The 63,908-nt window shown below is 40.3% G+C and overlaps 3 protein-coding genes across 4 annotated transcripts; all 3 read right to left on the bottom strand.

Moving 5' to 3' along the window:
• Positions 1–18,258: 18,258 nt before the first annotated feature.
• On the bottom strand, positions 18,259–21,924 carry morf4l1 (mortality factor 4 like 1). The gene is made up of 12 exons (XM_079345596.1): positions 21,772–21,924; positions 21,198–21,244; positions 21,036–21,103; positions 20,862–20,948; positions 20,314–20,391; positions 20,187–20,212; positions 19,948–20,039; positions 19,671–19,772; positions 19,478–19,566; positions 19,150–19,322; positions 18,813–18,897; positions 18,259–18,735 (listed from the first exon to the last, which is right to left on the bottom strand). Exons 1-12 carry the CDS (start codon positions 21,809–21,811, stop codon positions 18,651–18,653), a joined length of 972 nt encoding a protein of 323 aa, XP_079201722.1. The 5' UTR covers positions 21,812–21,924; the 3' UTR covers positions 18,259–18,650.
• Positions 21,925–23,216: 1,292 nt separating this feature from the next.
• pias1b (protein inhibitor of activated STAT, 1b) lies at positions 23,217–32,501 on the bottom strand. Its single transcript, XM_079346206.1, has 14 exons — positions 32,418–32,501; positions 30,261–30,693; positions 29,973–30,057; positions 29,736–29,783; positions 29,371–29,461; positions 29,116–29,250; positions 28,890–28,995; positions 28,527–28,600; positions 28,182–28,342; positions 27,107–27,240; positions 26,852–27,020; positions 26,617–26,756; positions 24,881–24,921; positions 23,217–24,794 (listed from the first exon to the last, which is right to left on the bottom strand). The coding sequence occupies exons 1-14, from the start codon at positions 32,439–32,441 to the stop codon at positions 24,477–24,479; spliced, it is 1,959 nt and encodes a 652-aa protein (XP_079202332.1). The 5' UTR covers positions 32,442–32,501; the 3' UTR covers positions 23,217–24,476.
• A 323-nt stretch (positions 32,502–32,824) lies between these two features.
• Positions 32,825–40,067, bottom strand: skor1b (SKI family transcriptional corepressor 1b). Of its 2 annotated transcripts, none has more exons than XM_079346522.1 (8): positions 39,983–40,067; positions 37,805–39,564; positions 37,402–37,495; positions 37,191–37,295; positions 36,982–37,041; positions 36,369–36,443; positions 34,710–34,784; positions 32,825–33,658 (listed from the first exon to the last, which is right to left on the bottom strand). In XM_079346522.1, exons 2-8 carry the CDS (start codon positions 39,545–39,547, stop codon positions 33,561–33,563), a joined length of 2,250 nt encoding a protein of 749 aa, XP_079202648.1. In that variant the 5' UTR covers positions 39,548–39,564; positions 39,983–40,067; the 3' UTR covers positions 32,825–33,560. The 2 variants fall into 2 exon arrangements, with proteins under 2 accessions (XP_079202648.1, XP_079202649.1); XM_079346523.1 differs by having other exon boundaries at positions 32,825–33,655.
• Between the last annotated feature and the right edge of the window lie 23,841 nt (positions 40,068–63,908).

Raw genomic sequence — 63,908 nt, 5'->3', positions numbered from 1 at the left:
AGCGGCTGCTGGTAGAGGTAATATATTAAGCCCATGTTCAAAGTCCATCCGAACCATTACAGGTCTATAAGCATGCAATGAATTGAATACATTAAACTAGAGAGAGCCCTCTCCCTCTTCATTACAGCGTTCTATTACATTCCAGCATGCATGAAAGGCTGAATGACGGACAATAATCTGAATATAAATACACTGGAGTATACTGAAAATCAAGCTCACGTTCTCATTTTGAGCATAGGATGTTATGCATAGAGTGAGCTGTGATTTGCTGCTAAATAATTGACTTCTGAATTGTCAAGATCTCAGGAGAGCCTTTCAGTTTATTCATTGCATGGCCTTTGCGGCATGCGCTGCATATTAGCCTTTCAGAAACGTCTTGTCAGGCCTGCCACCAGCCTGTACACAGAGCCTCTTCTCCTCCGCCCCTTTCCCTGAATAGTAACCTTCAACTAACCTTTAAACCACAGCGAATAATTTCAGCCCTATTTTCATATCAATGGCTGAGTCAAGCCAGGCAATTATCTTTTATCCGTATCCTTTGCTGTCAGTGGAGAGAATAATAAAGTTTTCCCCTGTGAGGAGCTGGAGAAGGGAGGAGAGGGAGGGAGCCAAAAAAAGGAGAGCAAGATGCTGGAGATGCTATCTAAAGACATGAATGCGCTGATGAATTATTCAGTAATGACTACAAGATCTGTCATAAAAAAAAGCTCTGCTAACATCTGCACTGTGTTCTGAGGGGGCTGAGCAGAGCAGGGCACTGAAGCCAGAACGCCTCTGAAGATAAACATGACAAATTGGCAGATCATCTGTTCAATTAGGAAAGCAGAGCAGGTGTGCCGCTACGACGCCTGTGCCATAGGATGACACAGTTACCAAGCCAAACCAGAGGCATGATGGGAAATACCTTGTTTGTATGACAGTGATTTAGAGCACTGCACCAGAAGGATACCCCAAGTAAAAAAAATAGGATATTCCCCTCGGTACTCATTAAAATTCGACTGCAGACGGCACCCTTTCCCCTCTCCTCCCCCTCTCCATTTCATCGCTTCATCCTTCTCCTTTTGGCTCCTCAGCTGCCTGACTGGACTTTCCAGGATCATTTCTTATTAATCCATAAAACATACCGTGCTGGTGATTGGAATGAAGGGAGCAGTGGAGCAGCAAAACACAAGATATGGAAAATATCACACATTTCAGCAAGCTAGCAGGCAGAGAGGCAGGTTTTGGGGGGAGGGTTGGTGTTGGAGGGGTTGGGGAGTATAGAGGAAAATAAGTGGTGAACAGGGAATGGGCTGTGTGTGAGAGATGATGTTGAGCAGGGGGGTAGGGGGTGGGGGGGCAAAGAAGGGAAGAGAGGGGGGGGGGGGCGCAAGCAAGAAACATGTTTTGAAATATTAATCCATGGTTCTGGCCGTGGGCTGGAGAAAGAAGATGAAAAAAAAAGAAATGCAGGGGGAACCTTTGAAGCGAGGGGAATCACTGCTGTATTTGTGAGACACCCGCTGCAAAGACAGCCATGTTGGTGGAGAACAACTGGGGCAGGTGCAATGTTCTCCACTCTCCTCTCCATACAGCTTATTGGTGCAGCAGCGTGTACTTAGAGTGTTTCCTTTCCTAGTTATGACACACATGAAATGAGGGTGGTGTGGTCTCTTAATCCCCTATGCCTTGTAAAGCCTTTGAAAGGAATACTTACTGTGGCATTAACTATCGTCTTAAAGCAATCTCTGAGGACAGCCTACATACTGCGCCGGCTGCAGCATCATCAGATTTGGGTGGAGAGTAAAAGTGTCTAACAGGATCTTATTGAACCTTAACGACCTGAACCTGAATGGCTGAAACCCTGCTGAGGGGCTAATGGATTCAGCACTCTGTTGTGACAGCCCCGTGTGCCCGTTATGACCACAGCCTGCTTACTCACAGCTCTCTGAGGCCTATCCGCTCAGTCAATCAGCTCTCAGTGTTATCCATAGACTGTAGATAAAATGGACAAAGTCTCACTGATGTCACTGCTTTCTGAAGATTATGAAGACCAACCATGGCCATTACCAAGGTTGAAATGCTGACTCAACTGACTTCTAGCTAATTTGGAAATGGACAAATATGTGGGGTTAAAGTGGGCTGAATAAAAATACTCTTACTGAAACACACTTCACTAACAACCTTTTTTCTTCCAGGCCATACATGTTTATTTACTGCTTTAAAATTAGCATTTGAATACCAGACATAATAGGGATTCCCTGTTTTGTTTTGCTAGCCAGCTTTAAGTGAACATGGGGGGAACCACAGTTTTTTTTGCACTTCCGACCAGCTTCATTTCTCAACATTGTAGGTTGCGGTTTGGTGCGGATGCACCATTACTTTCAGGTCTCCACACAAGCACTCCCATACAGGAGCCACAAAGAACACGTAGCAGCATGAAGAAGAAGAAAAAAAGGCTCATTAAACAATGGAGACAAAAAGCATTTAGCTGGATAACTGAATATTCAGTCCTCAATTTAGCACCGCAAACACGTAGGCTATGAAGACAATACATCGAAACACTTTGAAGAATCTTATTGGGAAAAGTCATTATCATTAAAGCGTACTCGGGCTAAGTATCTTAGATGAAAAATGCTCTCTGCATCAAAAGACAGCAGGCATAACATTTAGTGTGTCCTTTCTCTCTTCCTTTCTCCGGCAGCACCCTGCTGGGAAACTTGAAAATACCCTCTGTCTGGCTAGCCTCAACTAATAATAATGACAAAGTTTTTCTCCCTAATTATGCAAAGAACTCTCAATTAGCATAACTCGTCCTCTGTGTCACTACAAACAGTAGAACACCCGCAGGCCCATGATATTTTAATTCTCATCCTGCTCTGTGTTTTTCTCTCCTATTTCTTTCTCTGGTGAGTAAATTAAGATGCAAAGCTAACTGTGGCTGTTCGTTTTGGTGCAGGTGTGATGATGTCGTGTTTAGCATGCTGCCCTCTGCAGGCCCCCAACGGGAACTGCAGCACCTTTTGAAAGCTAAGCCCGAAGCTTCCGCAGAGAGGCAGCGACACACTCTCTCACACAGCCTGCAGCCAAGATTAAAGATGTATGTTTAGGGCAGATCAAATAGAATGCAAGAATCCACAGGCCTACAGAGAGAAAACAACACATTAAAAAAGATTTTAAATACAACCATACATACTGCATGCTCAGGGCCTTTGTCGGAGCCTGCAGTCGTGGTGGCTGATAATGTCCATCAAGCCTGTTATCATCAAAAGAAACAGGCATCCGGAAAAGCAGAGCTACTGGTGGATATTTGTGAATTTTAAGGACAATGCTTTCCTGAGGGGAAATTATGAAAGGAGCTCGGAACAACTGATGGCTGCTGTAGGGTGCTCTTTGTGAAAATGAGTGTATAATGGTAATGTGTTTTCATGTAGCGTTGGCAATCAGTGGTGTCAGATGCAGATAAGTGATGCATGGGACAAAGACTTGTCTTGTTTTGTTTTTTTTTTGTATAATGTGAGAAGAAAGTAAGATATTAAAGCTGAGGAACACAGGGGGATGTGTGTACTACTTAATGCTGATGAAAGTGCCTGGAGTCCTTAAGGGTTTGGCAGTAAACACTACAGGCAGACAATATCTGTTCCTCTGTGTAAGTTCTCTTCTTTAGACTGCATGGAGGCTGAAGACACAGCATTTCTTAAAAAAAAAATTAAAAAAAAAGCCAAACCAGATACCAGTCATCTTTGAATAGATCCGTGGCTTTTGCTGACTTGTGGTCTCTCAAGTATCCTCGAGCTTGGAAAAGTCACAGCTGAAGGTGTGAAGTGGACACCCAGCCACCACATGACACAGCGATATCCAATCAGTGAACAAGGTTTTGACACATCAGCAGCACTTCAGAGGGGGCTGTGTCGACTCAAGTGTCCACATTCTTGCTAGATGGGCGCTAGGCCCGGCCTGGAGCACACACACACCTCAACTGACACAGGCATGTAAACTGTGCTGGGTGGAGCAATGCTTCCTATAAGAAGTGGAGATGAAAGGTCACATTAGGGTGTCAGATTAGACATGGCTTTGAGTCCAGGCTTTGGTCAGACACATTAGAGGGACATGTTTTCCCATCGCCTCATTTAAGGTGCGCTTGTGAGCCTTGTGAAATCCTCTCCCCTCCTTACATCCTACATCCACCGCCTCAGGCTTGAGCAGGGAAAGAGAGGCGAGATTGAGAAAGAGAGAAAGTGTGTGTAAGGGAGAGAGAGGATTTCACGAATGCCTTCATCATTTAAACGGCTGTTCTGTCGCTGGAGCTCAGCATGAATTATTCAGTGAGGCTGCTCCTTCTTCAAACAGACAAATAGAACAGGATTACGCCTCCACAAAGCAAACGGTAAACACCACAATCAAAACAACAGAATTAATTAGGTAATTAGGGAGACAAAATAAATGTGAAATAATGATAAACTCTTCTGAGACCACAGCTGCAACTTGGTTACAGTCTGCAAATATGCAGATTTAAGAGTTCAGAATACACTTCCAGGCTCAGAGGATTGTTCACAATGAATGGCATCGGCATCCTTTTTAAAAAAAAATTATTACGAGAGTCAATGCATAATCCACATCCAAACACTGCTGAGGAGGAATTTCAAATGTGTATTTGCAAGACACACATCTATATGAAGCAAATCAATCAGCAGAGAGGAATATTTTAAACCATTTTAAGAAGATCATCATTGCTTACTTTATGTTTGCATTTCATAAAACACAAAATGGACTCTTATTAATGTTTGTTCTGAAAGTTTAAATAGATTATAAATCTTTTCTGGCATAAATCTTCTCTGTTGTATATACACACTGAGCGGGTGAGTTGGGAAAAACAGATGGGGGTCTTGCATAATTGAAGAATGAAAAGCAATCCAGCTCAAGGATTTGTAGTTCATTTGCAGTCTTGAGTTAAGGCATTTATCTCCTTCTTATTCCAGCTCTGGTATTTCACTGCTGTACAGCTGATTAAAATGTTAGCAAAGAGAATCCTTCTCATCTCAGAGAAATCCAACCATGAAGAACAAGTGACAAAAGTGAAGATAGTAGCAAGCCTAAAGAGAATTTTGTTTGCCTTGTGATCTGTAAAGGTCAGGGCTAAACCTCCTGCTAGCAGCAATTAAACGTCTCCTACAAGGTGCAGGAAGTGCAGTCGTCATCAGCCAACATCCCCAGCTTTCATCACATGACAGTGTCTGGCATGGGGGGAGGGCTTACAGGTGAAGCCTCTTATGAGCGATCCATTTGAAGCAATATTTAAATCACATTTCCAATTTGCAGCCTTAGAACAGCAGTTACGAGCAGAATGAGGAGATTGAGGCATACTGACAGCTTCTCCGGGGGGGCTTTTATTGAAAGTGATGAATGCTCAGAAGACTGGATTGCTCAACGTGAATTCATGAATTGGAGAGATTATTTAAGTAGAGATCAATTTAAAAGTCTTACAGTGTGCAATGTTTCAAGGGCGCAAAAACTACTGAGCATGACCGAGGGAAAAAGGATCTCTTTAACAGCTTGAAAAGCATTTTGCTACTGGAACAAATTAGCTCTCTAAATCTGATAATGCCTCTATCCAAAGCAGTTTCATCAGCAAAACCAGGACAAGGAGGACAATACACGACAGAGTGCAGATACTAACTGTCTGTGCAGCAGCTGCATGTAATGATGGATGAGTAAGAGGATGAAAAGTAAGCCTTGATGTCCAGCAAAGCAGCAGGAGTCACGAAAATATGAAACAATCTGAGGGCGTTGTGCCTCAGAGTGACAAAAATGTTCAGACCGACAGCCTTTAAACTGCTGGGACAAACTATATTAGCCATCGCTGAACACAAACCCCTGAAGACAGCATTAAAAGCTCAACCAGACAGACTGGAATACAGTGTAGCTATCAAAGGACGATGAAACAGATCCCCTGTGTGGAAGGAGAGAAAAAAAAATACATCACTAATAAATGAACATGAGGCACAAAGAGAAAAAAGGGAAAATCTGGGACAAAAAGAATGAGGCACACATATTTCTTGTGAGTCAAATGGAATAGTGAATGAGGAGCTGCTGCTGCTGCTGTCCTGCAGGGGCAGGATGGCTGTTTTTTTTTTTTTTTTCTTTCTCCGGAAGCACATCCCCGTCTCTGCCAGCACTCATTTACTGATCTCATTAATATCCCGACTCTGAGGAGGAGAAAGACAGCAGCCTTGAAACAGCCTCCCCCATCTCCTCCTTCCCCCTCCCATCCTCCGTGCGCCAGTTCCACTGGGTCCCCCTCCCTCTCCTCTCATCTCCGCCTCTCTCTAGTTCAGTAATTGGGCTCAGCTCATTGTTATTCAAAACCCTGTAGAACCAATTAGCTGCAGACCTTGTGACCCTGGGTTGCTATGTAATGGTGCAAGCTAAAGACTCTAAGTGAGGAAGCCAAGAGCAAAGGTTTTAAATTCCTTTAGTTCCTGATTAATAATCCTGTCAGGGCGATCAGAGGCATTAAAGAGAGACTCTGGTTCGGTTCCTGCTTTTATGGCTTCCCCCTCATTTCTAGTCTGTCCATTAAAGCTTAATGATGCCGGGGGTTGCTCTCTCTCCTCTATCTTGTCAGATAAATGTACAGTTAACAGGATGATGAGGAATCCTGATCCTCCAGCAATCTGGGACAAAGCCCTGTGACCCCGCAGGGGGGAGAAGTAGCGCAGGAGGGGAGAGAGGAGAACAGTTCAGAGAGGAAAACAGAGGAAGTGGTGGTGGCGGTGATGGCTATTGATGGCGGGGATGGCGGCGGCAGTGCGAATGGTTGACCGAGATGTCCGGCTGCTCTGGAGGATAGAGATGAAAGAGACAGGGTGGATTAAACCTGGGGTGCAAGGCAGAGATGAGAGGGATGTAGATAACGCCTCATGCAACATTGATGAGGAGAGCAAAGTTAAAGGAGTAGCCTGGTGACGGAGGCAGTACACAGACTGATGCTGCATGTGATTTCTTAGAGAGCAGATGTTGCAGTGCAAAAAAAGACTGCCACTGAAGATATAATTACTAATCAGCTGTGCAGAAGGATCTTTGTTTACACCTGTTTATATGAGCTGGTATCATAAGAGCATATGGTCAGGAATTGATTCATTTAGCAAAACAGCCATGGCTAAGCCATAGCTTTCTTAGGCTTAAAGGGATACTTCACCCATTTACATGAAGCTGTGTATCTAACCCTGGAAGTTTTCTTCATGTGATGCAAAATGACGCTTTTTGCATCACATGAAAAAAACTTCCAGGCAAAGAAAAACATATTTTTCTCGTCTCAGGGCAAAACGAGGGCTGGATTCACGACCATTCAACACTACTACCATGTTTCTAATGATACACAGCTTCATGTAAATGGGTGACATATCCCTTTAAGATGGCTATAATGAAGGATTTTCCATGATAACACAGTATCATGTTCCCACATGTATATTACAGAGGTTGCTTTTTGTGATGAAACAACAAAGGATTATCACTCTTCCAAACTCATGTCTGAGGGTCCATAGTGGTTTACCACATTTGTTTGGCTTCACAATCCAGTTTACAGTTCATGCGAGGTGTCATGTGTCATCCCTCTAATCAACAAGTTGAAACCCTATATGTGCTTCATGGAAAGCCAAAAACTGCAGACAACAATGCCAGCAACTAACTCGTCAAAATCGGAAACATTTAGAAGCTTACAATCAGATATTTTCCAAAATAGCTGGTGGAGATGAAATAAAGGCTAAAAGGAGAGTCAATATAAGACTTAGATTAACTGTGTTAAGGGCCATGGCTCAAGATGGATACTTATGTTGCTCTGAGTCTGATGAAAGTCTTGAGTCACTGTTTACTTAGTTACAAACTTTAGTAAAACCATATTTGTGTTAAGAACTTGTTAAGTAAGAAGATATGTCTAACAATCAAAGAAGAGGCCCATATAATCTACACTGAAAACAGAAAAAGGTTCAAACCTAAACCTTGCGTGGTCCAAAGAGCTCCTCAGTCCTTCCACTGATATGACATTTTCTTTACTCTTCACAAAGCATAGGAGCTAATTACGCCTTCCTTTTTATTCTTAATGCTAAACTGGCTATGCTCTAAACTTATGCTAAAAACACACATAAGCACCTGTTACTGTCCTCTGGAGCTCCAGGAAACTTTGTGCTACCTGCTACTGTAGCTATAGTTTCAGGCTTTTTAGATAGATTTAAACTGCGAGTATTATTTCTTTCCTCAGCTTACTCTTAGCTACAAAGTGAATAAATCTCTTCTCTTTTTTTTCTCTTCAGAAAATGTTTTATTCCTCTGACATACGCTGCTGAACTTTCATTTGCTTAGCTCAAGTTCAATTTACTTTTAACCTTCAAATGGTACATTATGCACTTTTTAGTTTCAGTTTTATTGAGCAAATCATTTCATCAAGTCTTTGTGTGACCAGAACATCTTTTCCAAATCGGCCCATATATGGCAACCTAATCGTCTTGTTTGTGAATCATCTCTGCAGGCAATTACATTTTCTGAATCGAGCTGACGCCAACTCACACCTGTTTTCTGAAACCTGTTTGGAAAAATGTTGGTGTTTGCATTCCTGGAGCTGAAGTGCTTATTTGGTTCACTTCCCCAGGCTTGGCTGAGAGTTGTAAGAGGATTCACATGCAATGCTGTAAACATGGCTGCTTCGAGCCCTCTGACACTGATACATCGCCTCCCCGGCTGCTATAAATCCTTTTACAACAAACTCCATAAAGCTCTTTGGTGCCTAAATATTTATGGTTGCCTGACTTTCCCTTGAGGGTTGTTTTCTGTCCAAGTACCAACATCACTAAGTCATCAGGAGTGACTCCAGAGATCTTATCTGAAAGTCAGGGTAAAGGGTCCCGGTGGTCTGGATTGCCCCTACAAGAACAACGCAATGAGAGGAAAGGTTTTTACTGAAAGTCTCTCCTGTCACTCATCCTTCTCTGTTAGTGCATTCAATTGACCCTCCAAACAAACATTCATGCTGTGTGACCTCTGCTGACCAGACAGACAAACAAACAAACGTTTCCGAGTCAAAACTACTCGACCTGCCTCTGTCAGGGAACACAAGGCAGTCAATACAGGACAAACATGCCGGAAACATCAATGGAAAGACGACAGGCTTGGCTGCTGTGTGATTCATGGATCAGAAGGCCAAACTATGCTATCATTGAAGTACACAGCGGAGTGTAAATACAGGTGTGCTGATGGTGAATCCCATAGGTGGATCTATTCCTGAAACATGTCATTTCACACAGTCGCGCTGTCAGCTGCTAAACAAGGTGGCTCCTTGAAACAAGTGTCTCTAAAAAAGCAGCAGCAGGCTTGATGAGTCCTTGAGCATCCTCCCAGTGCTGTGATTACTGACGTTTACCCTCTTAAATATGTGTAATTCCCATTTTCTCTGATTCACGAGTAAGAGCCCTCTGGGGGACCACACTAAGTGGCAGTCTGCCAAAGCCCTCCTGCAGGAAAGGCTGTAAGTCACTTCTCCCTCCACAGAAAGCTACAGCACGACAGCTACAGCATGGCTCACGTTATACCTTCATTATTGTTATTTGCATCAAGGAGCACTTATGATAACACAATGTCTCGTGTTTTGTGCCGCACACAAAGGTGTGACATAATTATGACGAAAAGACAAAAATAGTGATAGCTTCCTCAAACAATCACTCTATGTGTATCACAAAGTGCTGCTTATTAGAGCAGATATAATGACCCCTGCTTTGTACCGCCAGCATGTCTGACCACAGAGGACACTAAGACAAGTAATTTCCTGAACCATTCTTCCAATACACTCAATCATACAGACTCAAGTCATAAATAGGTTAAACACACGTTGTGTCACAACATACGGGCACCAGAATTACATTTGTGACTCTTGACATGATGAGTATTTGTTTCAGTATTTTAACTGAGAGGTGCTGATGCAGCTTAAACCTGTTTGCTTTATTTCAGGCTAAGTTAAGGTAAGAACTTCTTCATGTCTGCATTCACACATCCAGATGTTGACTCTGATTATTTCTCAGTCTGCTGTTTATGTTTTTACTAGGATGAAGATCAAGTTGTTCATTATCTTTATGCACACCAATCCTGCTTTTGAATTTCCAAGGATTTCAGCAATAATTTACCTCAATTCCAAGTCTCACAAAGTAGCATATGAGATTGTCAAAAAAAAAGACGCTCACAAATACAATCAGTCTGTTTAGAAAATCAAAAGAAATTCAGTGACAAGCTCATAATATTGGATTTTTCTAACTTCCTGGCAGGAGGTTCTTCTCAACTTTAACAACAGAAGCAATGTGAGAGGTAGTGGTTTCATTTAATGTTTAGTTAGTGTATTCTTTTTATGTCTGGGTTACTTTGAGTGTGCCACAGGCCACGCACAGAAGGCCCACTGTTGGAGAACAGCTACATGATGACAGACCCACCAAGAATGTTGCCCTGACTGCCATGTGTAATACAGCACCCTGGCTCCCTTATTAAGGAGTGAAATAATTTCCACCAAAGCGGTTGTGGGTGCTGACAGCTCAGATTAATGCTCTCTGTAAAACAGCCAGAATAACAACTGCTCCTGCATGCATCGTGAAAACCAGTACGTTTGGCTGAGGGAAGCGTGCCAGCTCTACAAATTCATGCATATTTGGGTCTGTGAACATCTGCCAGCACAAATAATTTATGCTGTTCTCTCAGTTAAGGGGCAATGAATCCCCTCTGAAAACTTTTCTCCAACTTCTACAGTAAGCTTCTACAGTACGTCCCCCTCTCTCCTCTCCCTGGTGTTAAGAGGTGCAGACACACGCTCCAACCACAGAGCGGGCTGGATGAGGAGAATCCTGAGGCGTGTGGGAAAGTCCCAGGCACCACTTCTGTCGACCAAGATCCAACTGTTTCCTGTCCCTCTCCATGCCTTGGGGGTTAGACCGTGCTGTCAAGATCATATCCATAACATCCTCCATGCTGCAGCATGAATGAAGCCTTGCCTTGGGTGGGATCCCAACAGCAGCCCCAGACACAGAGCAGATATCTGCATGCACAGCTCACAGTAGGGGCCCCTGCAGACCCATTTCTCCACTGGAGCACTGAATATCTTATGAGCATCGTGGAGGTGGATCAAAACATTTGAGCTCACTGACACTACAGCACTTCCAAAAGCTCTGTTGTTGTGTTCCAACACAATGGTAGCAGGTGATTAAACATCTGAGGGGAGTCGTGCTGATATTCAAAACGCAGCCACCAACAGATGGCATATTAATACATTAATCATTAATTGATTCTCTGCCATTTCTGTTTGATCTGCAGCACAGATTCTGGGCTAATTTCTCTCCTCTTTGTGCTTCTGTGCGATGATAGATTGACTATTTATGAGCACTGAGGAAACCTATCATTTTCCTCTAAATTATAATAATACATTTCTCTCTGTGCAGTGTCAACACACCTGTGGACAGGAAGCCAACTCAGGCTGCATTAGATCAGCTTGCAAATGAAATTACAAACTGTCAAAATATTTGTGTCATTATATACCTGACAGCTAATCCCCTGACAACTAATTATAGCATAAAAGAAGAACCTGAAAGTAAACAGAAAAGTAGTCATTTCATAAATGATTACTTTGCCCTTTGACTCACACAGGGAGATGTGTGTGCTGAAAGCGTAAAACAACCTCAGGTTAACCAAATGTGTGTATTTGTGTGTATCAGGCATGGCGAAAAGCTGTCAAGAAACTTTCCTCTTCCCTCATTACTCATCTCGTCTTCAAGCCTCTCCTCCGAGAGCAAACCGCTCGCCTCCTCGCCTCTAACAGAGTGGCAGGGGGTCAGCATCAGGCTGATCCCCGGCAGGCCCAGAAGGAGCTGCTGTCAACAAGCTACATGGATAGTTTGAACAGTGAGGGCGCGGCTGTGGCTCGCCGAGGTCAGGAGGAATCACTCAACCAAGAACAGGCCAACGCTTCACACAGAGGAGATGTAACTGTCAGGGTTCAGGCTTACGAAGAATAAATCACCGTTACATTTTTACGCCATTCTGCTGAGAAATTAATCTTGAAAAACGTTATATTTATGGATTTTCATTCAGGGTTTGAGATAAATCAATGGTGCATTTGTAAAAAGCATTTTTGTTACCTTGAAGTCAATTCCACAAAAATGTGATTACATACAAGTGCTTAAGTATAGACTCCCCTGTCTGACATGAATGCAAGCTCATAAAACTGGCTTGCTGTAAGTCATAACTTCATTAAAGGTATGACGCTATACACACCAGTGAGTTGTGTTTTGACAAAACGCTTAAGATCGACACTCTAATCTCTCAAGAACAAATTGAGTTGATGATTTCATCTCAGTTTGATTGTTATTCTTTTTTGCTTTGTTTGAATTGTTATAGTGATTTTTTTAGGTTTAAGTAATGGTTGTTTATGGCAATGATAGTGATGATAATGTCACTTTTTATTGCACCTTCATTAGAAGAGGTGTGAATTAATTAAGGTAGGTTTCTATTTAAGTTTAAAGTAGGGGTTTCTGCTAAAATGGTAATGGTACCTTAGTGTAGTTTCTCCCCTTTAGCTCTGCTGATTATCCCTGAACCTACTCTGCCCTCTGCAGGTTAAAACAGGTAATGTTTGTAAGATCATTTAAATTTAATTGGCCAACTATTTTGTTTTCTTTTATTTTGATGAAATAACTGTTATTTTAGTTGATAAGTAAAGGTAGGAGAAAATCAACTTTTCAGGTGTGGAGACGGTTTAGGGGCCATGCTGTAAGGTAAGATTGGCACTGTCACAACCTGGAGCTTGCATTTACAGAGTCCGCTGAAGTTTGCAATGCTGTTTGGGTTGTGGTGGCCAGGTTGTGAAATCACTGTCTGTGTGTGTGTGTGTCTGTGTGTGTGTGTGTGTGTGTGTGTGTGTGTGTGTGTGTGTGTGTGTGTGTGAGCAGCATTCATACTTATAGGACACAAGTATCGTCTATAATTTTAGCTTAGACAGTTCCCTCAAGTTCACTGGAATTTCCCTCAATTCTAAAATGTCCAAAACTTCAGGTCAAAGGTCATAATCAAAGTATTAGAGATTCATCTCTTTTAGTAACATTTCCCCCTTTGACCTTTTCTGTTACTCATTCAACCACAGCTAATGATGTAATAAAGAAAAGTGGAAAGATAAAACAACAATTTTATACAATGTAGTTTTTCAGTTTAACCAAACAAGCGCAAAAATAAAATATTGTTCACACAGTAAACATAATTATCAGCAGTCCTTTCCATGATTGTGTTTGGGATTGTTGAGAAGTGTCAAAGGTTAAATGACACCTCTGTTCTCACATCCATTATGTGAAGGAGGCTTTTCTAGAAGGACTCATCCAAAATCTAAATTAAGATACAAACCTGCAGCGCTGAGGTGCAATCATACCGCAGCACTCATGCATGGATCAAAGCTGCGAGCAGACACAGGGGAACAGCAGATGAAAGTGGAACACATTAAGCTGTTTACTAATGTGACATGAAAAGATTCTAGATGGGTTTTAGCTTAGCATTCAGCCTAATAAGGGTTATCTTTGTAGATATTCAGAGCTGATGGTTCACAGCCATTTGCGTCTCTGCTCAACTTCAAAAGAAAATGTAATTTTCTGGCAGGATAATGTCTCGTAGTGGTGAGGTCGCTTTAGATTAAATTATTTTTTTTAACCAGCATGTTTAAGAGTACTTTTGTTACGTTTACATTTGGCGGACCCCAAAATGCAGAGACATAAAAACCCAAAAATAGTTTTAACAAAAAGATATTTAATGTTCCAAGGGAAAAAACAAAAGAGAGAAGGCAGTGAGGGCAGGGAGCTGGCTGGCTGGAAGATCCGGAAGACAGGGGACTCCGACAAGTTCAACTCAAGCAGGAGGCACACAGCAAGAACTAGAGATAAGAAAAAACACAGTCAGTCCATAAAATCACCAAAACCAAAAGCACAAAATCCACGAGAGACTACAAAACAATTTGCTGGGCGCAAACTTGACGCTACCGAACAAGACGGAATTATCTGGCAGAGTAGTGGAGGGCAAGCCAGGCTTTTATGGAGGAGTTGATGAGATTGAAGTCAGGTGTGCCTCGTCTGCTGCCTGGAGGGCAACTGAAACCTCACAACTTTGGCTTTATATCTCGCTTAGAGTTCTCTACACTTTCACACTTTGTGCTTTTGAGGACCAACAATGGTTCAGGACACTGACAAGGAGTCATGAGAAACATTTATGAAGTCTATTTACAGGAGAGCAAACAAGTAAAAAACTAATTATTAGCCTATAAGTTTTCAATTATTCATGTTCCTAGAATGACTCTTTTCTGGTTCATTTCAGTTTCTATTCGTTAATGTTTTCATGTTTAAAAAAAAGCTTTTAAGAGTTTTTTGTAAAGCTTTGTAAAGAAATAAGATATAAAATGTCATTTATACTGTTGAGTACAATACAGAACAGACCCTTTGTACCAGACTCTGAGTTGTTTCTTGTGACAGCTGAGAGGGGCTCATGACACGCACACTTTGAATCCAGAGTGTAAATGGAGGAAAGGCCTTTACATGCTCTGAAGACTCCATAATTTCTCCCACTGAGTCCAGATCCTGAGCACAAAACCGCTACTACACCACATTGCAAACAGATGGATCAAACAGTCAAACAATCCCTTTATTTGGACTTCTCTCTGTTATTGGAAATAATTTGAGTGAGAATTACCAAATCTGGCCTCCTGTCAGGAAAACAAATAGACACAGATGTAGTTTTCCATTTTACAGGCTGTTTATGTCTTGCAAATTCCTTCTCCAGAAGAGCAGGGTATGTTCTTTCATGTTTCAATGGCTTACAGTGACCACAGCCCTTTGTGGTAAATGCACTTTTCCAATGCTAATGATATACAGTCACACAAGGCTCTGGCAGCAGTGTGCCACTGAGGCTCCGTGCCCACTGTGTAATTAGTGTACCACTAACTCCTAGTCTGGGGAAACATTCACAACCACATGTAACACTGACGGTTTTTCACCTCAGAGAGCCCCAAGCAGCTGGATACACTCTCGATGGAGCACAAATGTCTTCAACAGCCAGTTAAACAGATACAATTTGTTGTCTAAGAGTATTGAGGGCTTCTCAGCGGCCCCCTATGGGAGTTAGTCTGGAGACTTAGAAGGATAAAACATTTTCATAATTCAATGTGTCTTATGTTATAATTTGAAAATGAAAAAAGACAAAAGCCTATACAGTGCCAGTAATGAAAATGAAAAATCCCCAGCCCCTCACAAAAAAATACTTCAGTACATAAAGAATAAGATCACTGTAATATGTTACTAAAAACATGCAGCACAGTGTGGATTTACTGTTAATCCTGTGAGACCCTGCCATCTAATGTCTACAACATGAAGAGAGGCAAGATAGGGAAGTTGATCTTTTTGTCCACCTTAACCACATTGTGCGTGCACATGCATTCATACACAGATAAGCATATATAAGAAGCATTTAAATGCAACTGCTATTTGGTGGGGCAGATGTTTTTAATGTTTGATGCTGTTGCTATTTCATCTGTAATAAAGCCTTGCCTTTTAAAATGATGTAGGAGTAGAAGTACTAAGACATTTCAGGTACTTTCCTTCGTTTGATTTTTAGTCAAACACATAAAAAGCTAAAGTTGATTTGTTCTGATATGTTAAACAGAACATCACACATGCGGTAGGGTATTCTGTGAAATCCTCTCCGTGATCATCCCCAAAGGGCAATAAACTCAGCACATTTCTGATCCCTGATCCAGTGCTTCCTGCAGACCTGTCTGAAATGTGTCCTTTTGTTGGCAGACCAGAGCCGACTCATGTGGAGGACAATCTGCTAAAACCATCACTCAGACTGAAACCAGCCTTTTTAGCTGTAGCTGTCTCATGCATATGTCACTCTCATCTCTAGTTAGTTAGGTAACCGTGTCTCCATCCTAGAGGATATAGTGTTGATCGCAGTGGTAAAAGAGCCAATAAGGGAGCAGTCTCTCTCTGCAGACCAGTTGTTTTGTGTATCAGTCTTCATGATAGGCTGTTAAAAGCCATCAGGGCAACATGATCTGAGAGCACACTTCAGTGGAAACACATATGGTTCTGTTTTAGACTCAAGGAAATTGGATTAAAGAAATTCTTCTTGAAGCAGACAGAATTGTTCTTGCCAGAACAACTATGAGCGGCTGACACAGATGAAACCACAAATCAGTCTGAAACTAATATTTTGCTTCTCTTTTTCACGTTAAGTAAGTCACAACAGAGGAGAGGAGGCTCTGCCGGACAAGTTAGAATATAGTGGGTGAAAAAAGGAGCAGGCACTGGCTTGGTTTTTATATCCCTCTACATTTCATAACTGCGACACATGCTTTCCATCAAGGGGGATGTGACTCCACTGTGGGCAGCAGGAGATGTTGGCTATGTGATTGAACACCATCATCGTCTCAGCCAATCTAATAGGAAAAAGTTCACAGGTGTCAGTGCATGATCACGCTCTACACTTTGCTTTAAATCATTTATTTTAAGTAGAGCAAAAAAAAAAAAATTGGAGCAGAACTTTAGCTCAGACTGAATGAGGTTTCTTTTAAGTGTTTAAATTGAAACCCCATGTCTAGGCCATAGAAAGCAAGTAACATGTTATAGTGATTTTAAAAAGGTTAGAATCTTGGCTGCAGTGAACAAACCACGTTAAACTCAAATTCAGTTACATTTCATAGAGTAAGCACAGAGAGAAAGAGACAGAGAGGAGGTGGGCATGTATGGACCGTATGAGAAAGTTGTAAAGCAGCTTCAGAACTGAACGAGAAGATGAACAGGCAGATTGATGGACAGAGAGAACTGTTCAACTAAAACAAAATACACACGTTAAAACAAACATAAAAAGGGATTCGTTGCAAAATGATTCAACATGTTTCTGTTCACTCCAGCTAAAAACATTTGCCTTCTGAAGACACTGAACAGGTCTAGGGAAAGGCAGAAAGAGTGTAACACTCAAACACCCAGCCTACAAGCTTGTTGCACTGGACACCAGATGGTGTGGCTTTTGACTTGGCACTGCTCAGTGATAAACTACTGTCAGGCCATTCAGGCTCATCTCCACATTTGGTGACACGGTTTAGCAAAGGTAGCTGAGTGTATCATTAACATCAGTAGGTGACATTACCTGGATTATGGATATTGTTTTAAATCCACATTAACACTCAGACATTCAGGTCAGCAGAGTGCATGCATGTGCTGTGTGCGTAACGTTTGTTAGATCAAGTCAGTTTACATCCATTTAACCATCAAAGATTAAGGCTACATTACTTCTTACATTAGTTCAACTTGTTTGAAGTCATAGAAGATAAAATGAAAAACAGCTCTTCATGTCATTGTATCAGGTTAAGATTAAGATTAAGCCTTAAAGATCTAATGGCACATGATCACTCTTCAGAACGGAGGTTTAAGAATCAATCATTTTTAAAAATATTTGATTTTAACGGTTAAATATTATTCTATTCTCTATACAGTAAAGACTGCAAAGACAAGATGGAATAAGTGGCATTAAGTTAAATCTTCACATTAATATAACTTAATCACAGTTTTTATAGTTAGGTTTAGGGTTAGGGTTAATGCCTTGTAATACCTTTCAATTACTCATTATTTAGAGTTAGGTTTAGGGGTTAAGCCAATAAGGCTTTTACTAAAACCTTTTTAAGACAATCTTAAAATTTTGTTTTGGATAAAAAGGGTAACCGGACCACCTTGCAGGGTCTGTTCAATAGCGGTTAAAGGAGTTCTCCCCCGAGGCGCTGGCAGGGTTAGGTTTGGGTAAAAGCACAGCATCCTCTAGGGGACACGGGCTCTCAAGGGTTAGGGTTAATACCTTGTAATACCTTTTAAATACTCAATATTTCATTATCTTTTGGCAGGGTCTGGTTTTTTTTTTTTTTGCATTTCTAAAGCACTTTCAAAGTTGGTTGTTTGAAAGGGCACTTAAAAGAAGTTACATGAGTGGAGTCAATTCAAAATGTAAACTGTTTAAAAATGACCACACAAAGTTCTTCGCTGAAGCTTCTTCTACAAAATATTTTTGTTCCTTCTACAGTGACTCAAAAGCTTTTATTACAGTAGGATAGTAAAGGAAGGTTTGAACATGCTAAAAGGAGAAACATTTAAATTGTCTGCTTAAAAAAAAAACACTACAAGCGGAGAAACAATCTACAAAACAATTTACTTCACAACACGTCGGACCAGCAACTTGAGAATGAGCGACTTTTATTAGAAAATGATGACAGCATACTAGACAAATTTATCCAGCATCTGAACCAAAACAGGAAACAAAAATATAATCATGATGAAATTCCTTTTTCAAAAGATCTTTGTAAACAAAGACAAAAATAAGGACAATAAAAACTAAGAAGTGGTACTCAAAAACATACCAATACAGGAAGGGCGTACTCAGCAGCTTTCCACATGATAGAAAATGAATTTGTCCGGGGAATAGTGCGACATCTCGTTATGATTCGTCCACAATGAATCGACCGATCTTGCGCAATCCGTTCTCTGAAGGCTTTTTGTGAAATCAGATCGACAGTTAAGAATGTTGTTTCCACACTTCAGCACACAAAGGCTTCAGACAACAAACAAACTTCAGACTGCTTTCCGGTGGTACTCTGGAGGCGCAACCTCATAGTCACTAGCATTGAAGAGGGATGCAGAGTTCTTTACAAGATACCTGGAACAAAGAATCAGTTTTTAAATGTACGTTTAATTAAAGATAAAACTAGTTTCTACCAGTGTGTGATTACTCACTTGAGGAAGTCCTGTAGATAACTGAGTAGCAGTGCGAGGCTCTTTTCATCCAACGGAGTGTATGCCAGCATCGCTCCTATCCTCACTAAATTAAACAAAGACAGAATTTTACTCTCCAAAGATCCTTGAGTTTGTCTTCATAATTACCTTAGAATCTTTTTAATTTTCTCCTTCACTCAACCTCAAGCAGAGGCTATTCAAGCAGTAAACAAGTGTTTGTCAAACATTATTATCCAACTGATTAGCTCATTCTGGCTATACATTCTATAACTTTGTACATACACAACTTTAACTGTAATTTGCAGGGGAAAAAAGCAGAGCAGTTTTTTTTTTTTACCAAAGAGTCTGAGTAGGTGAGGAGCGCCATAGATCTGTGACATAGACGTATCTGGGTGGTTGGCCAGGATGTCTGCGTACTGAGGCCTCTCAAATTTGTAGAGAAGTTGTGTTCCAAGCATGACATTAAAATATTCCCGGATCCCAGCGACCACCTCGTTCACAGCAAACTCCCTAAGCAATGAAAGACAAACTTGATAAACATATGTATGACAAACAAGATTATTTTTAAAACGGAAAAACAAGAAAGCTGGGTTTCTTTTGAATCGTCTTTGTGATGTGCAGTTGGACATCACAGGAGGAAAAAGAGAGATAGTGTTTTTATTTACTTGCTGTCAGAGTTTCCTCTTGATTTCTTGTAGTTTGCATATTCTTCAAGAACAGCATCAACATTTTTCTTTGCGGGTAGGTGAAAAAGCTGAGGACATGAAACAGAAACACAAAAACAAACCTTTAGTAATGTTCAAGTGAAAAGACATGCGAATGCAAATGTTGATGTGAAAACGAATGTCACTGTGGGACCTGTTTTTGCCGTGTTATCAGGTCCCAGTCATCCACAAGCCAAGGTTTCAACTCTTCTGGGATTTTTACTTTAACTTCAACCCGATTTATAAAGGTCTCCTCCTGCACACAGGAACAGATTCAAGAAATGACCTCATAAAAAGTCTTCAAGATTTAAATAGATAAAGTGCTTCCAATAAGCAGCAATTAGGAAAAATAACTCCACTACTCCATTTTAGCTTCGACTGGTTTTACATTAGTTGATACATAAAAGTGGTCATCAGTAGATTTAATTTACACTTTCAACTGTTGGGTCAACTCTTGCCCTCTTCTTCCGTGGAGGGTGGGTTGGCTCTCCTCCTGAACTCGTCCCTTCACCTGCACCAGGAGCTGCACCAGAAAAGAAAAACACAAAACCATCATTTCATGACAAACAGGAAAAAAGGGCAACATTGTTTTGACAGCGTAACGTAAAGATGACATTTGTGCAGAGCCTAAACAATTTAATTTTGTGCATAAACAACTTAATGAACTTACTCTTTTGTTTGTTCTTTTTTGTTTTCCTGCACAGGAAAAGAATACATGTTTTAGTAAGTGAAAAATAAGTAGATATGACTGAAAGGGAATGTAAAGAAGAAAAGAATAACTCATCATTATTACTCACACATCATTTTTTTGCGGTGGAGGTGGTAACTTCTTATTCGGTGCAGCCCCCCTCATTCTCCCTTCTACATAATGGTCTCTAGTGAAGAAAAGACAAACGTTCATATAGCTACAGTAACTCACAGGAACTTTTATCTCTTTCTATGTTTCTATGTAAAACAAGGTTTCTCAGGTTCGAGTGTTGTCTGGTCTTTGTCTAACACTGAGCAGGTAGCAGTGATGGGACATTCAAAATAACTGTGTACAAATTCTATTCTTCTGGACGGTCTCTTCTCTGTTGCAGGTCATAAAAGCATCAGTTTTAAACTCAGACTACTTATTTACAGTTAAACCCTCCTCACATAATTAACACGTTTCATGTCAGATGATCTTAAAATCAGTTCTGAGGTTTACTAATCAACACATTTTCACAAACAGAATCTTTAAGTCGTGTTGTCAATATGGTTCTAATATTTCTGTTAACAGTGTTAAAAAATAAATTCAAAATAAAAACATTAAAGTTGATTTTTTTTAACTAGCATTCCTTTAAGAAAGATGACGCAGACTTACTGATTGGCCCTCTGAAGCTCTTTCTGTTTCTGCAGATTACTATCCACATACTTAAGCACACGGCTTTCAGGAACCCATTCGTCCCAGCTGAAGAAATAAAACAGGAATAAAGAAATCACTCACTCTGTAATCGTTCGTGTACATTTATCTTGATTTGAATGACACAAAACTTACTTCTTGTTCCATCCACTGTAATGAATAAAGTATTTGATTTGTTTGTCCTTGATGTTTATCTTAACACACTGCAAAGACAGAAATTGTGTTTTTGTCACTATCTTTTCTTTTTAAACAGAGAGAGAGAGAGAAGAGGATGACCTGATGAAAAGATCAGCCTACCTTAGCTTCGTAGAGCAATGGCCCATGAAAACACAGCACTCTTTCACCTAGTCAGGTCAAATCAACATGAGAGAAGATCAAATAAAAACAGAAGAAATGTAAACAATCTTTACACACACACACTGACTACACAAAGACAGGACTCCTGTATGAATCAGCTTATAATACATGCTATTGTTAAAAAATTACATCCCCTACCAGACAGTTTAAGTAATTTTAAAAGGTGTATAACAGAGAGAAGTAGAGAAAGCTGGTTTCTGTAGTTAGCCATCCAGAAGGCTAACAGAGAGGCTAACGCTGCATGAATTAAGCTACACCTGCTAATCTGCCTACCGGACATTTAACACACCGACTTTATTGATATGCTCCTTTCCAAGGTATCTACATCGTGTCGGGGGAAACGCTGAACTTTTAACTATCGCTCCACATTAATGATCAAGACATGTTTTGTGCACCAACAATGAAGGCTAACACCGCTAGCTGCTCCACTGTTGTTTCTGTCTGAAGCTAGCTAACATGATTGAGCTCTACAGCAACATTCATCTATCAGTGGGTACAGAAACTGAACTGCTACCTTCTTGAAATTTAGGTTTCGGGTCCTGTTTCGGCGCCATTCACGGATTAAACTATCAAAATGTGGGAAAAATCGCTAGCTCCCATTCCAGTCTGAAACGGCGCCGCTATCTAAAGACGTCATAATCGTTATGACGTAATTGTGGCGCGACCAAAGATGGTAAAGAAGAGAAACGAGGCGACGAGCAATGGTGCGTTCATGATGTGCCGGACACATCGGGGAAAAAGAGTTTCCGAGTTTTAAAATGCGCATAAAACCTCAAGTCGAAACAACTGAAGTGTACCCAACTTGACGTCAGAATCGTCTTTTTTTACGAAAGTATAGGGAATAAACATAAATGTATAAATGCATAAAACAAACATACAAGGGTACGCATAATTTATCCTAATTTCTCGTTGTGAACTCTCCAATAAAGTCAGAAATATACGGGCACAGTATGTCTCTGTGAAGTAAACGCAGTTTATTCTAACAGTATTTAATATAACAAGCTTAAACCTGGGAGAAACAGTGTCAACGGCAGAGCCAGTTTTAGAGGCACATGCAAAGTTCCCTCCAGATTTGACCCTGATTGCTTTGTTCTGAGGTAACCAGACCAGACTGTCGATTAAACACTTTTATGAAATGATAGACTTGACACCACAGGGCAAAAGTTCCACAACAAGGTCAACACTTAAGCTGAGGAAGAACAATCCCATACTGTCAAGACTGAGCGTAACACCTATTAACCTACCACACTAGTGTGTACAGTTCACAAGTGGTAGAGTCTTGGGAGGCATAGTTTTCCATCCATACATTGTGTCAGCCAAAAAAGTTCTGTTTCGGATATCAATCAAAGGGGATCTAACATTTGTTATGTTGTGAGTCAGGCACTCTTCCAGTCAGTCTGATAGGAGTGCATATTAAATTCCCCAAAATAAAAAGAAGCAGGTGAGAGTTCTCAATATCCAGAGAACCATCAACTTCTTAATGTCTTCACCAAGGACAGTAAAAACCAGCAACCAGCTGATATTGTACACGTGTGCACGCACATATGCCAGTGTTAAAAGCCAAACTGAGTTAACTGCTAACAGACCGCGTGCATCTTGATCAGGACTGTCTTTTGATCAACTACAACATACATTTTCTTTTATCTGTTTTATTCTTAGAAATATCAAACAGCACAGTAGACCTTGAAGCGGTTCAAAATGCTCAAAGCCTCTATTGAGTTATTGACATCATCTGATCGTAAAACGGACAGGAACAGAAAATGTTACAATGCATGTCAAGCAACAAAGACATCTTTAAATAGCATTAATTATATAATTACAAAAGAAAGATCACATACAGTGACAGCAATGCATCTCCACAAATCAAACAAATGCTGAAAATATATATAATAAATAATCCTAATTATAAGCACAAGTCCAGAAAAATAAAGGGAAGGGAGGCGTCCATATTAACTTCCATTGTTTTTACTCTGGGGCCGAATGTGTTTGGTGATAGTCAAAGATCAAGCTATCACAGGTCACTTAGAGCCTGTTGCAAGTAGGCTTCACTTAACAAATAAAAAGCTACTCACTAAGAATCAGCAGAGGACTTAAATAAAAAGCTTTCAGATCATTTGCAGACATGCGAAGATGAAAACTATTCTTTAAGCGTTTACTGCATCTGTGAATACTTAACTGCTCCAGTCAGCTTTAAGTAAAGCAGCGGAGGCTAAAATCAAACAAAAACACATGGTGAAATATGTTTTAATCCATTTGCAACCACCTAACAATTCTAAGCCTTTCAGTTAAAGTCATATCTAAAGTGGACCAGAAACTAGCCTTGTCATGAAAATGGAAGAGAATTAACTTTCCTCTTTAGGCGTAACTTCTCAGAAAATGTCACTTTATGGCATTTGTTGGATGCACATAAAATGTCTCACATTCACACACTGAAAAAGTCTGCCATTACAACACTGATGCACTCCCAATGTATTTTCCAGTACAGTGTACAAGCATTGTTCACCATCAATTTGATTGGACTATAAAAATGCGTTGAGTGCCGAGTTATGACAACAGAAGGATCTAGCATTTGCTTCTTGTATTTCTAGTGGCAACAGTTCCTAGAGGCAAAGGGAATGCTCCTTTGACAAACAGCATATCAAACATAACTTACACTATAAATAATTCTTTAAAATAATGACCACAGCATGAATGTCCTACAGAAAAATCTACAGTGACGCCAAAAATCACCAGATCTTTCTGCTGTCAAAACATTTGGACGAAGATGGTTCCATTTAGAAAATAAAGTGATTCACATGTTTCTGCTTTGCTGTGATTTGCCATTTGTATAACTTACTATTACAATGCCCATTTTCTTTATATTCTAAAGATATTGTTCCATGTGTCACCTCGTTGGGTGCTGTGCACATAATATTTGACTGAAATAATGCCATTGACATAAAATATTCAACAAAACTGTAAAAACCAGGTACAAAAGGTACAATATAATCGAAGGACCACATGAAGAGGTGTGAAAAAAGTCTTCAGTATTCACAGAAAAATATCAACTGAAGTAACTCATTGGACAAGAAGCGTCCTAAGTTTATATACATATGATAAGTAAAATTGAAAATAGATTTTCCTCTCTGTACATAGCACTGTATTCTTTCTTCTTCCTCTTCCTTATTTACAAAGAGCTCCTGTGTTGAGGTCTCCCATGTCTTTCAGTTCTGTGTGGATCTAGTCAAGTGAGATAACGTCAGACATGGATCCATAAATGGCCGCCGCTGCAGCTTCCACCGAGGATCTTGACAATCCTGAGATGGAGTGGCTGTCTCTGTCTTTGTCTCGATCCCGTAGACTGCTTGAAGAAACCAAACTACTGGTGCTGCCGCTGTTGCTGCCTCCGTTGGTGGCTGCCAGCGTGCTGCTCCCAGGGGTCCCCGGCGGCTCCCTCAACATCTGAGAAGAGCCGTACGGCAGGAAGCGGTTGAGGAGCAGGTCAGGGTCCTCTGATGCAGAAGCAGCTGCGGCGGCAGCCATCACCATGTTGTAATGCTGAAAAGAAAGAACAGAGAGTTACCTTGATCACAACAACCAGACATAAAGAAACTGCAGTATGACGCTGCTTTCAGGTCATGTACCTGATGATTGTCGCCTTGGAGGAAGGAGAAGAAGTTTAAATCTGCAAGAGAAAGAGAAAGCTCAGTCCACTTTGTTCTGAATATGCATTATAATGACTTAAATCTACAAACACGAAGAACTTTAAACAGCGGTTGCTAACGAGTAGCTAACTGAAACTACGGTGGTTGTTGCAGACATTACACGTCATCACGCTGGGAACTCTCTCCCTAATCCTCCTTACAGCCTTCATGTTTCTCAGTGTTCCTGCAAATATTAGGTTAATAAACAACTTATTAAGCTAACGTTTAGCTATCTTGTCAAATCCGCTGATTAGATCGATGAAGCATAACGGTCGTGACGTCATTACAAACCGTAGTTCGCTAGAGCATAACGTTAGCTTTTTACTTCTCTCGGCTGCATTAACTCTTCAAACTTCATATAAATGATGTTCTTCTGTAAAGATTATCCCGCTGAACAAAACAGCAGAAACGTGTGTTTGACACAGAGCTTATTTTCTGCAATGATCCAAAATCCAATGCAAAAATCCCATAGACGAATTTTCGTACGAACCACCGACGCAATTTTTTCGGGTGGGCCTACAAAAATACGTCATTACTATACCAGTCTAGTTAATTACCTTTAAGAAACTAACTGATGAAAAATGTATTAACAGACAAGCTGTTGACAATTTTACCAGCAGTCACGTGTTATACTGTTTTATACCAGAAGAGGGCATCTGTCAGATTTGCAACTCAGAAAAACTCCTCTTATTATTACAGAAGGAAGAAGAAAAGTGAGGCACTCAGCAGTGTTTTCTGCAGCTGGACTTATAGTGAATAGACTCCTCTCTCCTGAACATGTAGACATGTTGATTTGCTGACAAAGCAGAAGAGTAAGTGTATAGTGAAGAGGCTCAAATGGTTTTATTTCACTTTTATACAGTTGGCTTTGTTAGTCTAAAAACAGCAGTAGTGCCACACTAAAGGTTACGAAATTGACATTTACAACCTTAGTTCAGAATGATTGTCTGTCACTGATTATTACTGCGTAGTTGTAAAGAAAATAATAAAATAAATCACATATTGATGCTGGTAGGGTATTTGCCGATCCCTGATCACAAACAAGTGCGCTCAATGATCAATAATCAAAAAGAGTCGCTGTGATAGTACCGTGCCGCGGTGTGCTGCAGGGAAAGCTGTACGTACATGAACGAATGACCGCTGTCGTAATATCACATGACTATACTGGCTGTGAATATTTCCCTCTCTACTTTCATTTCCCATTATTACAGACATTGAGGTGGCGGGAAGGTTTCCAGTCTCTTCCAACTAACTGGCTTAATGGCAACGATTTACTGACAGTTGACCAATTTGTCTGTATTTGTGAGTGACTTGTGAAAATGTTGACTGTAACATATCAGAGAACTTATCTTCAGTCCGGTTTCTGTTCTTAAACTGATATGAGGATTGAGGTCTGGATTAGTCGAATGAAGAGCGTCATTTCCTCCTGATAGTGAAGGAGGTATTTTAGTGTGTTCACCACTTCTCAGTAGGGTAAAAGTGTTTGGGGGAAATGAAAGACTACTAATTAAATCAGCTAACTTAGACTACATAAGAATACCCAGAGCTGAAGTCGAATATGTATTTCTTTACAAGTTGACACTGTAGAGCAAAACACATATCTGCATGTGATTACTGCTTGAATAGATTTGAGTTTAATGTGGAATCACATCTTTTAAGGTAAGAGACAGCTCTACCTGGAAGGTCACTAGCAGAGTGGTAATAGTGGCGGTAGTCCTGGATGAGAGGGGGAGGGGGAGGAATGTAACTGGTCTCCACGGGGGGCATGCTGGGAGCTCTGGTCACAGGCGAGGCCTGGCTGTGTAGGTTCAGTACTCTGGAAGGAAAATGGGGGTATCAGGTTAGCGACCACTAATGAGCATAAAAATGAATGTTATGATGATGACCGTGCTCTGTGGTCTGGAGACTCACCCCTTGTTTGGAGGCGGAGAGACAGGTGACAGGGAGGGACAGGCTCTTTTAAGAGGCGGCTCATCGTCAAGCTCGTCTTCCGAGGAGCTATCCAGGGTCAGGTCAATCACGTCAACTTTCTTGCCATTGTCTGTAGATCCCCGTTTTGGCTCGTGTGATTCAGACATATCTACAAGAAAGCAGCTTGCTCTTACCGCGTTCACAGATCACTAAGACAGATGCACTGAGATAATCTAAACCGTGCGAGCTTCTTACCGCTATCTACACCGTTGTAGGAAGCAGACACCTCCTGCACCTCTTTCTTTGACCTCATCGGTGACCAGTTTCCATCTTCTTTGAACTGGATTTCATCACAATCAGAACAGCTACTCAAGATTTCCATGAATAACCTGTGGGGAAAAAAGTAAACACGGTTTGGTAACTTTGCAACCCAATGACTATGACTAATTCTTTCAATAAAAGGGGCACTTTTATTGACTAAATAATTCTTCTATAATAAAGTGGGAGGAGCTTCTTTTGTACAGGCTTGAGTTGTCAATAATCAAACTCAAAATGCTGCTGGAAGGTGGATTAAAGCAATGATCCCTAAGTTTGTAAAAGATGAATGAACTGTGATCAGAAAGGCACTTTTTTTAGTCTTCCGTCAAAGTGCTTCAACGCTACGCATCAAACTGAGCAGTTCACTCACACATCCACACACTGATGGCAGAGGGTGCCATCTAAAGGGCCCTTCAGTGTTAGCAAGTCCCATTTATACAACGGGAATAAGGTTCAGTATTTTGATTAAGAACACTTTATCATGTGTTAGTAAACAAAAGGACGGAAAGTGAGCTGGAAAGTGACGACCACTGATCCACAGCTTCCTCGTCACATGCCAAGACACAGAGCATAGCATCATGAAACCTTCGAGAAGACTCATTCCTGTGAGTTTCCAACCACGTGGGTTATTACCTTTTCATTACTCCAGGCACTAAGTCATCTGTGATGTATTACGTAAAGCGCTGGAGTTATTACTGAAGCTATCCCATCAGATTTGAAGCTCACATTTAAATATATGTGCAGCGTGTTTTATGGCTGATATGACAGACACTGTGGAATCACAATGTGTTGCCTCACATCACATTCATGCACAGCGTGCTCCGACCTCCACCTCAGCAGCAAGGAAGTGTGGACAACAGGAGCGCGAGGAAGACAAAGGAGAAATCACTCCCTGCATCTTCTCTCTTCCAATGAGGGAGGTCTTTTGTCACGCACCTCCACATAACACTTGATAGGATTTGGCGCTGGGCAAATAATGAGTGATTGATGATGAAGCAAGTGTTGTGCTCACCCGTCAATGATGAGGTGCTCATACGGTGCCTTCTTGTCGCAGACTGGACACACCCACGTGGGCTTCTTCTCATTCATTTGGATATAAAGTGTGGCGTCGAAGCACTGAAGGTGAGAGCATGTTATCGATCTGCAGGGGATCGTAAGCCTCATCTTCCCCAGCTTAAACACAAAATCACACACACACACACACACACACACACACACACACACACAGAGTAAACAACAGGGCACAACGTTTGATAATGATCTTATATATAAAGAAAAGTGAATGTGTAAAAATCAACTTCAAAAGAAAACAAGTTACAACTTCTTTTGGTATGAGGAGGAATAGAAGAGTATTTACAGGACACAGGAGAGACACTCGTAGACTGGTGGTTGCTATCTCACTTTCTGGATCAGCAGTTAGTTTCTCTTTGACTGTGAGCAGAAAGCAAAACACAAACATCAACAACAAGCAACAAGAGTCTTAAATCCAAGTGTCTGTTTCAAAAGACTCCCTGAGGGAAATACCATGGATTACTAACATATCCACATTTGGGTGTAAAAACCAAGAAAATGTAATCTGAGAATGTTTAAGGAATGCAGAAGTAGCTGCAGTAACTTTATAAACAAAGTAAATTACAACATGACAGTCTACTTCATTTCCTTCTCTCTTACAAAAATAGCAGCGACGCAGGTTCTACTGTAAAATCCAGTGTCAACTTACTCAGAGCTCTCGAGTGATCGGGGTTTCTAATTCCTTTGGCCCGTAGTCTTTGCAACAACACTGCAGACGACTGCTGTCTTACTAAATAAACAGCCATGGAAAAACTCTGGGGGAGGATGAGAAAAATGATGAACAAAACGCGTCTCACTGTGGTGACTCAAGTCCTCTTTTCAGCGTCAGTTTGACTTGACGTTCGATTCATCAAGCGTTGTCTGGGTTTTCTTACCCTCCCAATTTCTGAAGTCCAGGAAACCACAATCGTGTTGGGGACTGTGGTGGAAAGTCGGACTAGAGAGGTTATGTTGATGGGGCGACTGGGCCTTTTTGGTTCAACTCCATTTTTGGTAGGAGGGAGATATCCCTGCAGACGACACATCGAACATCGTTGAGGAAAAGAGAGAATTCAGAACGCTGAGAAGCTGAGTATTAACAAGCCTTTAAAGACGTCGAGACAGACCCACGACAAACCGTCTGCACTCACCGGGAGATTACAGGGTTTGCCGTTCACCTTCACACACAGATTTGGGGGGAAGTGATCCTCCTGGGGACAGCTTGTCTCTGATAAACAGAATCTGAAAATAATCAAAGAAGTTACAGAAGCTGTTAGCTCATATTTTGAAGGACAAAAATGTCAGCTGTATTGCTTTAATTGTGTAATGTTTGCCAATCATCAGTACAGTGAAAAATTAATCCACCAACTTAGAACTACAATATTCTTGTGGCCTTATGTGTATTTACTTGAATAGAAAATGCAAAGTATAAACCCCAGAACCCCACTTTACCTCAACGCCATAAACTTTTGATTAAAAGAGATTCTTTTTACGAGTCAGAGTACGTAATACAAACCTTAGCTGAACTTGAACTGCAAAGTCACATTTGGTCCCAGATATGTCCCTAAAGATTTAAAGGAAGAGGGACATCAGGCGGGTCATAACAGTCAAAACACACAACTTCATTACAACTCAGTTTGCTCTTAGTGTGTGTGATCAGCTGTAATCATGAAAAGGAGTTTGGTTATAGTTGTTCTTATTTGGCCCTCTTTCTTCTTTGACAGCTGAAGACGTGGAGAGTTGTGTGACTTACATGGAGCTACTGATCTGTTGAACTTGCTGTGGTGTTAATGCGAAGGCGTAACATGCTTCCTGGAACCGCTGACTGTTGTCTGAAGCTACAAAAAAGAAACCATGAACAGAAAATCAAAGAGAGTGAAAACACTAGGTATTTAGCATCAACCTATATTGATGCTAGCCATAGTGCATGGCTTTGACACGTCACGGTTGAGACATCTGTTGTCAAATTGTTCCATCATGTAGTACTTACAAGAACCTAGTATCGCTAAGTACAAAGCTACGCAGGAAGTGAAGTACTCACCAAGACTGGTTGGCTTAATGAGCTCATCCAGCACATCATAGAATGGCAATCTCTGAAGCTTGACATCCGGGTGTACAGGGTGCAGGGCAGAGGGAAGGTGAGGCAGGCTCAGCTCGTGCTTAGGCCCGAGTAAAGACACAGGCAGCAGAGGCGAAGGGGAACCGTGGCTGTCGAATCCCAGCTGAGCAAGGCCAGCGGGAAGGCTGGAGGCAGAATGAACACCAGGCAGAGCCATGTCCACTGGCGAAACCATTTTGGTTGGGAAGCGTCGTCTATAGAGTTCTTTGATCTTCATCTGCACAGCTGGACTGCATCCAGCCTTCAGGAGATGGAGGGCTTTGGTCAAGAGTTCATGTTTGCGTCCGTGCTTATTCCGTCCTGCATACCCCAGCAGCACTTGGAGCTCTGAAACTCGAAGGCTCATTACCATTTGCTGAAGAAAAGGAAGAGTTGGGAAAAGTGGTCTGTTACATTGTGTCAATAACATTATCTCATACTTCAAAATGTTATTGATAAGAAAATTCTTCACTTTCATGCAAAGTTTCATTTTTGAGATAAAGTTGAAACAGGAAAACAAATAATGTCTTTAGCTGCTGTCCAGCCAAAATAATAGACCAACATTAAGAGTGTCTTCATACAGTACGTTTAACAAACACTGCTGCTGTGAAATGACTTAGCAGAGATAGTCTCTCAACAACAAGCACAAATTTCATTTCTCAGAATCACTCTGTGTAAATCAACAAAAACATCAGACATGCTCAATAATGTGATCATAGTGGCTGTTAACACAATCACATGTATCAAAATAAAAATAAAGTAATCTAACACAACTAACATTCACTGAGCCATCCGCTTAGAGGGGCCAATTCAACACAGGATTTAAATGCGATACACTGTTACATTTACTTTACATCCTGCAACATAAATATACACTGTTACATTTATTTTATATCCTACAACATAAGAGATATGTGATGTAACACCACACATTGATGACACATTATTATATTTTAAAGGCAGAGTGTAAGTCAAATAAAGAAACAGCACAGACGTCACACATGTTCAAGGACTGGACACTTGTATTTCATAGGGCAAATCCAATCGAAGATTTTAGACTCCAAGTGTGAAGTTTGTTGTTTATGACCCCTAACATGTAGTAGTTTCTAGTGAACGTCTCATGAGTTATAATTGTAAATCAATGTCATCCGATTCCCCCAATTGATGAGCCAAATTTGGACTGGGGCATGTTAACGTGCCAGTATCATAAAACGTTTTGAGGATGCAATGTGGCCTACATGCAGATACGTGTATGTGTGTGTGTGTGTGTGTGTGTGTGTGTGTGTGTGTGTGTGTGTGAGAGACACATTCAGATCAATTGTTTGTGTTAAATGTGAGAGTAAAGGAGGTGTGCCAACACTACATATGTATGATGTTGAGGGGTAAAATCTCCACATTGACATGTCGCACCTCCTCCGTCAGTTTCCTGACTGATTTCAGAGGTAGTTTAGATCTAGTTTATTATTTTCAACAAAGATGAAGAAAAGACGGCGTAGATTTATTGTTAGCATAAAACAGCTAACAGCGCCTTTACCAAGCTGCTTTAATGTGCTTCAAAAAAACCTTTATGTGGCAATGTTCACCTTATCTCTGAAGTTTGAGTAACATCCCCATCTCAATATTTATCAGAGATACCCAGACAGCTGTGGTTAGAATATTTGATAGACTATTATCAGATGAGAAATGACGCTAATGGAGGCTAAAGTGCGCCTGTCTTCCAGGTAATAGACAAGAGCCCATATCTAAAAAACAACAACATTAAGGTCCGCCCTGTAAACTACTGAGGATGTATCTGTGGGTGCTAGTCGTTGAATGTGGTTTTAATCTTTATTATCATCGATGGCAGGCCTGCAGCTGAGCCGCACAGCCTAACGGAACATCGGCAACAATAACAAAGCTAATGCTAACGAGCTAGCCAGCCAGCTAACAGTTTGTCGGCTTTCCGTTGCTTTAATAATGTTTCTGTATTATGTCGGCTACTTTAAAACAGCACTCCTTTATATTCTACTGTCAAATGAAGAGGGGTTGGGATGCTTTGAAATTCAAATCTCACAGTGTGAAGCCTCTATTTGTTAAGCTAATGCAGGGGGCTCGCTTTACCTTCAGTTCCGCACTCTCCGCCATCTTGTTACATTAGAAGCGCATGCGTAAAAGTCATCCTCAAGGGACGGAGAGAGTTCATGACTGTCCTTCACTTCTTCCAAGAAGTCAGCAGAGGGCGCTGTGGCAGCATAGACAAAAGGAGGCTCTCTTAATCAAGAGTTACAAGGTTAAATAGTTAATCGGAGTTACTGATAGCTAGAAAAGTTAAGGACCATCTCTTCAGACAATCATTGATTTATTTGTTATCAAGCTCAAACGACAATGCTGCTCTCTTTGTCTTAAGGCCATTAACAATAACATATAAAGCTATATTCAATCAACCTAAAAAAACCAATTAGGCCTACTTATTTTACATGTTTGCGTTATGTTTTTAGATTGACATTTTCCAGTCCAACGTAGTGTCAATGCGCTTTATTTAGAAATCTAACAGACTATGAAGAAGTATACACGGTGGTAGCTCTGGAACAAAATCAATATTTCTTTTAATAAAGTGAGTTTTTTTTATTAGTGATGAAAACAAATATCACATGAACAAATAGTATATTCTTTATAGAACATGTTGCTATATAACAAAGTCTTGGGTGTAGTTTAGCCTACTAACATCTGTATTTTTGAAGTATTCAGGAATAAAAAGGTACAGTTTTGTCCGCTTCAAATGATTATTATTTTGATCTAATTCAATACACAAGCTTTTTTTTCTGAGAAGTCCCATAACTTGTTAAGTGCCTAACGTTCAAAGTGAGCGATACTGGCCGGCAAAGATGACCACAGCAAATGCAGTAGGCTAATACATATTAGCGTGAGAAATAGGAGCAACAAATTTCCTAATCAGAGAAGCTATTCTTGATAAAAAATTAAAAAAACCCAAATAACAACCTTTAAAGTTTAACATCACAGAATACATACGTTGTCATTGCACTTTGCCACAAATAATAAATATCATCAATGGTAGGCTATTATTATAGTAAAACAAAATTCACTGTATGCAAGATGGTTACATAAACATGAGGGATGGAGATACATATCTTCAAATATTACAAGAATTTACAATTTGTTTTCTTTCAATTCCTCAGTGTCCTTTGAGCTTTGCTGCAGATGTGTCTTTTGTTCCTCTGTCATTTAGTGTAAATGGGATGTGATTCAGGGAGGGAGCAGAGGAGATTTGAAGGAGCAGGATCCGCTGCAGTGGCGAGGAGTCAACATCTTACAGGAGAAATGGTGTAAAGCGTCGTGAGCTTCTGAGAAGAAGGAGATATGACATCAATAGTGTACAGGCATGGGAGTTTAATTTATGAAATCAACTTTATATTCCAAAAAAACTATAATAGGTGTGACTTTGCCAATGCAGACATCCGATTTCGCAACATATGCCACTCACTTGACGGTACAACATTACGTTCTAAATGCCATCCCCAACCACAACATGGACCATGCAATGGGCTATTATATGATTGGGCTAGACATGAGTTCTGTCACAGTTCGAGTATACTCCTTGCTTTCCATCCATTTTCATTAACCAATGAGTGTTGCCTCATTGTGAGCAGGTGTGTATTTAACTTTTTTAAACCTGCACCTGTAATGCTAGACTCTGAGTAAAACGCAGTGCGGTGAAATGTTAGTCCTTTGTACCTTTATTAAATGTGCCTTTAGTGATTGGTTTGCTCCACTATTTTCTTTGGCTCCTGTTTCGAAGAAGGTATCCACTGAATTATTATACTGAATAATGTTTTGTAGGTCGTCTTAAGTCCTTTTCTGAGCACACCGACATGCATATGTGAAGTGGCTGAAGTGAAAGGGTTTCCTTTTACTTTGCTAACAAGTTTTAAACCTTTGCTGACTAACACAACATGTTTGTCTTTCTCAGTACAACTGTCAGCACGAACTACCAGTGTAATGAAGAACTGAAGGCAAACTGAACACTGAAATTGAGTTTAATTACTGAAAATGAGTGTGAGATTGAGAGATTTTAAAATTAGGTTATCATAGCCTTTAACTGAGCCAATATATTATCGGTGTGGTATTAAATACATTATTCACGGTTAATGGTGGAAAAACATGATTAATTTGAAGTGCTTGCTGCAATGAGAAGTTTGGGTGAATTTCACTGATTGCTTTATTACGGTATTTATGTCATTGTAGCAGCATTATAGCAGACTGAATGATGATCTGACAGACAAGTTTAATATCCTAGACATACAAATCACGTCTGCAAATCTGCCACAGTGATTCTATAAATCCACAGTGAAAGTGGACATACTTCTCCCGCTGCCTCTGCTTTATTGTTCTCACCTCTGACGATGTGAAGCTGCTGAACCATCTCCTCCCTGTAGGAGAGCTCTCTCTTCATCTGATCTTGAAAATTATCTGTAGGAACAAATTGCAGATGTAAAACACACACTTACATACAAACAGAGAAATTAACATAAAAGATGAAGCTACATTTTCTAGGGTGAAAAGCTATTTTTTGAGAGATCAATAAATCTATAATGCACTGAACCAGTCTTGTCTGTAGTACAACCTGCCTCTAGAGGGCGATCTTGTAAAGGAAAAAGTCTGGTAAAGACATAATGATCAATGTCTCACTGGAACTAACGCTGTCATTCTTTACAAGGGAAACACTTACGTTCATGTATAATGTTGGAGATTTTTTAAATGTAGCATTTCTTTTTATCATTATTTAATTGATATTATCTATAGGCCTACTTCTGAGAAAAAATACATATTTTATGGCCACCAGAAAATGTGGATGCATTGAGCATAAAAGGGGTGTATATTTATTTATATAACATTACATATAACATATAAATTTATTTATTTATATAACATTAGATAATTTGTGGATATATATATATATATATATATATATATATATATATATATATATATATATATATATATATATATATATAGGAGTTGAGAGTCACCCCTTTGCACCCCTGATACTGAAGGTAAACAAGTTGTGCCCAAATTGGATCCAAATACTGCCAATGAAGAAATCCAATACGGTCCTTTTTATGGAAGTTCATGATATTATACAGCATTAGGTCAAAGAAAAAAAGAAGAAAAAAAACATTATCTGATCTGAAACTACTATCTGAGCTTACTGATAAAATAACAATAAAGTTATTATTTTAAAAATGCGATAAAGATTTTATTGATCTTCATCAATTTGACAGACGTGCTTTTAACGTTTACATGTTCAAAGTATTTAAAGTTGCACAAAATTTAGAACAAATAAAAAATCTGTTCTTTTACAAGTAAAAATGTTTGGAGTTTAAAATATACCCCCACAAAACTAAAAACAATCTCCAACATATGTGCTGGGAAAGCACCAGTTTTTATTAATATTTCATTGTTGCCTTTGTAATTTGCAGGGTGCCTTGTTTTTCCCATTCTAGATAGTTCAGGTTTTCATCCATTGAGATTTTTTTTTTTTTTTTAAGGGGATGCATGTTATTTCTTGAAGAGGGCTGCTCTTATAGAGCAGATCTCTACAGTGCATCCTTTTCCACATTTTTATATCACATTCTGAAGTAACATGTACGTGAAACAGAGTGGAAAGAGACTGTTTTAGGGATTGTGATGAGAAATTAAAGGTTTTTAGGGTTCAGAATGACATTTTTAGTCGTTTTTACAGCTGGGATTAAAACCATATTAGCAGTGGACCAATCTGGCCATGGGTACAATTTCAAATGATAGAGTGTGTTCTTCACAGCATGTATTCTGTTTTGGCAATCCCTTTTTTGGACAGAAGGTTTAAAATTGCAATCCTATCAAATGAGCAGTTTTACAAACTCCTCTTCCAGGGTAGTATGTGTAATTTTGTGATGGATTAGGTCATAGTAAGAAAATGGCCCTAATCACAAATGTGACAGAAGAAGAACAGTTCACATGAAAGTCCGAACAGAGAATAACTTCAATTAAGCACTGTTGCAGAATCAAGCTTGCCTTTCAGGTGCTGAAATTCACGCTCCAGCTTTTTCCTCAGCTCAACTTGCTCCAACAGCTGCTTCTGTAATTCCGCTAAAGACAGAGATAGATGAGAAGGTTTGAGTGGGACATGTGCACATTATTATAAGAACTTCCTTCTAGGACACTCTGCTATTTTTAAGGACAGAGTGGAGGACATTAACATCATCATCATTTAGATGGACAATTAAGAGCAGGTCTGTGTGGGCCTGCAGATAAGTAAAAAGAAGGGGAAAAAAAGAATTGTATGCACTAAAAATATGACAAATTGCAATATATATATATATATATATATACATATATATATATATATATATACACATATATATACATATATATATATATATATATATATATATATATATATATATATATATAATTATATTTTTAATTTTTTTCAAGGCCATGATTTTGGTATAACAGAAGTGGGACAAATTAAAGACACTGTCTGTTTAGTTTAATTTAAGTAGAAAAAAGCTTATGCAGGTCATTTTAAATTTTAGTTGAGTAATAATAATAATGATAATAGGGATAATAGAATAAACATTTAAGAGCCAAGTTTGAACAAACTTATATAGCTCTAATGTCTTACCCTTTGCAAGACCGTCCATGGCTCTTTGTGGTGGCCGAGCTCTGGCTGGCGCATCTTCGCCTGAACACAGAAAATAAATGACATTTCCTCTTTATTTTTACAGATGGAAAGTAGAATCGTGGGCTATCTCTAAAAAATGAACTTAATATTATTGTTTTTAATTTATTATTGTTATTTCCAATCCCCTGTGTTAGCTCGTTGTAACTCACCCTCTTCCGCCTCGCGCTGGCTCTCCTCGTTGCTTTGTTCATTAAATGATTTGGTTTCGATTTCCTCCACTGTGGAAGACGGCTCTTCTTTGCTCGAGCTCTCATCTTAAGGGAAAATAAAAGGATGTTTTTCTCCCAAAGTTTTGATTTCTTTATACTACTTTTTAAAATAATAAAAAAAAAATATTAGCAAAAAAAAAAAAAGTCTAACCATGTGTTGTAAGAGCTCCAGTGTGGTAATTTGCAGGTCTGAACTGATAAGGGCTACCCCGTTGTTGCAGCTCAGCTCTTTCCGGTGAGAACACCTGAAGAACAAAAATCGCCAACTTTTTAGCAAAAAAAAAAAAAAAAAGGAATTCTGTAGAATAATTACTTGTACACAAATAAAATTATAAATGAAAAATCTAAATTGAAGTTTTCATGTTTTTTATTTAAATGAAATATTTATGTGTTTGGACATGGTCTTTGCTGTTGCAGTTACACTGATATAAATACACATAGCACTTTAAAAATACACACAAGCTCAGGAAAGAAAATGACGTATAGGCCTACATAAGACAATGTAGAAAATGTAATTGTATCATAAGCATTGTTTTAGGTCAATAGTCACTCACTTCAGGGAAAGTCCCAGCTATGTGTCTCTCTGTCAGCTGCTTGGTGTGCATCTCTCCGTCAGAGGACTGGCCCACGTGCACGTGCATTTTCTGGGACTCCACTACCGCGCTCTCGCGCAGGCCCGTGGACTCTGAGATGTTTGGGGAAACGCTGTGAGCCAGGCTGGTAGGAGTCCGTGGACACACCGAAGACAGAGACCGGGAGTCCTCCTCCTCTTCCTCCTCTTCCTCCTCTGCCGTTTTATTCGTTTCCACGTCCACGTCTGGCTCTCCTTCACTGTCCACACACGGGGACATGGACCGGTAGCTTGAGCTCTCGCTTAAAAAATCAGGTGATAAATAGCCAGTGCGAGAGCCAATATAAGCACTTCTGTTTCCGTACAACTTAGCAATACAGTCCGCGTCTTTAATCACGGGCCTGAACGCGGAAACATAGCTGACCTTCCTGGGCGCGAGGGTTACCATACCCTCCAGTTGCCTCGCCTCGTCCCCGGACTTGTCGTCTTCATTCCGCGTGGACTGAGTGCTGGAGCAGCGCTCGTTCTCCACCATGCTGTCGTTAGAGGTGTTGGTGCTCCGGTCACTGTGCTCGGATATGTCCATATCCGTCTGTCTAGGGGGACACAACAGCTCGGGTGGGGGTTTGTGCTGGGTCTGGGGGTAAGGAGGAATGGGCAGGGCGCCTGTCGCGGGCCAGAACACGGGGAAGGAGTGATAGGCGCTGTCCTTGGTACCAGGCCACAGCACACCCGGCAGACCCGCTTTGCTCTGCTCTCCCATTAAGCTCTCGTCTTTCTTCTGACAAAGGCCGAACGCTGGGAACCCGTAAGGATGAGGAAAGAGTGGCGGAGGGATCTTTTGCAGCATCCCGAAGCCCTTGCTGGGCACAGGGATGACCGGGTAGCTGCGAGCGCTTGGCATGCTGCCCCGGGTGTCATCGCAGCCGAGGATCTTTGCGGGGATCTCGGTTGAATCTCTGGGACGGTTGGGTACTTGTGGTTTTAATGAAGAGCTGGAGCTTGACCCACTGCCTGGCAGCGTCCTTTTCCGGCTGCCCCCATTGAACATGGCCTTAACATCCTCCCACGCGTGTAAAATATCAGTCGAGCTGCCTTTATCTGACAATTTCAGATGCCGCCTCCAAGAATTAAAGTTCGCTGCATCTGGCTGCGTGTACTTAGATTCTGGTGTGCGATGCGAATGAAAAATGAATTTGTTAGGAGAAAAATACATGTTGCAGTAAGAACACTTGATGCACTTGGCCCTGGAGCTGTTGTACCTGGCCGGGATGAAGTTGCCTCGACTGCCCCATGCGCATTCGTGGGACACATCGAAGGCGAAATTCTCTGGAAGTTTCGGAGGTGAATGAGCTCCTAGAAATGACTTACAGAGTCTCTCTGCCTCGCGCTTTGTGATCATCCCGCAGCGTCGGGAGGAGATAGGCATGGCACCGGCTCTCCGAAGGATCTCTAGCTGGACAGGAGTGCATTGTACGCAGGTGATCCCAAGCGCCACGCGCCGGTTATGGATCTCGTTGTAGCTGTAATTCTTCAGCAAGGTGTTCGATATTTGTGCAAGGCAAAGTCTCTCCATGCCGTCTATCACCAAAGACACTATGGGTATTCCATACAGCACCGTTTCCCCCACCTGGTTGGGCTTTAGGTTCTTGGTGCTTGGGTAGGAAAGTTCCTGTTTAGAGCTTGGAGAGGAGCTAGAGTCTCGTCCCGCAGGTATGGAGTCCATACTAAAAGGCCTGGAAGCTGCAAAGACGTTAGGCATAAATGTGTGAGTTTTTGTTCAAGAAATGACAACCTCAAGTCGAGCTTTAAAATACGCGTAATTTCCCCATATTTAATTGGCCAATCTGTTAGTTGCCTGACAACCAGACAATCAAGTTTCATGAACCCGAATTATAATTATTGGAGACTTACCCTTCACAATAAAAGCAAAGACCTAATAAATTATAATAGTGACAAATGGAAGAAAAAAAACATATGCACAATCTCTAGCACTTCGAATTCTACACAATATATATATTTTTGGGTTCAACTTTAGCTTTCAGCTGTCTGCGCGCACATTTAAATCATAAATAATGTCAATGAAATTTGAGTAGATATTTTTTTGAATCGATGGCTACAAATGTAAAAACAGGCAGTCACATTCAGTTTCTAAACTCACCTCTAATGTCCGCGCAGCTCCCCTCCGTCGTGAATGACAAAGCTGTGATCAGGTGAAAGAGGGAGCGATAAGAAGTCTGCTCTGTGCTGGAAGATGTAAAGATGTTTGCGTCAGGAGTGAGACGCAGCTGCCCGTGCAACCTCCTCTTTTGGTGCGCGCGGAAGGTTTGTGTAACGCGTGCAGCAGTAGCAGCACAGTCCACTTGACAGCAGATTGTAGTGCAGCCCCCTCCCTTACGACACCGGCAGCAATTTAGTGACGGCAAAACTTATGGCGAGGCACTCCCAATCACACAGGCAGTCTGCATTAAACATGGATTCATGACCATTGAACATGGAATTAGCGTTCGGACCAGTAACACCCATAGGTCCACCCACAATCATAAAGTTTTATCTGTAAGGCGGTGAAATATAAAAGAAAATACAAACACAACGTAAAGTCCTGTTAAATAAACCCTATAGGTTTAAACATAAATGTGCTTATATTAAAAAAGAAAACATTCATTTTGGTTTAGCATTCTATACAGCCTATTGTGTTGATGTTATAATTAATTCTTTTTACTCTCTTTCAAAAAAAAACCAAAAAAAAAAAAAACAGTTATTGGAATTATGCGTGGAGAAGGCTGCAATGGGATTCGGCTTAAACATCAGGGACCCACGCAGCGATGTATTGTTGAACGCGTGGAGTCAGGGCCCGCTGATGAATAGCGCGTGCAGGCCTTCAACACGTGCGCGGTTCCCACGGATTCATCGTTTACAAGCTCGAGCTCGCCAACACGCGTTTTGACAACAACCAGCTGCTCCTAAGGTCACTCTCTTTGATTTTGCCAGTAGTGGTTTTTTTTGTTTGTTTTGTTTTCAAGTTGGAAAAAAAGTAGAATAGTCATGGCTACAATGCGTGATTCCTTTCACCTACGAAGGCCATTTATTTATTTATTTGTTTAAAGTCAGTTAAGCTTTGCACTTGTCTTTTTCTGATTGCACGCACGTTTCGGGCTGCTGATGTAGTATTGATGAAGTAACAGGACTCGTTCCTGTTACTTCGTCCCGTTGATCCTATAAGGACTGAACTTAACAGCTGTAGTGAGTGGAAATAATCATTTAAGGCATTAAAAATGAAAATAGGAAGCGTTTAACGAGTAATTTCGTAATGACAATAATAATATCCTAAATATAAGCCTATATAAAATAGAAAATAGCATATCAAAACAGTAATCGTGCCACACTTTTTACAAAACGAAAATCAAAATAGAACAAAAAAGTTACATATAATTTTTTTTTCAAATCTTGTTTGAACGTGAACATATAAAACCCAAGAGTGACACATTATGAATGATTTCTTCTTACATGTTTTTTTTGTTTAAGAAAAAAGCCTCTTATTACTCAAATTAATGTAAAAAAAAAACTTGCACAAAAAAAGAAATGAAAAGCATTTTAGTTGAGAGTCACATTAGTAAACAGAGTTGGTCCATCAAAAGGCGTCTATACACTGTATTCACTGTTAAACCTTGCTTGTCATCTAAATAAACATCTTAATTAAAACTGTTTTAAAACGTGTGCTTATATAAATCTAAAGCCTTATTGACAGTGAAAACTTCACAAATAGATCAGATAAAATGACTGTTTAAGAGCCAGAGTATAAACTCCTTAAAAAACATTGAGACATTTATTAAGTGCATATTTTCTACCGTGGCCTCCCTGGGATCTGTGCAAACCTCGCGGCAAGAATGATGAGAAAAGTAGCCAAAAAGTCAGTGAGGTCATTATCAGGTTTCTTCTACCTTTTTGTGTGCAGTGAGAAGAGCTCATTTAAAAGTGTGTCTGCATTAATCACAGTGCTGTATCATAGTATGATAATCACCTGAACACTCTATTAAAATAAAAGTGCCAGCCCGGGGGAAATCTTACCTTACTCTTTAATTGTTTTGAGGCTTTGATAGGCTTTTTAATCTAAGATTAATTTATGCATTCTTAAATAACTCTACATATGATTAATAAGCTTGAAAATTAAAAGGAGACTGAAGCAATTATAACAAGTGGTTGGTCATCACCTCATTAGATGGTATTAGAGGATGCAGCTTACATGTGTGTGTATTTGTGTGTGTGTGTGTGTGTGTGTGTGTGTGTGTGTGTGTGTGTGTGTGTGTGTGTGTGTGTGTGTGTGTGTTTGTGTTTGCTTCATTGGGTATCACAAAAAATGAACAACAGAAGTGCAGCATACTGGTAAAAACAAAAAAATGGACAGTGTTATATGGCCAATTATTCTAGATTGTTCTACTATGCTTTATGCAAGTCAATCACAACCATTCATGAGTAGACTTTAAGATGCATATAGCTACATCATTATAATAGATTAAGTTTCAGTTGTAGTTCAACAGATCCTGAACAGTAGAACAGTTTGGGTTGTTCAAATCATAAAGTGTTGATTCTGATGGGGATTTGAGGAAGACTAAAAAAAGACCAGCTGTTTGAGAGCCTCAGAGAAACAAGTAAGACTTGCTAAATGGTCACTAATGTGTAAACAAGACAACAAGACATCCCTCCTGCTCTGATGTTTACTTGTCTTCTAAAAGCCCACTCCTTGGTCCTGACCCACACATCCTCCACCATTTAACGGAACATTTTGTCTTATAGGAGGAGGTGGAGTGCAATATGTGTGTGCGTCTATTTGTGTGTGTATGGGGGGGGGGGGTTATCACTGCATCAAATGAGGCTGAGTGCAGGGACCCTTTTGTCACAGACAGGGACTCATCTGCCAATGGTGAGCTGTGAGGTCCTAGGGGAAGGCAAGAACAAAGGTGCTAAAAGGCTGTGTGACAATGAGGGTGCTCTGAGGAGAGCCTTCAAGTGTGGGACACAGGCTGCACGGGACAAGCTGTGCCGATCATTCTGCAATTACTTTTTTTTGTGTGATCCAGGGGCCTTGTGTGGGCATTCATGGAGAGATGCAAGGACACAAGCAGCTATGGTGAGGTCCATGTATGGGTCCATGTCCCTCTGCACTTTGCATCTTCCTATAGAGAGCTGACCCAAAGCTCATGTAGCCAGATGACACACTTCTGTAAAATCATCTGCTCATCCAGGGATCTGACTGGAGAAAAAAAAAAAGATCTAGCAAATTCTGTACTCAATACCTATCAGCAAAGAATATGAGGTTGAACTAATGTCACTTTAAACCAATACAAGTGAGAAGTGTAGTTGTATGCTCCTAATAGGAAAAAAAATGCAGGTGGAAGAAATTGAAGATAAGAAATCTATAGCGAAAAAAGCAAAAGTATGCTAATTTTTAATCTGCACATATGCAGTCAGTATAGTTTTACATACATGTGTATTGGATAGCAAATTATTTTTTCTAGACAATTTCCCTCCAGCCCTAGAATACACAAAAGTGTTTACGATGCTGTAAGCCTCGTCTTTTCAGTCTTCTTTTTTTTTATGGCAAACACAAATCAAATAGTTGTAAATGCAAAACAATCACAATAATATATTTCTATAATATTTTCAATTTTGAATAACTGGGGACAAGAATTTTTATTTATACTAATTATCCTATTTCATAACGGACAACATTTGAAGGTATGTTGAGTTATTAGTTTGCCCTATCTTCAATAAAATGTGTTAAAGCACAAAGGCCTCTATCCAATTGCTTATGTATAATTCTCATTACACAGCCATGTTTACAGAGTATTTAGGGAGTTTAAGTTTAGTGTACTACCAGAGTAATAAAGAAAGATACAAGAATTTGTCTTTATCCAACACTGAGCAGTTCCATGGCGTAATGAGGAGTCAAGTGAGAATGGGAATTATCGTAATGATAACAAAGGTCTATGCACCATAGCTTGGGGCTGTATTGCAGGGCATTACCATAAAGATGTGATGTGTTTGTATTGCAGGGTTTTTGTGAGGGAGCAGGCCAAAGAGATAATAACTATTAGTAGATGACAGTGCTTTGTGGGATTCCAGCTGTGGAGCCCAAATTTCCATACAGATAGAATGGCTCTGGGTGGATGATATGTGTGTGTGTCAGGGGGGTGGGGTGGGGGTGGGGTGGGGGTGGGGGGGGATCTGGGTGTATGACTCGGACTTGGTGTCCCCTGTCAGACTTGGGGTGTCTCTGCATGTCTCTGGAGGAACTGTCTAGAGTCCTGAAACAGCCCACTGCTGCTCTGCCGACAGCTCTCAAAGTCAGGAAGTGCAAATGTGTCTGTGTGTGTGGGTAGATGTGTACATTAGTGTGTATGTGCATGTGTGTTTCTGGAAAAAGACAAAAGAGAACCAGACATTTCCATCAAGATCAAATGGGTAAGATACTTGTCAACACTAGGATTTGGGGTGGAAACCTTGCCAGACAAACGTATAAAAGACCCTTCTAAAAAGTTGGACTTTTGAAGGTAACAACTTAGAAATGTGAGGAATGTCAAGCATATAAAGGTGTACTGTTCAAGCCATAATTCAAAATGACAGGTTTATGCAGAAAGACAAAAAAACTATGGTAAGTTATATCTTACCTTCTGTTTCAACTGAACAACAGTAGGTAACAAAGAGAACGTGTGTTGTGCATTAAAGTATTAGCTTTTCTTTTAGTACTTATGTCACCGTTCACGTTCACCTTGAAGTCCTAACAAAATTTGCTAATGATGCTTGTGTGCACATTTTTTAGTGCATGTTTTTGATTATTTGCCTTGCCTCACTGGGTTGGTTCTTAGCGAAAATTAATGTAACCTGTCCTAAGCTAAGCTAAATGCCTCCTGACTGTATGAGATTGGTGTCTCTCTTCAAAGCTAACTCTCAGCAAGAATGTCAAACTACTCCTTAAATATTCTCCAAACTAGATCTGGTTTTGTAAAGTAATTAATCCAACTGATTCTCTCTTCATGTGAGCTTCCAGGAGTGTGTCATTATGACCCAGAAAGGACATGCAGATGAAAAGATTCAGGGCTGAGAGAGACAGAAAAATGTGGAACAGTAATGAATTATCTTTGGGAGGAGGTTGGGTTAATAATAGCATAAGACGTGGTGGTGGCAAATTTAAGTAAGCTGCCTCCTGAGTTCCAGTAAGTCCACTGGTGTAAATAAATCCACAAACATCTGTAAACAATGGTGCACACGTTTTCTATCAAACATACACAGCTGTTCTAAATGGGGCCCCTGAGATTAAACTGGTAAAAGGGTGGCTGGACCTGGGACTGAGCAGCTTTTTTTTGGTTAATTTACTGAGCCAGACATGCTGTGTGTGTTTATGTAAGTGGGAGTCTAACAGAGAGCAGACAAAGATAGTGAGAGCAGAGAGTATGAGGACACCAATCAACTTGTAATTATCCCCCCGGTGTGTGAACTGCCCAACTCTCTGTCCTTGATAGATTCACCTGACCCAATAACACAACACACACACGCACACACACACAATGGACTGCAGGCTGGATGAAGCCAACACCATAGATCAGCTGTGGATGGGCAATGAGACAAAGACTTAACATCTGGGAGCTGCAGTGAAACTAAAGAAGCCAAAGACTGAACCAATCCTGTTACGGCTCCATTAATAGCCCGGGAGCTGCTTTAGAAACGGCACGAGTGAGGTTAAGCAGGATTCAATTTTGTTTCATATTAAAGAAACACCCCTTGGCATCTCTCTCACACCTCCTCTCATACTCTCTCCCTCGGCTGCTCACATCACTCTGTTACCTTAGAGTGATGTATTAAGCCATTTGAATTAACAATGGAATGACTTATTCTAATACGGCCATCCTGAGGAGAGCCTGGGATGCTTGGGTGTAGTGGGATATCAACACCACACAAACCTCAGGCTGACCGGCGAGGCATGACACTCCTTCCAGATAGCCCAAACAATCTGGCCAGCACCTCCATTCATATGGTCATGATGATGGAGAGAGGGTGAATAACACCCATAAGTCTGACATTACTGGCCAAAAAAACCAACATCTCTCATACATGAGTAAATACATGTCGCTTCTCTGCAGTTATAAGTGAAATATCGTCAGTAAATACACTAATGTCCTTTAAAAAAAATATATACTTTTTTGGGAATTTGAGGTAGAGAAACGGACACTTTAAAAAGAGCAAAGTCTCGCATTACTTCCTCTCATGTTGTTTCTGAGTTATACAGACTTCTAAATCATTCATACCAAGGCCTTGGTCAGCTGAATACAAATGAGGATACAGTGGGTGCCTCGTCTGTCCCTGAGGGGGTGTACAGAAATAGATCTGAGAAAAGCACAATTTGATTGATGCTGCTACACTCTGAATAATGATTGGTTCAGAGGTCAAACTACTTCAGCGGCATGCATTATATCATTAATTACAGACATCAATAAACAATAGGACACTGTCCATATGTTTAAAGTGTGCTCATGCCACCTCTTTTCCCAGCTGGATAATTTCACAATTAGTAACCGTTACACACTGACCTTAAAAATACACATATCTACTATTGATCGCATTCTGCGAGTATCACAGCAGAAAAATGAGGCGTAGTAATTACACGTGATGAGAGAAGCACATTTCAAACTCACAGTTACATATGCAATTAAAATATTATTCATTACCTCTTAAATAAAAGCCTGGTTCTTGAATCCCATTAAATTTGGGATAATTGTGTGTGTTTAATTATAAGCCGCTGCAGGAAGGGAGGAAGAAAGGAAAGAAGGAAGGAAGTTTCAGCGAAAGTAGCAGAATGTGCTGTGACCTAGATAGCGAGGAGGAGACATTTTGTTTTAAAAGTGACCTTGCTGTGAAACCTCAGCTCAGAATAGCTCAGATAGTTTTCCATGGAATCTCAGTGCACAGGCACATCACTGCAGGTTCTCACAGTATCACAGTGTTACTTTCTGGCTAAAGTGATACGCTTTTAATCAACAAAAAAACGATGGCCACATTCACTTGGTAAACCTCTGTTTAGAACCTGAAATTCTAGGCCTGTGCACTGAGAATCAATGGACAACTGTCTGAGAAACATTCATTTTTTAGTAATAATAATGTACACAAAAGACAAATAAACGAGTTGAGGTGCTTAAATATCTTTTTATTGTTGAGGGTGTTTCTTTGGTAAATGTTGAATGAGGAACTCGTGAAACAAACTGTGGATTATCTTGCCGTTTATTTGGCCGTCATCATGAATGACTGGAAAACCTTCATGATAACAGTCTTGCATATATTCTGAACAGAACAGACTACACATTTCTTCTGATTTGGATACACTTCTAAAAAGCCAGAGAGAAGAAATTATTTTTACTTGAAACTGTCAGACATACTGTACATTTCTTCAGCCTCAGCAAATCACATTTCCTTTTCCTCACAACATACGCTTGGCTTCAATCCAAATATACTTTAGCTCTGCTGCTGTGATGTATCTTACACATAGGTTGTACTACAGCTACGCAGATGTAAAAAGATATGACCATAACATGGCAGACAGATTTAAAATAATATTCACAAAATTACCAACATGAAAGTTCATAACAACACTTATTTTATCAGAAATGCGGAATTTGACATTTACCTGCTGGCCAGACATAGAGTCACTATCATTTCCTGTTGAGTAGCGTCAGAAAGTTGTTGTTTTTGTGTGCTAATAAGCTCACTTAACGGTACTCTACTGAAACCTCCCAAACAATCTTGGTACAAAGAGGAGGTGTGAGTGAGTATATGATTTCAGACCCAGCCTCAGTGTCTTAAACATGACGCTTATAGCATAAAGCCTAGTTTATGTTAGTCTAAGCTATAGCAGCAGTTTAATTTAGCTTAGTGGAAGGAATGAAAAAAACAGCCTGGCCCTCTTCAAAGTCCACCCAGAGTGTTGTAAAATTGCACAGTACGCAAATATATCTTTTAATTGTAACTTTTAAATCTAAGTTTGTGTTTTAATTAAATCAACAAGTGATATAATAAAGATGATTATGCTTATCTAAACTGCAAAACTCCTGCCTGCAGTTTTACCACACAGACAAAAAAATAGATGTTTTTTTCTCACCTAACTGTTGACAATAACACAAATAGACTTGTTGCTCTGACTGCCTTGTCTTGAAAATATATAATGCGCTGTGGCTAACAAAACACTGATTAAACTTATCTAAGTAGCTAAAGGCAGATGAAAGCTGAACGGTGTTGTCAGAGATCTACATACTCTCTTCAATGCTGCACATTTTTAGATGTTTTGTACACAGATTTGTGTCTGCCTGTGCATAAGTTCATGTGTGTGCTGTCAGCTGCCCCGGCCCAGCCTCCCCTGCTGGCTCCCTCAGAGCAGCTCGGCTCGGGCCGGTGGCTTCAACCTGCAGGCAGCCACAGGACAGCCCGAGTGGAGCTGTCTGCCACTCCTGTGCTTCATTAGGAAACAAAATATAAGGTTTCCACTCCATTAGGAATGACTTTAGGAGTGAAAGCACATAAGACGCCGACTCACCTCATCAACAATGCATTGCAATAACGGCTGAGGATGAATGAGAGTGAGCAGAGGAGGGGGAGAGAGAAAACAGCATTAGCCTGTATACAATGTCTTTACAGCAGAGTGGAAGGCAGAGAAGAATCATTAATGCAATAAAATGTGGTCAGATTAATCAAATGCCTCAAACTCTTGTGAAAATATTACGGGGGGGGGGAATTTTCTATTACATCTAATGGTATCTAATGTAATACTGGCAGTTAAAGGCTTGGGCATCTATTTATTGTGAAACACAATTTAGAAAGTTTAAAGGGAGGCAGTGAAGCATGCGTGCAGCATAGCCGACAGGAAGAGAGGCAGAGATATTTTCCTGCTATTTTCTTTCCACCAACTCATAAAGCTTACCATTAAAGATTGGAGGTCTGAGTTGTTCCTTTTTTGGGAGGGGATACACAATGGGAATGGCGATGTGTAATTAGCATGTCATAATCAAAATGACCCACTCGGACACTTTATGATCAGCAAGACAAAATTACTGCACCACTGGTGGCAATCTGTGGGCATGTGCTAAGACCATTAACATAATGAAAATACACAAATGTTAATAGCCCTCCTCCTCAAACACACATGGACGAGGAGTTGCAGCTAAATGTTAATTTCACAGAGCATTTTCACTAACCTGCAGGTTGTGGGGAAATGCAGCGATGAAAAAAAACAATCTTTTTGTAAATGGCTTGGAAGACAAAAAAAAAAAAAAAAGTCCCCTTGTCTCTTAAAACAATCGGTGGAAAGTATCATTCCCTTGCCGCACATCTCCAGTGAGAGACTCTATGGAAGATCTCATTTTCAATTAAAATCTCATTTGCTTGGAAGTTGAAATGAAATCATGTTGTGAATTAGCACATGAATTTACATACTGGGATGGCTGCCAGTGCAGGAAGACTAATTTACCTTAAAGATTGATTTATAAGAAATAAAGAAAAAAAAGATTTTTGTGGTGGCGTTGAAGCAATGATGCATAAGTGAGATCGAGGGAAACATTTACCAACATCCAGCAACAATAAAGAAGTGGTTTTTAAGATTTGAATAGTGAGGAAAATGCAAGTTTGCACAGTTGAAGAGCTTTTTCTAAAGACATACAAAGAGTACCCGGGAAAAAAAACAAAAACTTTTTGACTTAAAGAAAACTTTCACTTAATCCAACTGCAGGATTTTTCCTCCATGCTGTCAGGACATGCTGTCTTTTGTTTGCTGTTAATAGTTCATCGCATCACTGTCAAGCTCCTATTCTAAATCATTGATTTAAAGGTGTTAAATCACTACAAGATTCAAAGAGTGACAAAGAAACATCCAGAGTTTCTGTCACTCCTCAGCACTGAAGTATAGCATCCACTGAAGTGTTTTTCCTTGAAATGTGTTCATTTTTTAGAAATCCCACCTGCATTTCACACCCACAATTCACTCCTTCAATCAGCAATCCAATGGTTCAGATTGTCCAGTAAATTATTTCCTCATTTCACAGGGCCTTCTTTGACAAAGCGCTACAGCTGTTATCGATTCATTCTCTCAATTAAATAAAGCTTTGCTCTCTCCACTCCTTATAAATACCTAGAGACCCCCTATCCAACACAATATCCATTCTTCTTACACTGCTAACATTATCAGTCTGCATGCAAAATTAATCCCCCCACTTTCCCTGAAATAACTATAATTGCAAACTACACAGAGAGCGAAATTGGAGCGGGGTTTTAATATACATTTCCAGGTGTATTCTCCATTTGTTCAGGTCAATAACATTTTTCATTAAGATTTGTAATAAAAAAAAAAAGAGAAGTCTTGTCCCTTGCTCATTTCCTTTTTAAATCAGAGATGAATTCACTGCACACTTTGCAAACAGCCACACTTTCTCATTTAATTTGGTTTAAGACATCCAAATGAGATTAATGTTGGCTATCAGCAATAATACATTGTAATCTACATATTTATCAATGGAATGAGCCATGACTCACAATAGGTAAGGCGTATTAAGATGATTGCATGTTGATGCAACACTTTAACATAACAGAGAATCAATGTGTGGATGAAAATGGATAGCAACTGTAAGAGTGCAATTCTTGTCATTTTAGATATTTATTGAGTTATTTCTTTGATGTACTTATTATTTGAAGGGATGCCTTGAAAATTCCATTTCCCCCTTCAAAAGCAGCTCACTGTTATGTGAACAGTTATATTCTTTTGAGGAGGAATGAAGCATGGTGACGGACAGTGTGCAAGGACATTTGTGTACCTCCAAAGACATGCCAAGAAGAATAAGAGAAAAAGAAGAGAGATCCTTGTCTGGCTTGCTCGTCTTTATTGTTATCCTTCTGTTACTCCTGCAGGTAGGCAGAAATTCAGAGTGGCTTGGCCTCAGCTGTTCTAAGGGCAGCTCTCCGCTCGTCTGTGCTGGAATTATGGGCTAGCCTATTGCCCACGGCACAAAGATTTAGCCGTGACCCTGAACACAGTCTCCCCTAGAGGTTGACAAATTTTATCACCACATTTTACACAACTTTGCCCAGAAAAGTCTCTCACTCATAGCCAATCCAGCCCCACCAGCAGCTTCCCCTGACCTCAAATCTCATCCCAGACATAATGGGAAAATCAGACCTCTGTGAACAGAAAGCTGGGAGGATTCATGGGAAATAAGGACATGAACTTGAATGACAAGGGACAGTGAGTCACAACCTTTACTGCTGGAAATAAGACTCCAAGAAAGATTGACGTATGTTCATCAAATCATGCTAAGTTACAGAATAGAATAGTTGAGAAGTAATAACTGTGTAAAGTGAGTTTTCCCTTATTTGTGTTCCTTTTTTTGCACTACCTTTCAAGTGTACACATTTATTCTTTCAACAAAAATTAAGTTAATGTAAGCAAAAAAATAAATATCACTTTCTGCAATATATGGTCCAGAAAATGACCAGATTGTAAATAAGAGAAGGATTGTTTTAATGTATACAAAATAATGTGTTTTTTTATATTACATAAGAGGAAACAATTGTCTCTTTTTGGATGTCATTTTAGTCTTAGCCTTCGCTCAAAGCACAGAGTCCTACCCAAAGACAAGGAAGGAGAGGAAAAATGAGCTCACACAAGAGACGTAATAAATCAGAATATTCTTTGCTAGCGGCTGCATGCACATTAGACCCCATCTTCAAGATTTTCAGAGCAAACCATCGAGCAAAACTCCATTACCTCCTGACACAGAATGCAAATGAATCACAACATGGGGTGGCATGGAATTAAAGACCCTTCTCTAATCAATGACAAGCCAGGATGAAACCCTCTCTTCCATGGCTCTGCCATAGGCAAACTTCAGACTCTCTGAAATCACACACAGTAACATACACTTATGTGCACGTGTGCACACACTCAAACACAGACAGATCTGGCACATGTTCTCTGGCTCAGCTCCAGTTTGATTTTCAAAACTGCTAGTGAGGACATGAACATGAACCTGCCACTGCCTTTACATGTCTCTCCGTTTCAAATATAAAATGTGTTTGTGTGTCAGGTGGATGGTGCCGGACTCAGGCTGTGAGGTGAGGGGAAAAGCTGTCTCCATTCTGTAGCACTCTCTTCTGCTCAGACAGATGCACAGACCTGTGTAAATGACAGCCTAAGCCCGAGGATGTCTGTTGGCTGCCGCACGGCCTGCTACAGCCTGCAGGTGAAGTGTCTGTGGCGCCATATGGAGCGGGGAAAATTAACAACGAGAGGAAATTCGCCAGAACAGCGGGAGGCCTTGCTAGTCTCTCCTCCAAACAAAATTTAAAGACGTAGAGAAACAAGAGAGGGGGAGTGATAAAATTAATGGGGTTCAACATTTTAACACAACACCGACGGCAATGTTTGCACAGAAAAACAAGAATTCCCTTTACAGTTTAGTCACATTGCACTCCTGCATTATAAATCAGCATCTGGCTTAAGTAGTTTGACCTGTTCTATAAATGTACATTAACCCTGCTGGTGCTCCCTTGCAGGTTCTCAGCTGCTCCACAAGCCCGGCACAGTGGCTGTTAGTGCAGGTGAGCTGCCTTCGTCCCTGGTGGCTCCTTACACTCGCTGCCATCATAGCCGAGGAGCCCCCGTGGAGCCTCTCTTGGTTTGGGTCATTGATTACAAAGAGCCTCCTGGTTTTGTCTGACAGATGTGAATCCATGCTATTTAATTTGGAGAGTTACCCTCAAAGGGACCACCATTAGCTATCCAATCTGACCGCAAATAGTGTTCCATTAAGCAAAGAGTTTGAGAAGCTCCGATGGTGCATCTCCTGACAGCATGGAGGAAGTCTTGGCGTATTACATTGAATGTTAAATGCTTGGTTGTTTAAACAAAGGGGAGATCTTACTTTAAAAAACGTCTTTGTCTTAGAGACGCATACAGAGTCCCCTCAGCGGGATTCTTCAGGCATATTAGAGCTGAAACTGTCCTTGTTTAGTGTCTAAAGAGGGTGGGGTTGGTAGTTAAAATGTTAATAAGTGCAATTCAGTTTTAATTTAACAGCCCTCTGCATTCCTAATTACTCCACTAGCTGTGAATAAATGAGGAAGAGAGCTAATCTCTTGCCCTCCGCTTTCAACACAAAACACATTCTAACATTTCTGATAGTGAGCTAAAGACGACTGTGAGAAAAGTGATCTCAGCTCCTCATCTCTTCATGAAGAAAGCAGCATGGCTCAGCCAGTGATTTCAGCTATTATTTTCTCAGTAGGCGAAGGCCTCCACTCTTTGCTAGAGCTTTCGCAGATTTTGTTGATAAAGAAGGAAGACAAGTGTTAAAAGTGCAAGAAAGCAAGAAGATTCAAAGCAGAAGATATCATAAAAGGAACTGGCTGATCATGAAATTTCCCTTTTAAAACATTCAACAATAGAAGCATGCATCCCTGTACAGCCGTGGAATAGAAGTGTGCATAAATTACTTTATGTAATCATACAATGTAGATTAGCATGATAATGGTGGGTGTTAATAGATGCCAGGAAGCAGGGAGTGACAGCACTTTGAAATGAGACATGCTTGGGGCAGGCTCACACACACACACACACACACACACACACACACACAGCATCGGGGAATAGCCAGTGAGGCTCTCGTGCCATTACGACAAATGTGAGTGACGGGGAAGAAAGTCACATCTAGCCAGCTGCCTGAAGGCTGCTACAGTATTTCCACCAGTCTATAGGCTCCTTGTCTCTTGGGGAGCTCTATTAATTGTGAGCAAAATGGTCCACCATTAGATCTAATGCAGTGAGAGGTAAGAGGGTGTCTTATCCCGCCACAAGGCCAGATTCCCATGTTTGCTTGTGAGATTAGCCAAAATTGGAATTCTAATCATAAATCTTTATCTAAAACTAGTGTCACAATAAACCTTTTAATTTTAATGAGTATTCTTTACTGTAACAATAAAAGTGAAGAGAACATGGTAAAAAAAAAAAAAAACTGTTGGTGGAGAGTGAGATGTAAGTGAGGAGATCAGGTGGACTACAGCTTTTATCCCTAAAAAGTAGCAACCACCAGGCTTTGAAATCCGTTCTGCAGTCCACCAAAAACCCTCATTTCTAACAACACAGTATAGCCATTAGGTAATCAGACTAAATTTGGTCCCCCATGGAGACAAAAGAGGGATGAAAAGAAGACTGGGATAAACCTAAGAAAAGGTCAAGGCCACTTATTTAAAAAGCCTACTTGAACACAGTTGGTACATTCAACAAAAAAAATGACTATGACCTCTTCCTTTCATCCTTAAAAGCCAAAACAGATCACAAAGCCCTGAGGAGGTACAAGGTGGAGACATAATGACTAATAGATTTACAGAACAAGCTGGTGTGACCGCTCGTGTGGATTAATCCAGATCAGAATGGCTTTAAGAGAAGCACAGTTTGATCAACTCTGATCCAGCTTATCCACATGCTGCACCAATTTGTACTCATGCACAGTGAACCCTAACCTCTTCGCTGTGGAGTGTGAATGCAACTTGAGGATGTGACAAAAAAAAAAAACATTATGCCTATCTGAAGCTTAAGAGATTAACTTCTGTGGCAATTCAGTCAATAAAGCCGCTGAATGCTAATGCTGAACATTTCACAGAAATATGTGGGTTAGCTGCATGTGTGACTGCAAACAGCCCATTAGTTGTATTGTTTTAATTCCCTGTCAGCCCCCTTGCAAAAAGTCTGCAAGAAGTCAGTGTGAGCTGATGTATTTAAGTAAAATTCAACCGAAGCTAGTTGGCGGGGATGATGACGTTTATATCCTGAAACTTCTGCGTGAACAGTTTGATCTGTGTGCACATAATGAGGCCGATTCATACACTTTTCTGTTCGCCAGAATGTTCTATTTTTCTACTATATAGCTTTATAGCTTAGTCCACCATCTTGGATATCTTATAAACATTACTCTGATACTTCTGCTTCTTCTTTTAAAGTGATGTCCTTCTCTGCCCACCTCCCCCCTTTTGCCACATGGAACCTCTCTAATATGAAGGACATGGATGAAAGGGAAACTTTGAGAAATATTAGGGGAAAAAAACTGTGCTGACATTTTTTTTAGAAGTTGCCAGCCAGAGATAGAGATAGATACGACCAAAAAATAGTTGAGATAAATGCTACACAAAGCCTTAATATTCAGAATCAATACTATTTCTCTCTTATAATTCTAACTGAACTGCATCTTCCGTTACTGACCTCTATCATAGAAATGTTCTTACATGCTGTACATGCTCTCCTCTTGTTTGAACAATGACTGCGGCCTCCAGAGTCCAGCAGAGTGGAAAAAGCGTCTCCTGCTGAGGGAGCCGCCGCAGCTGACCTCCTGACAGCCCAGGCCGAGGAGAAAGCTACATTCATGATCAGATCAGGGGGTCAAATCACTGCACACATACTCTGAGGAGAGCTGAGTGAAAATTAATTAAAAAAGCTAGTGTGTGGTGAATGACAGGCTGCTTTTGTTGGGCATCTGCATTGAAGGCAAATGCAGGACGGTCCTGCGTCCCTGGTGCAGGCTAACCCCTTGTGGCCTCAGCCTTTGTCTCGCTGCCAAGCTTGTGCCTTATCAGCGTCAGCATATCAATGAAGCTGCTGTCTTGTTTGTGCAAATGGTAATTAATACATCTACATTGTTGTGGTTAAAAACAATCACAAGTTAGTCAAGAGTGATGTGGTTGAATGGAAACTGTTGGCTATGTAAAATGACTTTTGGGAGATTTGCAGGGTAAATGAAGAAATATCACTTGGAAGTTAGTAAAAAAAAAAGCAGACACACGATTCTTCACCCACAAACCATCTAAACATTCAGTTTAAAGGACAACCAAACAATAGCAGGGATAAATCTTTTACAGTCTGAAGTCTTCCCACAGTCGGCTGAAAAAAGAAGAGTGCAAAATAATTTAAGCAGGATGAAGCTCCAAGTTTTATGTGCTCCATCAACCCTATTCATGCGGGGAGTCAGCTTCTACATCCACCCCGTAAGACTTAGTGGCTTTTGTGGCTTGTTGCAGTTTAAAGGTACAACAGAAGAGTCAGGTAACAAGGGACAAAATAGACTTTCCATCTCTCAGTTTTAACTACCCACACTCCCTTTGGCTCAGCTCAATACATGTAGATTTCACACAAAAACAACACACACACACACACACACACACACACACACACACACACACACACACACACACACACACACACACACACACACACACACACACACACACACACACACACACACACACACACACACACACACACACTGTTCAGATTTGTGTTTTGTATTAGTATGTTTGGCTGCTCTTTGTTCGTGTGAAACTCTGTGAATTGTGCTCCTGCCTGTCTTGGCAAGTCGACTCATGAAAAAGAGATTTTTAATCTCTATGAGTTTCTTTCCTGGTTAGATGAAAAAAAATAAACACTGCGTTGTTCACATCTCATATTCAAATGCAATAGACATGGTGGTTTTCTGTCAAAGTGTCTGCTGAGCACATGTAACCCCCTTTTTCAGGTAAGTGTAACTGATAACTAATTTGACTGGTTATAAATTAAAGCTGGGCTAATATCAGAAACTCTAGGTACGACTATGGACCCTGAATTAGTCAAATGTAAGACTAAAAATGTAGAACTTTAAAGCTCTTAAATTATAAAGTAATTAATAAAGTTGAAAATTAAATGTACTTGGTGTCATGGTTTGGTTTTGTTCGGTATTTATTCCTGTTTTAGTTTTCATTATTTCCCTTGTGTTCTGTGTATCTATGTTCCTAGTGTGTTTTCCTGTATTCTTGTGTTCTTCTATGTTGCCTGTTAGTTTATTTCCTGTCTTGTGTTTTAAGTCTAGTCTTTAGTGTTTTAGTGTTTATTTTGTATATCTGGTTTTGGTGGTGTCAGTGTCAAGTTGTACTTTGTACTTGTCTTCAGTGTTCTGGTCTTGTGTCCTTTTGTTCCTTGTGTTTCCCGCCTTCCTGATTACCCTGATGTTCCTCACCTGTCTCGTTAGTCTCACCTGCGTCTGATTACCCCTTGTCTATTTAGTCTCTGTGTTTGCCTCAGTTTCTTGTCGGTTCATTGTATTGTCATGTCATTGTCAGTGTCTTTCATGTGTCGTCATCTCTGGTTGTTGCTTATCCCTGCTCCCTGTGTTTTCTCCGTCTTGGTTTTTGGATTTTGGTTTTGCTAAGTAAGTTTTTGTTTTATCTTTTTGTTAAATAAATCTTTAGTTATTTTCTTTTTTTTTTTTTGCAGAAAATAATTATTTATTTTAACAAAAAAGGCAAAAACAAAAACTTACTTAGAAAAACCAAAATCCAAAAACCAAGATGGAGAAAACACAGGGAGCAGGGATAAGCAACAACCAGAGATGACGACACACGAAAGACACTGACAATGACATGACAGGAAATAAACTAACAGGCAACATAGAAGAACACAAGAATACAGGAAAACACACTAGGAACATAGATACACAGAACACAAGGGAAATAATGAAAACTAAAACAGGAATAAATACCGAACAAAACCAAACCATGACACTTGGGTTGGTATGACAAAACATGAGAGGTTAAAATCTCTAGAAAAAAAAGACTTTATTGTGAGACCAATGCATTTTGGCTTGTAGCCTTCATCAGGGCTATCCTCAGGACAGAGAATAGGTTATTGTGTTGGTCTCACAATAGAGATATCTGAAGAAGTCTAGCTCGAGATTTGACCTCACTTGCCTCACTTTTTTTTATACTTTTCCAGGTACAACTGACAATGGGGAAAATAACACACTTTTGTACACGAAATATGACATTTGAAGAGGGCCTCCTCACTTCTGTCAAATTATGATGCATACTTTTTTTTTTTATTAAGGCAATGCCAGGCATGTTTTATTTCTATAGCACATTTTAACAACTAGGCAATTCAAAATGCTTCACACAAGACATAATAAGAAACACGAGAGATACATTTAAACATCACTCAAACTAACATATGACATTGAGCAATAATTTAATATTAAAATAACGACCTGACTACAAAGTCTTATCTTCCTTACAGACACAGGTTCACCATACTGGTCGTGCTTATTAGAATGAGTTTTGTTTAACAATCTACGCTAGAACATCTTCACAAGTATTGAGGCTCACACTTTGTTCCGTCTGTCGCACAAAAAGTCAAAGTTAAAGTGAAATATGACATTAAAGTAAAGTGAATCAATACTAAATTGAACGAAATTAAGTAAAAAAGAGACTGACCTCATGGGAAACAGTAGATAAAATGTAGATTAAAAAGGTAGATAAATGTAAAATCTTTAAGTCCTGTTTTAAAGAGTTTTAAAGAGTGTAGTGAGTCCCAGGTTGATGGAAACTAAAAGCTGCCTCACCCTGCTTGGTTCTGAATTAGGGAACAGAGAGTAAACCTGCATACGAGGACCTGAGGAGTCTGGATGCTTTGTAGTGACTACAACACCCGAAAGGTATATCTGACTAAGGCCATTTAGTGCTTTATACACTCGGAGCAGGATTTTATAATCTGTTGTTCAACTCACAAGAAGTCATTGTAGAGATCTAAGGACTGCTGGTATGTGTTCTACTTTCTTGGTGTTGGTGAGCACTCTGACAGCAGCGTCTGAATGAGCTGCAGCTTTTTGATGGATTTTCTTGTCAGACGTGTGAAAACATCATCACAATGTTTGATGCTGCTGAAAATGAATGTATGAACAGGTCTCTTTGTGTCCCCTTTTGACAAAAATCCTTGGGGAACACCATGTCAGCTTCATGTAGCATGGTTACAGACCCAGGAACGGACACGACTATGAGCAAGAATACAGCACTTGAGAAAACCACAGCAGGACACTCTCTTCAGGTGTCCCCCTTTGAATGGGCGATAATAACATCATTCAGGGGGTTGAGGACCCACCAGGGAAAGAGAGGGTGCTTGAGAAAGCAGAGACCAGGGCCTTGCATCGACCAGTACTTCTTACGAAGCAACCAGTCAAATAAGTTGATTGAAGCACAGCGACGGGACAAAAACAGAAGTTTGCGGAGCATCTGCACCTCTATCACTGAGGAGGATTATACAAGCACAGCAGTGCTGGTGGAGGAACCCACCCAACCACAGAGAGCTCCGGAGGAAAAGATCAAAGGGCACAGACCAGGTGTGAAGTTGCCCAAAGCTGCTGAAAAGAGTGAGTGGGAAACCACCAACAACGACCTGGACATCTTTCCCACGTCTGAGATGCAGCTCTCACGCCACTCTCAACATCAAGGCAAACCTCCTGAGTATACCACCCATTGGTACAATGGACAGTTTTCCATCACGTCCCATGTTTCATGATTCTAGCTAAGATTCAAAATTGGCAAAGTTCACAAAATAGTCCCTGTCTTGTAGTACGTTGTGAACCAATTCAGTACAGTGCCAGTCTCTGTTAAAGTAACATAATCTAGGAGGTGGAACTATTCAAACTTGACAGGAGAATGTGGAGGCACAGATGACAAAATGATTTTTCCCTGAGGCAAAATATACTGGATTAAAAAGTTGCATATTCTTCCTTCAAGTGAATTCTCCTGATCATATCTATGCATATCTCTGCATTCTCACATGAGTTCACTTGGGCTTTCTGATGTAAAAATACTTGGGAGATGGCAGAAGAAATGTTGGATAATAAACAAGTGAACTATTCAGCCAATGCCCTCACATATATAACTCAAGACGATTATTATTATTTTTTTTTTCAGTGTTTTGTGATGTTATAATGTGAAAGCACTTCATAACTCTCTTTTGAACCAGGCTGTAAACATGCAGTTTTTTTAAAATGGATATTTCAGTATGGGTTTTAATAGAGACAGTAGAAACAGTTTTGTACAGCAGACTACTTGCACAGAGGGAATATCAAGATAAACTGTGTAGCATGTGTAGATAATTTAACCAAGTTTACCTATTTAAAAATAATAAACCACAGATATATGTATTTTAATACAAAAATAAAAACAAAAAAAAGGAGACTTTTCCATTTTCAACTCAAGGCATACCACAGGGTCAAAATAGCCACGGTGAGCACTATATCTTCAGTCAAGTGACTCAATTACCACATTTGCTCTTTGTGCTGACCCCTCAATTAGTGTGAAACTGTAACAATCTGCCCACCAAATACAGTCATTCATCACCAACTGCCCAAACCACCAGCCAGCTTCTCAGAGGCAGCTTGCTGGAGAAGAGGGCAGGCAGAGGTCAAATTAGAGTGTAGCCTTTATAACTAACAGCCTTAATATCCTCTGTTCAACAGGATAAGCTTACCTGGGTCCCCAATCTTTACACATGCAGTGCAACAAGCCACTAGACATTAGGCTAACACGGAGGAGACATGACCCTGGGAACTGCATCTGGAGGTCTGGGGTTTAGGATCAGTCACTTTCTGAAGCCAACATGAAGGTTTAAGAATGTGAAGGTTAATAACTATATTTGCTCCTCACTCTCAAAGGTAATGCAAAAATTGTTTAAAAGGAGAGCAGTAAGTAAGGCTAATGTGCTGTGTAGAAGTAACTAAGGGAGCGATAGCATACATATCTAGATGAGAGCTAAGCGGGTGTTCGGTGGGTGTCTGTTCATCCACCAGCTTCTAGAAAATTCACTGTCATCACCAGAGGTAAACTCCTCTTGCCCCCCTCCTGCTGTGGTTAGGGTTGCAGGCTCGGTAAAAGCGAAGCACTGATGATTTAATTATGATACTGGTTCATTCAGTCACTGAGGTAAGGTTTCCAGTCAAGGGTGAACCAATAGGAGCCACGTTTGGTTTACATTTACAGGAGCACATGTTTAAGCCCCAACATATAACAATTAATCGCCCCAGAGGGTGTGGGGTCTCCAGGGCAAAATGTTCCAACCCAGGCATCCCTCTTGGCTCTGTGTAGGTAAGCCTGTCATTCTGGTCTCAGAGGACTAGTTTATTCATGATATATAACTATCCACTGTCCTGCTACCTGGTTCATCTCCTGCCCAGCAAAGTGAGTGAAGTACCCCACAAGGGAGATTCAGTTACTCAGAAAAATACTTCACAGGTTCCCAAATGACTGCTTTGATTAATGGCTGATGTCTGCAACACTTAAATGACAATAAACTTAACCCTGACACCCTTAGATCTAGCTTTAGTCTTCTTATGGAGCAACGTAAAAAATGGTCTCTTATTTCCAGAGCAAATCCCACCCTATGTAACTGTTCTGACTATAGCGTACTCTTTTCACTTTTCAGCTTGATGGCTTGTCTTGCCTTTAATCTAAAATCAATACCTTTAAAGCAAACATTGCGTTGCTTAATTAAACAAAAAGTGAGTTATCAATCTGTAGCCATTATGCACCAGGCCTTATGGTGTCTGACATTTAGTTGTGATTACACCAGAGCCTGTATACTGTCATTGAAGTCATTAGACTGCTGTCACCCCAACATGTTTTTCCTGCAGCCTCATTAACACTGCATTCATAAAGCTACCTGACTACTCTTACAATCTATAACTTGCAAGAGTGGTTACTCTCGCTATTAGCATCTTTATTGAGGAATAATTTTCAGCCCTCATATTAGTGAGGCAGCAATGTGAATTTGTCTGTCATCCCCATTAGCGCCCACAATAGGTTCGCTTCATGTTAATGTGCCTATTAACAAATGTTAGCGTGATCAATGCTAAACTACAAGGGCAGAGCAAACACTATCTGCTGGGCATACTTTTCAGTATCATTGTTATTTTGAGCTCGTTGAGCGAAAGTCAGCACATGGCTCTCAGCCCTGTTATGTCTAATTATAGCAATAGCTGTGTTAGCATGGCAAAGGACTTGTAGTGAATTTTCAGACCATTAGATACAGTTTGAGTTACGATTTCAAACATCAGAAAGTCATTGCATTCCCAATGTATATTTTTCTCCCAACAAGTTTAGCCTGTCAGAAGTTAATTTTGCAGACAACGCTGCATTGTTTGATATAACCCCCTACCTACCATCAATGATATGCTGATAAACAGACTGGCTTCCTTCGAATATATCAGATGGCTGACTTTCTTCTTGCAGGACTGCTATTGCTCTGAACATGTTTCTCTTGGTCCTACAGGAAACATGCAGACAGCAAAGCCACTTGAAATGGAGCTCAAGTGAGCCTGACCCTTGAAACAGTGCCTCAGTCACCTGCATCTTATTTACATTCAAGTCTGGGCCACAGTGAATGCTCTGACATCAACTATTCATGGTGCATTCTAAAGCACCCATCAGATGACAGTCGTAACCTCACTGACAGCAAGGATTTCTGTTACCAACACGTTCCAGCTCGACAACACCAGAGACAGAATCATATTTAAGTTAGTACTTTTTCGTTTTGGGTGGACACAGTGTCATTATTTTTGTGTAGCCTTTAGATGCAAGCTATGTGGTACTTAAGTAGCCAGTTCTACTGAAACCAATTCAGTTATCTCACACAAACTGGCTTAAGAGACAGACTGGGAAATTGTTCTTAAAGTGGAAGTGGGGTTTCAAAATTATTTACCTTAATTTGGAATTAATTACATTTTCAGCTGAAACTAGCTTGTAAACCGCATTTCTTTCATTGCTTTAATACACAGCCTGCAACAGTACATATTCTTTAGCAATCACTAGTACTCCCTTAGCAGTTTTTGTTGTTGTTGTTTTAATTAAAAAGAAAGATGTGTGAGTAAAAACAGGGTGCATTTGTGTGTATTCAAACTCTTCTGTTTCTCAAAGTAACTGCATGCGATCCTGTCTGACAGATACACAGAGAAAAAAGCCCAATAGACCACATTGCAGAATTATTTTCTGGGAAAGCAATCTAATGTAATATCCCCAATGACCTGCTCAACACAAATAACCCAGGCATAGCGGTCAGCCCGGTCGGGTTTTTACAGAAGTCACTGCATGTACATAAGGTGGAGCACAAAACAAATTATAAAGCAGGTAAATGGCCACAAGGCTTGTCCTCGCACACTGTGCTGAACACAGTGTCAAACACCAGCAACATCCTACACAAGAGAAACTCTGCGGAGGCTGCTGGAAGCTAAATGATATCACTTGTGTTAATAATCAATTCTGTGGGATTAGTTAAAAGTGGAAGACAAAACAGTAACAAATCAAGGGGCTTCTTCTCAAACAGCACCATAAAGACACAGCGCTGCAGAGTGTATAGATTTTCCACAGGGCTCAATTGTGTGAGAAGTTGTTGGGCTTGCATTATTGACTTTCTCAGTATGGTGGAACTGCTGGTTGTTAGGTGCCTTTCCTCAACTCTAATTATGGTGTCATAAACAGGAGAGACCATTAATGAAACCCACTCATGGCTCTAAAACCACAGATAGGATTTGGAGAGGAGAGGAGGGGTTTTTTAGAACAGTCATGGTATCAATCACAGCAAACTACTCCTCTGTTGAGCAACGAGCATGAGAGCTGGTCAATAAGTCAGACAGAGAGCCAACAGACTGTAATAGAGACACAACAGAGGATGGGAGACAGAGGTATTTGACCTGAGGCTGCCTGTCATCTTCTCGAGGCTGCAGCCGTGCATCATCGAGGGGAAAAAGTTAGTGTGCCATGTGCCTGTCTGCAAAAATCAATATCATGCAATAACGCTGCATACCTCTTATTTCATACAACAACATTAGTAGAACACAAAATCTAAGGTCTGCCTTTTAGATTCTATTTACAAAGCGCTGACCCAATAACCACCTTATATACATTTACTTTTAAAATAAGCGAGATGCAGCTAAAAAAAGATGATGTGATGCAACTAACAAAAGTGATGTGCAAAGCTCAAGGACAGATCACCACTTCTCAACATCAAAGCAGGTCACCTCAAGTTCAGCTGCTTTAATAGGAGGAAGATCAATACAACAGTTGCTGTACAATAGAACCATATTACCAGGTAGAAGGAGTTGACGGGCAATCTGATGAAAAATCTGTTTGATTAAAGCTGTTTCTCCACCTTTTGATAAAAGATGCCAAAACAGAATTTCAAATACACGAAACCTACCAGCAAGTCC

Source organism: Symphodus melops (genome assembly GCF_947650265.1).
Source record: "Symphodus melops genome assembly, chromosome: 6".
Lineage (NCBI taxonomy): Eukaryota > Metazoa > Chordata > Actinopteri > Labriformes > Labridae > Symphodus > Symphodus melops.
The sequence above is the reverse complement of the archived record's forward strand: the minus strand, read 5'-3'. Positions and strand labels throughout refer to the sequence as shown.

Bases quoted from the DNA above. Each gene is read 5' to 3' on its own strand.
- morf4l1 (XM_079345596.1), bottom strand. From the start codon at position 21,811: ATGGCGCCGAAACAGGACCCGAAACCTAAATTTCAAGAAG. The intron at 20,040-20,186 runs GTAAGTTCATTA...TTTCTGGTGCAG, and splicing joins AAAAAAGAACAAACAAAAGA to CTCCTGGTGCAGGTGAAGGG. The intron at 19,773-19,947 runs GTAAATTAAATC...TCCTGTGTGCAG, and splicing joins TTGACCCAACAGTTGAAAGT to GAGGAGACCTTTATAAATCG.
- pias1b (XM_079346206.1), bottom strand. From the start codon at position 32,441: ATGGCGGAGAGTGCGGAACTGAAG. The intron at 29,251-29,370 runs GTGAGTGCAGAC...TGTCGTCTGCAG, and splicing joins GCAAACCCTGTAATCTCCCG to GGATATCTCCCTCCTACCAA. The intron at 27,241-28,181 runs GTGAGCACAACA...TTTTCCCCACAG, and splicing joins GAGCACCTCATCATTGACGG to GTTATTCATGGAAATCTTGA.
- skor1b (XM_079346522.1), bottom strand. From the start codon at position 39,547: ATGGACTCCATACCTGCGGGACGAGACTCTAGCTCCTCTCCAAGCTCT. The intron at 34,785-36,368 runs GCAAGCTTGATT...TTGTTCCTACAG, and splicing joins TGAATTTCAGCACCTGAAAG to ATAATTTTCAAGATCAGATG. The intron at 33,659-34,709 runs GTGAGAACAATA...CCTTCTTCTCAG, and splicing joins GCAGCTTCACATCGTCAGAG to AAGCTCACGACGCTTTACAC.